General features: G+C 31.0%; 4 protein-coding genes across 4 annotated transcripts; 3 read left to right on the forward strand and 1 right to left on the reverse strand.

Annotated features, from left to right (window-relative positions):
- The first annotated feature begins 6,899 nt into the window (after positions 1-6,899).
- On the forward strand, positions 6,900-12,060 carry LOC126847691 (casein kinase I-like). Its single transcript, XM_050588069.1, has 7 exons — positions 6,900-7,088; positions 7,646-7,715; positions 7,970-8,139; positions 10,759-10,873; positions 10,965-11,084; positions 11,158-11,328; positions 11,855-12,060. The coding sequence occupies exons 1-7, from the start codon at positions 6,957-6,959 to the stop codon at positions 12,058-12,060; spliced, it is 984 nt and encodes a 327-aa protein (XP_050444026.1). The 5' UTR covers positions 6,900-6,956.
- Positions 12,061-15,045: 2,985 nt separating this feature from the next.
- Positions 15,046-15,566, reverse strand: LOC126847684 (deoxyuridine 5'-triphosphate nucleotidohydrolase, mitochondrial-like). Its single transcript, XM_050588061.1, has 2 exons — positions 15,305-15,566; positions 15,046-15,244 (listed from the first exon to the last, which is right to left on the reverse strand). The coding sequence occupies exons 1-2, from the start codon at positions 15,522-15,524 to the stop codon at positions 15,048-15,050; spliced, it is 417 nt and encodes a 138-aa protein (XP_050444018.1). The 5' UTR covers positions 15,525-15,566; the 3' UTR covers positions 15,046-15,047.
- Positions 15,567-30,502: 14,936 nt separating this feature from the next.
- Positions 30,503-33,044, forward strand: LOC126847692 (dynein axonemal heavy chain 3-like). Its single transcript, XM_050588071.1, has 6 exons — positions 30,503-30,628; positions 31,065-31,208; positions 31,385-31,497; positions 31,744-31,885; positions 32,545-32,633; positions 32,771-33,044. Exons 1-6 carry the CDS (start codon positions 30,503-30,505, stop codon positions 33,042-33,044), a joined length of 888 nt encoding a protein of 295 aa, XP_050444028.1.
- A 1,834-nt stretch (positions 33,045-34,878) lies between these two features.
- Positions 34,879-56,837, forward strand: LOC126847683 (dynein axonemal heavy chain 3-like). Its single transcript, XM_050588060.1, is given in 47 exon segments — positions 34,879-35,044; positions 35,413-35,557; positions 35,624-35,762; positions 35,830-35,974; positions 36,031-36,242; positions 36,298-36,675; positions 37,756-38,018; positions 38,090-38,291; positions 38,363-38,566; positions 38,636-38,750; positions 38,882-39,080; positions 39,144-39,312; positions 39,950-40,143; positions 40,210-40,338; positions 40,405-40,606; positions 40,984-41,214; positions 42,108-42,258; positions 42,329-42,489; positions 43,107-43,382; positions 43,439-43,774; positions 44,184-44,422; positions 44,522-44,705; positions 44,837-45,022; positions 45,089-45,730; positions 45,794-46,033; positions 46,113-46,273; positions 47,303-47,443; positions 47,522-47,807; positions 47,879-48,264; positions 48,323-48,791; positions 48,850-49,210; positions 49,324-49,472; positions 50,699-50,935; positions 50,999-51,190; positions 51,319-51,480; positions 51,542-51,678; positions 51,802-51,976; positions 52,060-52,266; positions 52,333-52,540; positions 52,614-52,864; positions 52,925-53,082; positions 53,269-53,428; positions 53,514-53,706; positions 53,709-53,976; positions 54,058-54,274; positions 54,628-54,741; positions 56,655-56,837. Coding segments are annotated over 47 exon segments (10,320 nt in total). The 5' UTR covers positions 34,879-34,881.
- The last annotated feature ends 582 nt before the right edge of the window (positions 56,838-57,419 follow it).

Below are 57,419 nucleotides of genomic sequence, written 5' to 3' on the forward strand. Positions count from 1 at the left end.
ATAGAGATTTCCGAAACCCCTAGGAAGCTTCTGGTAACAAATCGCTATTATTCCATAGGGGCGCAGTGACAATACTGGACCGAGAGATCGTTTCTAACTTGTGGTAACTGTATTAAATATAAAATTCTTAGGAGAAATTGTAATGAGGAAGTAGAAAGTGAGATCAAGAACTCTGAGGACATCCGGGATTCGACACTTAGGCAATAAATGACCAACAACACAGTTGTCTGACCTGATGAGAGCGACGACCCCATAAATTAGAAAAGGAAACAAAAAGATAACGGTAATGAAGGAGCGGAATTTGAGAGGGTTTGTAGGTAGACTGAAGGATTTTAATAACTTAGTATCCAACCAAATGATACTCACGGCCTCTGATAAAAATACCATCTACCAAGCGCCATAGCAGGTTTGTGCATTTTCCGCAAGATTACCTAACCGTAGCTTGCTCGGCCTATAAACTGAAGATCAATATAGAAAGTAACCCTCAAGAAGATAGGTGGAGGTTGTAAAACAAAACCTATATAGAAAAAGAGTACAAAAATGGAGAGGTGCAACTCAAATTAGAGAGTAAATATATTTAGTGATGACAGCGTAAATAATCTTCAGGAATTCCGATTTATTGATAGCACATTCTAATTTTTTCAAAATGAAGGTTTATCAATGAATAATCCGCTATTACCTTTCTTGACCGGAGTTTTCATGAACGAGTTTGAAATAAATATTAAAAATAGTATTTTTACATATATTTGTTAAGGTATATTAATGATATTTCGACTCGAGCAGATAAAGATTTCGATGTTTTTTTCGACGATATAAATACACACTATCCTTCCATTTACAACCGCATATTTAAACTCGGCGCTAGCAACACAAAACGACAGCCTTTAATAGTATGGTATTCAGATTAGTAGTGTAATATACATAAATGGTCAAGTTAGGGTAGCCAGCACGCTTAGGATTAACGCTTAGCCAGCTTAGGATGAAGAAAAGATCGAGTATAGATTAATTTTCAGGTATACGCTACTCATAGTGTACTTTTTTTAAACATTTTATTATTTTTCATAATATTCAATGCTTAGAACGTAATAATTAACATGCATAAGGTCGGGTGTATAGATACAATTTATACTAACTCAAAGGTAACGTTGACCGCCATCGTCCAACATATTATTATCGCGGATGTGATAAATATAACATTCATAGTGATCACTCTTCAGGACATAAGCCGACCAACAAACAGACGGCGACGGCGATGATGATTTTGATGGATCTACGACAACAAACATTAAGTTTCATTTCATTTCTTCCCGTTTAAGTCCTAGTAGTAAAATTTAATCGCGTGTTGCCATTCGAAAATTCTACCGTTCAACAAATATGCTGCAGTTGCATATCAACAATGTCACCTGTTGTTGGAATGCAAACACTGCGTCAAGGTAACTATTTGCCGCCATGTTATGTTGTTAGCATATAGTCAACATAAACAGCGTAAGATCTATGACTGTTTTTCAAATAGGAAAACTATTTATCTATAGCCATAAAAAAACTATTTATACATTTTTCAGCCGAGTCTGCAACCACGAAAGAGCATATTTCCATGTCTCGTTGAAGTACTGAATAAATTTAGAGTAGTGGTGGAATTATAGATAATGATATAGTATATTAACATGCAGTAACAAGCTAGTATTTAAGGTGGCTAGTATATTAAAACATATCAAGTTTCTGGTTAATATTTTAGTGTTTAATATATGGCTTAAAAGAATTCATAAAAATATAACCTCTTAAATTAATTATAGTTCAGTTCTGGTTTAAACGTTGTGAATACAATATATGCCCCCAACCCCATTCTCACCCCAACCCTATTCCCACCTCCAACCCCATCTCCGTGTGATAACGCTTTTTGGTAACACTTTTTTCGGTTTTGTGCCAGAGATAAGACATGAAAATGTCAAAAAAAAATTAGAAATCACTATTAAATTTTGGAAACAGTATAAAATACATTTTCTTGACGTCTTGAAGATATGATAATTAATAGAAAACGTTTCGATTAACTACTATCGTTCTTTTGTGGATTTCGTAAGAACTATGTATTTAAATAGATAAGTAGTGAGTAGGTTAGGGGAAAAAGCCGTTAATTTACAAATTAACGCTTCGATGCGAATCTTCGATTTCTTCCTAATTTTACTTTATTCAGTAACGCAAAAACAAATTTATAACCCTGTTAAAATCCATCTGTACACAAAAAAATACAATTAATTAGTGATTGCCTGGGTTTGTTACTCAGTAAAATTAATTAATTTAATATTTCTCTATAATAATTATTGTGATAGCAAATTGACGTATTGTTCGCGGCTTTTTTTGTTAAATAATAATACTGAGGAGTGTGTCTATACTATTCTAAAGATTTTACCTGAGGGCTAAGACTAACCGTTCTCCATTTAAACCTTTAGTTGGTTAGGCATTTAGACACCCCCCCCCCTCTATAATTTCCGCCGCTGGACCTAAACTCGTTTTTAGATATTTTTTGATATTATTATAAAAAAGTTATCATGACACAATAAAAAAAACACATCATTATTAAACCAATACCTACTCAGCTATCTCATAGAAGCCGAAATACCTAATTTGTGTGTGAATTTGTATACGAAAACTCTCCTCTAATGTTTCGTTTTATTTAGGTATTTATTATATTTCAGTCAAATTAGTGAACAGATAATTATTGTTACATAGCGTTACACTAACGACAATTCCACGTATCTACAATTTGGAAACTTTTCAGGGGAAGCAAGGAACTGTTTTACTTTGATTTGAGAGAAGTAGTTTTACTTATTACATATTTGTACAATATTTATCAAATTTTAAATAGTTTTTCTCATACTTCAAGTTATAACTATCAGTCATATTAATTGGGTAATTATCAAATTATTTACGTTTTTCACAGTTTAATAGCAGATACGCGTTATTACATATATATGTGATTTTGGAGGGAAATAACCGATTATATGGAAAAAAGTTAAAAATAAAACATGTGCGCAAGGAGATTACGAATTATTTTATGTATAATACTCATTTTTGATAAAATGTCAGTTACGTGCTATTGTCGTTAGTGTAGCGATAGTTTTTATCTATTTGCTGGACGGACGGCAGCCGATCTCATCGGTTGTGTGGAATTCGCCGTATTTTTCTTCAATGACCGGTGTTGTGGAAGAATCGGCCTTTGCAGTCTCCAAGGTTTTCGCCCATCTGAAGGCTACCGATTGTCTTGACCGTCGATATGCGTGGGTTCTTGCCCTCGCCAAAACATTGTTGCACACCATGCTGCTCGTTGCCGTTTCCACTCATTTTCAACACGGGCATACTCACAGTACCCTTAAACGGCGCCTTGTTGACAACCGACTTTTTCTTGTCGCTCATTGTGCACAAAAATGTGTATAAACCAAATAATTTGACGGATTTATCAGCGGACACTAAAAGCTACAACTCGACCGTGTTCACGATACACGATAGATATAAATAAACAACGCGGTTGCTTGACGTATCAACAGTTGCAACAAACTAATACCTACATAATATAATAAAAACTATACAGCCAGTACGAAAATAACATTGTATAAAATGTAGAAAAACGTGTGTATGTTAAACCGATCAAACCATAGCGCCATATATTGTGGCAAGTTATTTATTTACTAGTTACGTTAAAAAAAAGGTAATCAACTAATGGACAAAAACAAAACAGTACCTTCTAAATATTGGTAATAAAATCGAAAATCAATATTAACATTTAATGCTAATAATTATTATACAATCTCTACTGATCATACATGAAACAAGCACACTTAGTGCCTATACATTATACACGCTAACACGCAACATCAAAATTATTTTTAGGGCGCTCCTCAATAATAATTTATTCTTCAATTTCACGGGTGGATTTTTTTTGCATACACACTATCGTCCATCACGTTAACCACAAACATTAATCTAGCTAATTGCCAAGTTCAATAATTAATAACTTTACAAACTATTTGCCTACGTTTAATAGTATCAGATGTTTCAAATCGATCCAAAACGTCTTGTACAAAGGTGTATGTTCTCGGTCTTTAACGAACTGTTTCCGTGTTAAACGAATATTAATGAAGTTCCGTTTTAGAGAATTTAAATTAAATATAGGTCACGTTCTTAAACATTCGAAAAGGTGTAGTAGTAATGTTTGTACCTAAGCACACTTAACGATATTCTTGGGTAGATTTTAATTGCACGAGATACAAGATATAATAGCACACTGCAGTATACCTACTTTATTATATTGTTAAAAACAAAAATATAAATCGGTAGATTTTATTACTAAAACCGTTGTTCATCAACTCGGGGGGGGGGGGGGGGGGTTGTAACCGTTAAACATTTGTCTGTTGTCGATTAATATTACAAATTCGTTTGATAAAGATTCGAGTAAAAAAAACGCACGTATATGTTTAAATGTAAACAAGTTCAATATAATCACGTTATAGTTTTTTAGTTCATAAATATTGATTTTAGTGTTTGAACTGTTTAATTTACAACCATTAGTTAAATAATAAAAGCATAATAACAAAATCCACATGACCAAAACGTTGGCACTAAAAAAATACTTACACTTAAAATATTAGTTAAAGCGAAACTAAACACAAAGAGCGAATGCGAAATACTGTATAAGATCCTACCATTTATAAATTTCACTTGATACAAACAAAAACGGCTACCAAGTTTAAAGTCAAAAAACAAAACTATAGAACAAAAAAAATAATATTTTTTTATGAATTTTACACCATGCTGTCTGGACGATACAAATACTACATGATAAAATGAACTGTATAATTAACCGTATGTTGTTTGGCGAGCAACACACTAATATTTCGTATTGATACAGTGCAAACATTAAAGCTGACAGGACAGTCTTTATGCAATAATTAAGCCCTAAAAAAAAAATTACTTGAAAATAAGTTAATGACTAAGTTATCAATGTGATACGGATAATTGTTAGCATGGAGTGATGGAGCCTAAAATTTAATAATTATCAACCGTTATTAGTGTGATAGGCCAGTGACCACTCTAGTATGATATTAACAGCTGCGTAGAAAAATTACCTGTTAACATATTCGAGACTTGCATCTCTACAATATAATGTATGAACTAATATTATTACTATTGGTTTTTAAATGAATCATAAAATAGTGGGCGTATATCGATTCCGCCGAAATAACCTTTTTACCTGCCAAAAATGTATCGATCGCGCCGAAGGCTATCGACTCCGCCGGAAATTTTTACATATTGATTCCGCCGCCTATTTTTTTTTTTTAGTTGTCAGTAAGTACAAATCCATAGGTCAAACATTGTACACATTATTTTACAAAATGTATTTATAAAATGGTATAAAAACATATAATACGGCAGGAAAACAATACAATAATAAACAGAATAGTACAATATGATATGTCATAAATTGTCATTTTTTTACATAGTGCTTTGACGCCAGTTTTACATAGGTGAATCTATCAATATATTTATTTGAATAGTCGTAAAAATTTGTATAATACATTTTTTTTTTTATTTCATAATTTTTGTTTTTCCTAATTTTATTTGAGTTATATATAATATACGAATCAGTTGGCTAATCGCCGCAAGATACGAAAAACGTTTTGCCCGGCGAAATGTAAAGCCACTTGCTTTTTTGTGTTCATTTATAAAATATAGTGTTAGTACTCGACTATGTATGAATAAATTAGTATTGAGAAAAGAATATGTATCCAAGTTATGTAGATAATTTATATTAAAATTATTAATAGTAATGTATATTTATTTACATTCAAATCTAAATTTTGAAGTTAACCAGCAATTAATAGATTATTATGATATTAAATCAGACGCAATAAATCACATGGCTAAATTTAATTAATAAGCAAAAGTTAAACATGCGAGAAAAACGTTAAAATTATTAAATGAAAAAGTGTTAAATTATTGAAAAAATTAAATAAATATTTCTCGAATACCTGTTGACTATTAATTATATAGCAACCTAAAAACTTGATAAGATGAAAACGTTATGTTCCCTTTTTGGTTTTTATTAAAAAAAACTTTATTTACAGAGTTTTGAGAACATTTTATGCTTAATAGTCCCATATTAAATCCACATTGAGTCTAATTTTTAAACTAAAACTTCACAATGCTTGTATATCTACAGCTAAGATATCCCCCTCACCAATATGCCTTATTCCCACTACGCCTCGACCCCATCCACTGGTTTTTTTTTTTAAAAGATGTAATTATTATTATTTTTTCGATGACAATATATTAATATTTTAAATAAATATAATATTTTTTTTTTAAATGACTAGCAATCTACTTCTAGTGAAGTTAAGTAGTTAGGCGCGAGTCAAGATGCATTCCCAGATTTGGTTGAATCGTTCTGTGGGATCATCTGTTGATTCAGTGTGACAGTTATGTAAGCGGTATTACATGTGGTTAACATGCACTGATTAAGTCACCATTTAATTTTACCTTTCAACGCTTAGTCCAAATGTTAACGCTGATTGTAGGATGTCTTGGACTATAGTGCATAGAATTACTTTTTGATACAATATCACAAATTTCAACATTATCACATCATAAAATATTAACAACGCGTGTATCCGTGGTAACAGAACATATTTACTTAAACGCGAGCTTAGGTAAAGGAAACTGTCAAGTGCAAAAATAAATTTGGTACAAATAGAAACTCGTACCTGAACAATAAGTAACAAAAATATTCTGTTACAGAATTATATACTGCTCTTATATCATCAAGAACTTTTTTTAAAATAAAATCGATATAACGTTAGACTAAAATCTAATAAGGTATTCGAAATATTATGTCCCAGACGAAAAAACTAACAAAAACTGTACAGGGAACCACTCAAAAATTTGAATTGAACAATCCAGTGCCGATGGCTCGCAACTCCAGTACGTTAATGGTAGGCAGTCACTATAAGCTCGGCAAACGGTTTGGAAAAGGTAATTTCGGAGAAATAAGGCTTGGAAAAAACATGTTGAGTGACGAAGACGTCGCCATAAAGACGGTATGCCATATATTGTTATTCTATTGATAATATTGACGAGTCTACTTCAAACTATAACTAAACAAATTCGATTTTCTTATACAAGAATAATCTCTTATCACAACTTTTTAATCTATTTTAAGTTACAATGTTTTAATTAAAAACTTTAAATCTGGCAATTTGTTTGTACTTTGTACTTTATGAAAAAAATATCTGTACACTCGAAAAATATTTTTTGTACTTAAGGTTAAGTCTCACTTTATTTGTCAAAGCGTGATAATTTCATCAATGTTTCTTTTGGATTAACTTATTGTTTTTTCTATTTAATTGGAGATAAGACATATACCCAACATTTCATTATTAACTACAAACATACAAAAACATCTGTGAGACTTGAAATTCACGAACAAATTAAAAAATGCACTTACATATAATATAAGGCCTACTGAACAATTTGATTTCAATGACTTATCCACGTTTCTTACGCACATACGATATATTATTTAAATACATTACACTAATATTTGAGTACGTGGATTTTACAAATGTTATCTAGTCTAAGACATTTTGTGTTATAGGAGCCGATCAAGAGTAAAATGCCTCAACTGGTACTCGAATATAGGTTGTATAAAATACTCGGAGCGACAGGTACTCTAATACTAATGCTCTACTAATTACTAAATATACCTACATAGTTGGATGCGATTGTAGTACAATTTATCGGTACCCTTAAATCCTAAATGTTTAACACGTTCCCATTATCTGATAAAATGTATTTTGGTATCGCATAATTGATTGTCAATGTCATTAAAGTATTCCAGACCGCTCTGTCCTATTAACACTAGTTGATTATGATAAAACATGAGACATATTTAATTGATATAATTGTATTATGATTTTAGAAAAGAACCACGCAATACATGGCTTTCCAAAAGTATATTTTTACGGCATGGCTGGAAGACTCTACAACGCGTTGGTCTTAGAATTGTTAGGACCCTCGCTAGAAGAACTGTTTACATTGTGTAACAGGCATTTCACATTGAAAACCGTATTGCTGATTGCCATACAAGTGGTACTATTATTAATTCTATTAAGTCAATATCATACATTTTATAACATAGCGATTGATTTTTTTTAATTACATAAAAAATAGGATTGGAATGTTCTTTCAAAAAAAGGATAAAGTTCATGTTCACTAGGGTGGCCCATAAATTAACCTAATGTTGCACTATTGAGGAGTCAGTTTCAATTAAATAAAAAAATGGGTTATACAAAATTTGAAGTCGTTCAGTTGAAATAAACTCATGTCCTTCGTCTGTTATATTTTACTGGCCAAACAATTTAAAAAGTTAAATTTTTTCTCTTAAATTACGATAAGCTATAACTTTTTTATTAAAATTTAATGATAACAATATTATAATTTTGTATGTTAACTTTTACGTTTAACTTACTTTTTGATTAATAATAAAGCATTAGCTCTCCATCATTATTAAAGGGTTTAAAGATTATATTCTGAATAAAGCCACTGAGACAACGATAAGTTTATTGCTGTGAGTTTAGCCACTATTCGCTTTCCTGTAGGCCTACACCCAGATATAGACACTGGTTCAATTCGGATTGTAACAAAATATATTTTCTAACCCGAATACAAACGAGTTAGGAGATAATGGATTATTATTACCTTAGCTCAATAAGGTGAATCATACTTAGGGTGAGTCCCACGACAGGCTGGTCAGAAAAAGGCTAACTGTGTGTGTTTATATAGTATGGGTATACCAAAAAGTACTTATACGACAACAATACCAATATAAGTTGACATACCAAATAAATAACGAAACCCCTTCCCCCAAAAGAGGTAAAAACTTCGCTTTTTCAAGTAATGTTTTAGTCAAGGTTTATGAAATACGTACATTTGCCATATTTTTATAAATATTACAATGAATTAAAGGCTGTAAATGTGGAATGTATATTTTTGTTTCTATAATAATAGTTTTGTACTTTTAAGAAAATTTGTTTCATATGTACTGAGTGATTAATTTAACAAAAGACACGTTTAGTAAAGTTTTTTAATATTATCTTGACTATATAAAAAAAATTTTTATTTGTAGTCACGATTTGTTGTTAAAAAAAAAATTATATATATATATATATATATATATATATATATATATATATATATATATATATATATATATTACGTATGTTAAGAATTTTTTTATTACTATTTAATGCTTATTTTTTTTAAAGTTAGCCTACATTCTGCATAGGGTTTCGGTTTAAAACATTTAAATAATAATAATAATAATTAGAAGTGACCATTTTAGCTTCGGTGCGGAGCTGAGAAAGTATTGTTTTTACAATGATGTGTTTTTATTTTTTATTTTTGTGTCTGGACCCACGATATCTCGTAAACCACTGAACCGATTTCTTCGTGTAGCAACTCTATAGATCAGAAATTATACCTAAAAGGTACTTTACTAGGCCAAAAATTTTAAAAAGTCACCCCTTCCCCATCAAAATCGAGAAAAACATTCATATTTACAAATTTTTCAACTTAAAATTACGATGCTCTATAACTTTTTTAAAAATAGTCGAAAAAGTTCCAAATTTATATGAATTGTTTTTCAAACATAGTACTATCGATAAACATTAACAAAACAAAAAAATATCATAAACCATTTCCCCTAGAAGGGATAGAATTTTTGTCTTTATTTCACTTTTTCAAGCAAAGTCTTAGAGATTTATATTTGAAAATTAGACCGAAGGTAGATTTAAAATGGAACTATAACATATACAACTTTCTCAAAATGTCTTTAAACACAAGTTCTAGTATAGATTGATGATAATAAAATAAACACAGCAATATTGATAATCAATATCAGTCCAATACGTAAAATAATTGTTGATTTTTTTTTCGAAAAAAAAAAATCCCAGGAACGAAAGGGTTCGATATATGTAGTGTTATCCCAATATATACTATTGCAGATTGTTTTCCCACAGAAATTTACTGTTAATTCTCAAATGGCCTCTTTGTTATTAAGGTGAAAGGCTGTTACCATTATTTTAGAAGGGTTTGGTCAGTCTCCATTTTTGTAAAAATATTTTATGTAGGGCGAAGTTAGAAGTTAGTGTATCCTCAACTTGCGCCATCAGCGTAAGAAAATTTTTTGGAGACTGTATAGACTGTATCATGGTCGTACACAATGAACAGTATTGGTGCCAAAACTGAACACTGAGGAAAGCCGTTGTCCCGATATAACGCAGCAAGACTAAGCATTGTATAATTTTAGCTAGTTTCCACTTTCCACAGCAGTATATTTTTCCAAACAGTATAATATGCTGAAGAGAGGTCTATAAAGGCACATTACCGTACAAGACATCATACATTTTTACAACCAAACTGTCTGTAGGTCATGTAAAAGTTATATCTTATACAAATATTGCTAAAAAAAAGTTGACATAATCGAAATTAAAAAAAAATGCTTGTAGTTTGTGACTGCAATTTTCGATAACGGGACCTTTAGATCCATATCAAGTATTTTTATAGGTATTTTCTTCTTAGCCTTTTTAATTTTAATGTATTTAAAAGAGTATACTTTTTTTTACAAAAATGGGCTTTAGTAACCGTTTAAATCGTTATAAGCACAAGTCGCAAAAAAAAAATAATAATAAACTGTAATTTTGTTTTCAGTTACACCGGATAGAATACGTGCACAAAAAACGTTTAGTGTACAGAGACGTCAAACCCGAAAATTTCGTTATCGGCAGACAAAAACTGAAAAAAGACAATGTAATTTTCATAATTGGTAAACGTGCGGCTACCTAAGCAAACATTATTTTGTTTTGTTAGTAAAAAAAAAAAATTGTCAATATCGTTAAGAACATATTTAAGTTTAGATTTTGGATTGGCCAAAGAGTATAGAGACGCGCAGACAAACAAGCATATTCCTTATAGAGAAAACAAGAACCTCACGGGCACCGCAAGGTACATGAGCATCAACACACACTTAGGCAAAGGTAAAATGTTATATTTTGGTTAAAGTGAACTTATAAAATGAAACTAATCAACGACTGTGTTCACCGTACGAAGAACAAAGTCGTCGCGACGACCTGGAATCGCTTGGCCATATGTTTATGTACTTTTTGAGGGGTTCTTTACCGTGGCAAGGGTTGAAAGCGGCTAACCTAAAGGAAAGATATCAGAAAATTGGCGATACCAAAAGAAACACGCCCATAGAGACCCTCTGTGAAGGTTATCCTGGTAAATGAATACATTATACACGGTGATTTAAGTTTAAAACGAATTAGGCAGTAAATAAAAAAGTAACGGAATTCATCCAACGGGTAATAGATCTACCGAGTGGTAAGATCAACAGGTACTACAATTGTAAAGTATAACAGGTGATCCTAACTAGGCTCTAAGTAAACCGGTTCTAAATGAGCGTCCATGGGAAAAGGTACCTTATCTTCTATTTTTCAAAATTGGGGTTTTTGCATTTTGTTGTAGTCGAATATGTAACTAAAGTTTGAAGTAACGAAATAAAAGAAAATACTCTTATAATTATAACAATTTCAAAAATGTTTCGATCGAAGACACATTTTGTTCCGTATCTTTTAACGTATGTAGACAATTTTTCTAAGATAATATAAGTGTTGTGTCCCTTCAAAAAAAGAAAATGACATCAGTTAGAACTTTTTTTGGATCACGATATGGAATAGTTTCTGTAGGTTTACCTAATTGTGGTGTTTGGTTAATATATGCCTGTGTTTTTTTTTTATTTGAAAAGAAATGGCCGAATATTTGAAGTATTCAAGACGTTTGGATTTCTTCGAAGAACCTAATTATGATTACCTGAGACAGCTTTTTATTGACTCTATTAAGAAGAACTCATTAACCGACGATCAACAGTTCGATTGGTCTAATAAACTTGATGTGAGTAGTCCCATTTTAAACTTGTTCGTTTTTAAATGCACTAAATTAACACAGTGTTGAATTCTCGGTAAAATGTTATCAATAGTAATAATAACACCTTACATCCAAAACTTATATTTTTTTAGAACAAGAACTAAAATAAGTGTATACAGGGTGTTCCTCAATGATTCGAAAAATTAACTTAAAACGTTATTATCCAAATCGGTTATCGACTAATCAGCATTTTCAGCAAAATATTCATAAAAAAATGGCTATCTAATTTTTTAAAAACAATGTAACAAAAAAAAATAATTAAAAAAAGTAAAATAGTTAAGTGCAATAAAAAAAACCTGGTAGTTATTGCGCAAATGAGCATAAATTAATTTAAACATTTTTTTTTTTTTAAATATTCACTAGAACAAGTTATTTCAATTGTCGAATCATTTTGGAACACCCTGCATATTATTTATCCTCATATTTATATATCCTCGCATTACATCGTTTATTTTTTAAATATTTATTTTATACTTATTATTTTTAATTAAGTAGTTACACTATATTTTGCACGTTTATGCTTGTTCGAGGAAAGAGGAATCGGAAGCGTAATGATGGTAATGGAAATAAACTTAAGAGATAGAGGATAAAGGAAGACCTGAATAAGGTGGTTCGATGCGATTGAGAATGATAGGGCTATATGAGGACTGCTGGTGTTTACAAAGAGGATATGATATTATATTGTGTTGATGGAGGGTTTAGGACAAAGGTGGACACCGGACGGCCCCAAATAGTTAGGATGAAGGCGAAGGTGATGAAGACATGAGAAAAATGAGGTAATTCTGATTTTTGTTTTGTAAGTGACAATATTTTCACAAACAACTATGGTTTTTATATTTAACTAGCCGCATGTCTGAGTAAGATGACATTGTAGAAACGCAGGGTCACCGCACTGTTTTGAATCTCAGCTACTGGCGATTAGTTCCTTCGGGCGGGTGATTGTCTTAGAGAAAAACTTAGGCCACACTTAGGAGCCAAACTTGTTTGGTAAGTCTTAGGTAGGCAGTCAGCTGTAAAAAAAAACCTGAACTACCAATCTTATAAGCCGTCTGTATTCCAATTGGTGGAGAATACTTGAAAGTTAGACGTGAAAAAAAATGTAGCAACATTTTTACTAATAAACACAATTATTGTTTTTATATCGAATATTTGTTTTTGTCTATGATATCTATTGACCTTCAACATGTCTAAATTCAACACTGTGGTCGTGACTAGTACATTGTTTTAATACAATGTGAATGTATTTCAGAATTTGGGGAAGCAGTAATTTTCGTTTTCTACATGTAAAATTATTACAATGAAATCACCAATAAATAAGTAATAAAAATATAAATGACGATATTTAGTGTTCGTATGAATCATTTAACACTTGTACTATCAGTAGTTCGATAACAAGTAATAACGTTAATCAAACAAAGTATTATAGTAATAATAATGATAATAATAATAATCATAGATAAACAATAACGTCTCACGCATATCTACGTCTACCTACGTTAATTCGTTTATACTGAGTATTGTGATCGTCGTTGAAACCCCACCTCCTAACCATAAGTCCGTTAATACTATATTGTATCATTTAACAGTCGCTACATAGAAATTAAGTAGAGTGTATGCTCTGCCAGTGCAAGGTGTTCGACCCTGTATGTGAAACTAGTCTTGTTGACAATCAGCTATAAATACACACAAATATTATTTTTTTAAATTACTTCCGTCGTGTTGTTTTGCTCCACCGAGTTTCCGTTGGGCCGGTAGCAAAAAATTCGCCGAACCGAAATAATAATGAGTGTAATGATTCTATACGTGCGGCGGACACAAACTACCAGGTAATGCCTGACTTTTCGCAAACCGTAGTCGACTTTAACGGTGATATCGGTGAAGAACGGTTAGCTACTGAATGGCTCACCAATATTAATTCATTGGTCCTCCATACGTGGCTAGGTGCATTTAAATTACGAACTGCGCGTCGATACTTGTCGGTCCGGCTACTGGCCCGTTTGGAGAAGATTGTACATTTGAATGCTTTCGAAGAGGCGTTCAAAAAAACATTTGTGGGTAAGACGAGTTTCTTCCGGAAGTTCCAAAAAATGCAGACTCGGGTACAAGGGAAAGGTGAAACGCCCTGGTTTATTTTCACAACAAGGAACGTTTATGTCATTCGTTAAAATAAGATTGTACAGACATTGCCGAACAAATCATTATGGGATACGCCTCGCAGGATCTCGCACGCACCTTTATTGTTGCCAAACACACGGATGTTGACCAGCTAATGCGGGATCTGATTGCGTTCGAGAGAGTAGAGAAGGCCCCTTCGGAACGTTTCAGGGCCGAACGAACGTCGTGGCGTGGACGATCATTGCCGCCGCCAGGCCCAACCCAGGTCCTCATACGCGAAAACCGACCGTTCTCAGGTACAATAATAATAAATAAATAATTAACGTCATTTAGACTCTTTGTCATCAGACATTTTAGCCAATTTAAAAATCACTTTTGCAATTTTTTTTGGCTGCAACACTGTCGTTTTAATTTTTTTTTTCCTGTTCGAGAGCTATTATTTTGTCCAAATGTTCCATTTTTTCTTGTACAATTTGTTCAAAATGTCTTTTTTGATCCTCACTTAGTGCTCCAAGGTTCCGTGTCGCATCCGCTGCTTTTTTGACGAATGCTCGTTTGGAACTTTTAGGTCTCCTAAACATTTTTTGATAAAAGTCCCATAAAAAGCAGCACCTATTAGGATCCAACCAAAGACTCATCCATAAGCGACAGGCAATGTGAGTAGTAGTAATTTGGGGCTTTACCGCCCATTTTTACAAATTGTAGTAAATTAAACTAGAAATGAATAACAACATCTCTTTATATAGTATAATACCTTTTATTAATCATAATAATTATAATATTTTATGATTTATCAATCTGTATAGTATAAAATAAACTTACATAAAGGTTTTTTGTATCTATTATTCAAAGCTAAATCAATTTTAAATTACATACATTCTACCTAACACACATGAAAATTATCCTGAAGAACCGAATCCTTTTTCTCCTCTATCAGTTTCATCTAATGACCGAAGTTCCCTGAGTTCTGGATACACAATTTTTTCACATATTAGTTGTGCTACTCGATCTCCACGTTGAACGATAAAGTCTACATCAGAATGATTGAATAGGAGAATACCAACGTTTCCGCGATAATCTTGATCAATTACTCCAGCTAGGATTTTAAAAAAAAATATATAACATTTTATTTAGTGATTAGATTTTATAAGCATACCTCCAACATCAATAAAATGTTTCCATGCTAATCCTGATCTCGGTGCAATTCGTCCATATGTACCATGTGGTACCACAATTTGTAGATCGGTCTTAATCAATTCTTTTCCATGTGCTACTACAATATATTGGTATGCACTTTTTAGATCGTATCCAGCCGCATGTTGACTTCCTCTAATCGGCGTGTATGCTTTATCGGTTAATTTAGAAAATAAAAGCATCTAAAGTTTTAAACAATCATTCATTCATAATAATCTTTATTTAATTTAACCCTAGCTTCATTTACTAATTTTATCATAGCATCATTCGTTTTTTTGTCTAAACTTTTTTCTAATTTTTTTTCTAATTCATCATTCATTAACGTCATATTTATTTTATTTTCCAAACTAGTGATACATTCTTTGAATGAGTTATTTAATTCAGATTTTATTGTTTCTATTGTATTTTTTGAAACATTAGTTATTGATTCATTATGTGTATTTAGTTTTTTTTCTAAACTATCTTTTAAACCAGTCTGAGTTTCTAAGATAGAATTTTTTATACTATTTTCCAAATCAATTAATTTCGAATTTAAATATTTACCAACTCCGATATCATTGAAATGATTTATATGATGACCAAAATAATCCATTATTAATTTAAAAATAGAGATCTTAACAGTGACAAGGACTTCTTATATACTAAAACCAAAACAAAAAAACTATATTATACGAGTTTACGCACTTCTCGGGTAAATGGCGAATACTCAACTATGCGGTCGTGTATTAACATACAATAAGCACTAACACCAGTTAAATTATCATCAGCTTCTATTTCTAAACGTAAGTCAATTGTAGAAGAAATTTCAGAATCGTTTTGTTTACTAACATCTAAAACAATAATTGGAGCATTTGATAAAAACAATTTTGGACTTAGTATCGGATTTCGAAGTCCATTTTGGTGTTAAATATAAAATTTTATATATTTATACTATGTGATGAACCTTATAATTAAGATGTTATTATTTTCATAACTAAGTATAAAGTTAAGTTGCTGCTACTGTTATAGTTTAATATAATTCATGAATTAAATTATCTTGTTTGTTTATAACTATTTTTTTAAACTAAAAACAGTAAAAAAAGTACTATCATATTATTAATGTTCATAAAATATTCCAAACTTTATATACTACCGATAAAATAATATATACATACCACCATCGCCAAGTAATAACATATTAAATGTGTTTTCAGAAAAATATTTGTTTGCATGACTTCCACTAAATATAAAGCTGTCATGATAACTTCCTGGCCATCTAACAACTATAAGTAACAGCACAACCTTAAAATTAACTACGAAACGCATTTTTACAGAACTGTGCTTAGGTGAAACTTAAACGACTATGCATACGGGCCTATGTTTCTTATATCACTAAATGAAGGAGTACAAGAAACTGAATAATACCGTATCGGAGACCAACATGATATTAAGTACCCGGATAGATTCGTCTAACCATTTTATAATTATACATTTTTTTGTACGCTGAATTAATTCATATTATCTATTCTTTTTATGCAAATGTTTTTCGAAATAATCTTAAAAAATATTTAAAATTTTATTTATCGTTTTATTAAATGTATTTGATGGCGTTTTAAGTCAATTTTCATTACCAAATAAAGTATAATTTTAGTTAAGTAAAAGTAAAATGTTTTTATAATTTCAAGTTTATCTATGAATAATTCATTTTTACAGTGATTACAGTTAAATTTTTTCATACATTTATAGACCAAATATCCTGCAAAGTATGTAACAGAACAGTCCTCCAAAGTAACATCATTCATTATATTTTCGTTGTTAATAGAGTCTTCGTCAGTCGACAAAGAAGAAGAGAAAGCTGTATTAAAAATATATTCTGTGCCAGAATCAGAAGATATTATTAAACATTTAGAATTAATTTTTTTTCGTGGGTTTACTAGGTCAATTAATACTGGATTGTCATCTTCTTGGGTTGCCTCACAATTTATCCCTTTAGATTTGCATAAAGAAAAAATACAATTACTTCTTATTAAAGTCCTAATCGTTCTGGCTGTTGGATTTTTATTACAGCCACCATTTTGTCGAAAAATACTAAAAAAATGTTTTAATACACCATTTTTTTTTGTTTCACAGGTTTTTCTTCTTAAAAAATCGTATTACACCATTAATGGTCTGCATAAAACCTTTAAAACAAGGAGGTTGTGTTAATTTCCCATTTTTAAACATTTGTAAATTTATAAAGTATTGCGAAGCTTCTATTAAAAAGTTCTTTACAGTTCCTGAATTAGTTATTGCACAACGATATGGATTATTACTATACAAAGACCTTCTATTAAGACAATCAAATAAATTCAATAAAATCTGCGGTACTTGAAGAAGTATTATTTTGAAGTTGTCTTGTTTGTATACAGGTTCGGATTGTTTGACATAAAATCACTTATTAACTGCGCGGCTAATTTAACGCGCATTTTCTAAAAATGTGTTATTTTAATGAGAGACCTACTTTTATACTTTACTTTGTCTAACTCATATACTTTTTTCGGTACTTCCATAATGACCTAAATCCTCAAAACCTTCGATGAAGTCAAAATCTTTAGAATATTCTAAAAATTATTTAATGTACATCTCATAAAAACAAACAGTGTACGATTTTTCTTTGTAATGTAAAGATGACTGTTAAAAAATTTACTAAGACCTGGTAAAAAATTTGATTGACCAATCTAACGACGAATTATTGATGGTACTGGCAATTAACTTTTCGAGAACGTAAAAGTGTATACGCTGTTGGTGATTTATAATATTGGTTTAATGCTAGTTTTTTTCATTTAATGTCCATAAACGATGTCTATCTTTTAGTTGCATTGTGACTATTGCCTTGGAATTTGTCGAAGAAAAATTATGCATATTTTTATTAATTTTTTAAAACTATTGCGTGTGTTTAAACTACTGACTCTATTTTTTAATTTTGAAATGTGACTTATTTTATTATGAATTATTTTGTTTTAAATTTAATTTTCTAGGTGTATCTGTTTCAAATAAATTACATTTTCTTTTTAAATTTGGGCTGGGTATTTCTATTATATTTTTTATTTTAGTTTTTTGAAGAGTAAAAAACAATGGTGGCTTGGAAAAGCTAATTCTACCATTTCATATATGTTTTAGTTGGAGTTGGCATAACAAAATCTGATTGTTAAGATTTGTCGTTATGAGAGCCTGATAATGTAGAGGGCTGTTCTTCAGATTTGTATTTATATGGAACACCAGTGCTTATTAATCTTTTTTTATTAAAAACATTTATAACACTCTCAGGTGGGAAATGTTCTTGGCAAATGTACCTATTGTGCAGTTTTTCTGGTTCAATTGAAAATAAACTTGTGTTTTCTACAAACAAATAAATAAAAAGTCAATTTAAATAACTATATTTTATTAAACCATCTTAGTTAGAAACAAACAAAAGAAGTAAGAAATACCTACTTACTGTTAATAATGTTTATAAATTATACATTTTAAAATGTATAATAATTTATCATATTCTATATAATATCATAATAAAATATTTTTACTTTTAAAAATTTATCCAACTCGAGTAATGAATAAATGAGTTTTTTTATTCCATTAAATTAATAAATTTGTTAATAAATAAATAATAATAATGACATCAAAGAAATGTATTATACTGCTTTTGTTGATTGTTCTTAAATATTATATATTTATAACTGTTATTTACAATTTTTTTTTTATTTACTTACCCGAATTTATTATCCAAATTTCTCATTTATCGTCTTTTGGAAAACGGTACGATCTTAAATCTGGAAAATATTTTTTCGATTTCCTTGAATTCAAATATTGACACTTATTACCAGCCATATTTAAAAAACTCGTAATCGCACAAGTAAAATAATAAAAATTGTAATATACGCGTATGACGCAAACGTATTAATACATTTTAACCATTACAAAATAATGGATGATAGTCAAAGACAATAATTCAATAAAAATGTATTGAATTTTTTGGAATAAACATTCTATTATTAGAACATCAATTATAGACAGCTGTAGACGGCATGATTAGTTACTTCTTCCCCTCTCCTCACCGCTTATCAACCTACGACGAAATCACCATCATCTTGCCTCCCGACACCCTTCTACACCGCTTATCCACCTATGTACTGTCTAATCTGGTCGAAGGTATTGGCATTCTACTTACAGGTGATTACAATATACCAAACGTACACGTTTCTTTTGACTCACTTGGGTTAATAGGTTTACCATCGCTACATTTTAATATTAATATAGATAATTTCGCTAGATTAAATTTTTTCGAGTTAATTTTAATAAGTAATTTTGTGGTTCTATATTAGATCTTGTTATTCTTACTACGTTAAGGTAGAGTAGTGTGAAGATACAACCACGGCGTAGTGTTGCCAACCTTTAAAGATGAAAATATATTGTATAATTGCAATGTTTCTTTATTAATTTTAATTCTTAGTTTAAAATAATAGAATTATGGAAGAGGTTAAAATAATTGATGTTCCTGATTGTAGTACCCATTAAAAAATATGAATAGGAGATACAATACAAATAATACAGATATTAAATATTTAATTCAAAAAGCAGTTTAACGTTTCTTTATTTATAAATCACAAATGTGATGACTTTCTAAAATTGATAAAACCCTATGGTAAAATGTAAAAAATACCACTCTTCTTCTTCTCTTACGTTTACTATATTTTCTTAGTTTAAGGTAAGAAGTTAAAATTTAGATTTCTTAATTTTTTTTTGTTGAATTTGTACATTCTGACACTTCTTGTTAAACCAAGGTTTTTTCGTTTTCTTTGGTTTTCCCTGTACTTCAGCTGATACTTGTTTTATTGAATATTGTATTGTCTTCCATCTTGCATTTATTGAGTTTATTCAATCTATATTCAAATTGCTACTTCGTTCACGCTTTTCGTTTTTAACACGACTGCAATATTCTTTATATTTAACTTTGAAATATTGTATTTGTCAATTGTTGATTTTTTTTTTTTAGTTTAACCTTCATTATTTTAACCAAATAACGATCTGAGGCACAGCCCAACCCTCACATAGTTTTCACGCCTGTCATACAGTTTTTAAATCTATTGATAATCAATATATGATCAATTTGATTTATCTGATATGGTTTCCATCAGGTGATTTCCATGTTCCCTAATGGACCTTTCTATGGGGAAACATTGTACTTTCGATCACTAAACCTCTACTGGTTGCGAAATCTATCAAATTAAGGTCATTATTATTAGTGTTAGGCTTAAATATTACTTATTTTCTAATCTTAGAGTTTAGTCTCTTAATATAATCTGTATCCTACTATTAAGTATAGTATTCACTATATTTTCAAATCATTCACCATAAAGTTGTCTTTTTCAGTAGGAGCGTGAACATGGACCAAAGTGACATCAAACCAATGTGCTTTCATTTTTAGCACTAATATTTTCGATTTAACTGACTTAAATTCTTTCAAAGCTGGTTCAAGTGACTTGTGGACTATAAAAACAGTACCGAATTGTCGTCGATCATCACATTTTTCAACGAATATAGTACGACTATTTATCTGTAGGGATCCTGTTCCATTTTATATTAATTATAAAATTCAAAATTAATTATATTATTAGAATACAATCAAACATTTTTTAGACACTCACTTAAAAAAAAAAATAACGCAATATTATACCTACTTCTCTATCAATGAAATATATATTAAACAACACAAAACAAATGATTTTGTATAATAAGAAAATCGTATGCATAAATAAATTCTGATTTATCGAACTGTTGCATCTGTTTTTCAATAATATTTTCAATTATAAATGTCCGCCAAGAATGAATATATCTGGTTGTTGTAGCGAGCCATTCAAATTGTATGTTGTTTTTTGGACTTTATCCATAAGTACATATGACATTAATACTATTAAAAATAAAACAATCATGACCTTTCTTTACTAAAATAGGTCAGGCTTTATTTGATTAAATAAATTATTACAGCCAAATACATTTAACTATGTATACTTGCATTTTTAATTAAATTTAGTTCACATTTAGAAAAACTAAATTTAAAGTTCTTATACTTAATATATTATCGATCAAAATTTAAATACAACTATCATCCAAAAAGTAATTATGTATTAGATAATGTGCTTAACTTAAAAATATGATGAAATAGCCAGTATTTTAATTTACGTTTCTCAAATAAGTCAAATGTTTATTCTGTCTTGCGAATGTTCATTACTGTTTGCTTTATCGAATGCATTAATTATCATATTTTCTGTTCATACATAGATTTTTCATTCTTCAACGTAGCTTTTGATTTGTAAGGGTCGCGATTCAAAAGGGTGTTATGCGGCCTGAAGTGATGCGCATTAACATAATAAGTACTAAGTTTATCAAATAGTATACAAAATAACTATTATCAAGTAGAAACATTTTTATCGCATTAATTTCAATCAGTATTATTATTTTATTATAGTCTCAAAAAAATTTGACCTTTGTAGTTTCGTCTAAAAAGATTAAGAACGACTGCAAGTATTCATTCATTGAAATAAAAAAAAATAACCTAATTATTAAAATATTTACAATTTTTTTATTCTTTTTAGTTTGAAAAATTCTGGCTTAATGGTTAAATTAAAATTAAAATAACAATTAACTTACTATTAAACCTAACTATAAACTTTGGTTTAAGTTGAAATATAACATTTAGTGAATAGTAATCGGTAGGAGAATTGATATTAAACAAGTTAAAATTTTCTCTTACTCGTTTTGAAGAGTTCGTTGGGTTGTTTTATCCGATAATAATTGTTTGCCGCTATTAGTCGTTGTTCTGCAAGATTGGCAAGTGATTTGAATATCATCGGGTACTTTTATCGTGCCATCGTTCATCGATTTTTGAATTGTATCCACAATCATTGCATTACTGTTTAACAGACGTAAAATGACATCCTAATATTACAAAATAATATCTGTTTTAATTTGAATTTTACCGTTCTATCAGATCAGAATTGATGGGCCAGTTTTTTTCTGGACTTGTGATCAAATCGATTTCTTTTGGAATAGTATTTTTTGTCGTTTTGACAAATTGTCTTACAATTCCTGCGGCATTATATATTTTCGCATGACTGTTTTTAGAACACAAATTCCAAATAATTAAAAAGGAAAACGTTTTGAAAATCATAATTAGATTATTTTTGTTATGACATTGAGCTCGTCATGGTTGATCGGGCAACGTCTGATATCAAAAAAATAAAAAAAGAGTTATTTATACACTATTAAATAATAATATTTTTTAATGTGTTGAAAATCGAGCCAGATAATTAGGTACCTGTATTGTGTATTATTTATTTAAAAAATAGCATGGCAAAAAAAAAAACGCAAAAACAGTTTCCGACGGCGCTCCACTTATTTTGCCGTAAAAAACATCTAAACAAATGTATTATTGTGAACAATTTGATTATCAAATCACATTTATTCATCTGTGGGGTTAGTGTGACTTTTAGTCAAATTATTATTGGACTTGTCTTTTGTAATCATTGAAAGACTGTCAATTGTATTATGGTAAGGTCGAACAAAATTTAAATTTCTTAGTAAAAAATTAATTGGGGTAGAAACCAAATGACAAATAATTAATAATAAATTAAAACTAATTTATACCCAAAAATTAAACGATTGCGAACGATTTTTCAAATCATTTAGAAATAAATTTTAAAATAACAATCATACATTCAACCGATCACCAATCGTGGTAAACACTAACTAAATGAAAGTTTGTACACATAAAGTAAGAGTCGGTCTATTTTACCGTTGATAACGTACAGCGACAAAATTATATTGAAAAATACTTTGTTGGTATTGTCAGTCTTAGAAATTTTGGGGAAGATTACAAATATTTATGATTTAATTTTGCTATAACAACATTATGATTTTGTAATCTTTGATAAGCCCATACGGCACCGTTGCGTGAGAGATAGCAGGTAAAAATGTTCGCAGTCGTGCTATCGAAAAAGGTACTGCCGACAACGACCGTTCGCAATCGTCTTTCACCCTTTGCACCTGCGTTTTCGCACAACCAAGTCTAGTCTATGATTGTGTTATTAATTACATAAAAACGGATTTTAGATTACTAGAATCAATTATCAAATATATAAAAACTCAAAGTTATAACTAATAAGTACAGCTAATGTGTACAAAAATATTTGCAATTAGGCCAGTTATAATTGAAAATGTAATGTGTGTAAAAACATGCACAATTTTGTGGTTTTTAAAAAATAAATATTCTATTAGAAAAACTATCTTTAATTCAATGTAAAAACCATACAACAAATTAAAAATAATTGCACCTGTAAGTTATTTTAAAAAAAAAAAAGATTGTTTATGTTTTATTCTTTTTCAATTTTGAGATTATTATTAACAGAAATGGTACAACCTACACCATACAAAACTTAAGTTGCAGCAAAAATTCAAAATTATTGTTTACACAAACATTAGTTGCTAATAGTATAAATACTTAGATCAATATTTTAAAATTATATTATGACTGTGTTCATAATTTAATTTAATTTAATTCCACCCCTAAAGATGGCCTCAAACACGAACTTTGTACTTTAAATACGAAATGTAAATAAATTAAATGTTTGTAACCATGGTAACCCAAATTAACACTTGGTTTGTAACTATGGTAACCACGGTACTTGAGCAAATGGTAGATGATTAAAGGAGCATGCCGATTCTATGTACCACGATTCTGGTCAAGCTTTTAACTGTTGGAACGGGATCTGGGACTGTGACTGGGACCCTTGAGTAAGAGGAGGACATAATAACCGAAAAAAGTGTCACAAAAATGCTGTCACGCTGTTATCTGATAAGTGATAGGAGATTAAAGAATAGAAATGAGGGATAGGGATGGGGGTGGGAATGGGAGAATAGGAATTATTTTACTCAGCCCTGGCAGACTAAATCTTGGGCAACGCCGGGTCCGGACAGCTTGTATGCTATAAATTCATCACTAACAAGTTATTATTTTTTTAGTTACTGTGGTACACTATTACTGAAACGGTTTTCCATGAAGTCAGTAAGAAAAGAAGATGGATTCACAAACTCAGTTTTATTCAAATCAAATATTAGTCAACATATTTTAATTATAACTAAATTATTATTAATGTGTCAGACATTAATAATAACATATTGTATTGACAGTACATGTGTGGCAGTCGACTGAAACACGCGTGTGTTATCGATTATGGCTTATCGAATTGTATAGCTTCCGATAATGACTAGGTCATCTGTGTGACCAAGACAATTATCAGAATAAAATATTACATCTCAACACTGCTTGCCACCAGGTTTCTTCGCGGAAATTTAAAAGTCGCCGTCACAGTGAATTTAAATAGAAATATAATGGAGAAAGGATAGGTACAAGTTGCAGTCAAATCGCAAGAAACGAATACCGAAGGAAAATGAGCACATACTGTGCGAACAAATTGCAGGACAAGTGTACTTATGCACTTGTACAGGAAAGGCAAGGAAAATATACAAGGTGATGAACAAACGAACATCTTGAATATAAACTTTGGACAACGGACAGTGACAACCGAAAACTCTTTAATGATGACAAATTTGAAATTGTGCCTTTTTTATTAATTTAACTTTTGTAATTAATCGTCATTTTCATTTTTTTTCTTAAATTATTTAATTGTTAGCCATCATTCTCGAGTCGTAGAATCGTAGCCCGTAGGTCATTATTCATACCGGTTCGGGCGACCAGCACCATGTTTAGCGGTAAAGTATTATTGCAGTATTCTGTCGGCGTACAAAAAAAAATACCACAATGACGCCATGGAGGATAGATAACATTTTAAGTTGATTTACGAAAACCGGAGAAATGATGTGATCATTGAAATTGACAAAGGGCGGGAAATACAACAACTCGAAAACAGACAAAAGGTAATTCTGATCATCAGAGCCATTTTGTGTGGGAGGCAAAGATTAGTGTTAAGAGATCATCCAGGGCACCCGACACCGAAGGTTTCGACATAACCACGATGACACTTGCAATCGCATATTAATATTAATACCAATATAATGATACATAGATCATTCCAAACTATTATGAAATATGCTACACTACAATAGAGTTGAAAATAAACCAGTAGACAAGTTAGTACCGTGCAAATGTATTTATTCGATAAACTACTTATAGATTGTTATGTAGATTGCTCGCTGTTTAATTCCGTGTTGAGCCGTGTGTTGTCGTTTCTGTTTAGTTTTGTATTTGTCCGATTGCACAGGTGAGATCAACGTATCTTATTGTTAAACGCAAACCAGAGCCATATTATCATAAATACATAAAAAACTGAAATAATATAAAAAAGTTGTATTCATTTCAATTGTCGTTTTTAAACTGTAGCTAACGTACAGTCTCCGAGCCAATGTACAAACTCGCTCCAATTGCAACCTCCGGAGAATGATTTATAGGTTAAATTTTGCCATCTTACTTCCAGTATCAACACAGTTAGGATAATTTTCACATGGGTAATTATATGTTGGAATATCATGAATCCTTCAAAGCAAACGTTAAGTGCACCCGTTCCTATGTTGGTTCCTATTATATTTGCACCCTATAATAACATAATACAATTATAAAGATTATGTCGACCGTCTTCAAATGAGAATCAAAAGAATATTAGTGACTTTTATACAATTTAGCAGATCAAATTAAATTTTTAATTATCGGCGAAGTCGATTTTGTTTTGTAAAAAATAAACGAACGATTGTAAAACCAACACAGTTAGGTTTCATTGACATTGAATTTACAAATTTAATCATTCTTGGTGTACTCACCGAGGAAAAGTAATTTCTATGCAAAAAGTACGCGGTGAAGATGATGTTAAAGATGTCGACCATTAGTATGGCGTTGTAATGTGTGTTAAGGCGGTTCGTGAATAGACCTGCAAATCCTGTAAAAAAAATTATAACCTTTTATGTTACACAAAAATTAATTTCTATGACATGCAAAAATAATTGATGAAATAGTGAAAAATATTAATAAACACAAGTCAAACTTACCATAGTCTAAGTAACAAATTACCGATGACACGAAGCTAATGACTGCGTAAATCTGGAAAACCACAGTTTAATATAGTCGATATGGTCAACAACATATGTTTAAGTATTTTCAGTATGAACATATTTTATTTTATAATATATATTTGTTAATATACGACTCGTATAATCCCAAGTTATAAATATCAAAACCGTACTTACATAGTTTTTAACGATAACTACTTAAATTCATTAAAATAACATGCAAATAAATAGAAATGTGAATAAGTTAGCAAAAAGAGAAATAGTTGCCTGCATTTGCTGTACGCTACAGATGGGTAATGGGGAATTAAGGATATGCGACATGAAACAATGAGTAAATAAAAAAGAAACAGAGGATCAGATAAAATAACAGGAATTAAGGAGAATCAATATTGATAGGCTTACCCAGTAAAAGATCACGCTATAGTAAAGCCATCTCCTAACGGGCACTCCTAATTGCTGGTCGTTGCCACAGCAGGGTAAAAACTTATAGCACATAGTGGTTCGTTGGTGTTCGCTAAAGAATAGAATAAATGAACGTCTGACTTAACAGAAATCACGGATTAAAATGTAATTAAAACTCTGGATATTCAACTGTTAAACATAAATAAAAATGTTACTATGGTGTAAATCGTAAAATCAGTAGAAACGTTTCCTTGTTATAGCCAGTAAAACATCGTTTATTAATTAATTATTCATAAACTACCAAGCTAGTTACAATAAAAAAAATTGAAATGGATAATTTATAAAGTAACCAAATAAATGTTATGAGGAAAACTCACATTAGAGTTAGTTTACGATACAAATTTTAGTATCATTACATAATATTTCATTGATTATCTAGTAGGTCTCTGCACCATGTATGTTTTAACCGTTGGCTTGGAATGTTTGGAAGAATTCACAAGCCAAGCTGACCAACAAGATTGTTGGGGTGGCGGGAAAATTGATTACTTAATATCTGAGGTAAAATTAGGCGGCGACATTTTTAATGAGATATACGATTGTATATCTTAGTGGAAGTTACGTATTTTATTAGAAATAAAAACACAATAATTATATGTTTTAACACAAACCTATTAAACACAAAATACACAGTGCAATAATAGGTTATAAAATACAGAACAGTATTGTAGCAAAGCTATAGTTATACAGTATACGTAATAATGGTACCCAAAATCGTTATACTTAAAGCTCTTATACATAGTAGAAACTAGGTTATATGTGAAATCAGTCTTGTAACAAACAACAGTCAAATGTTACAAATTAATTTCTATAATATTCGCACACTATTATACAGAAAGTTCTCACTAAGAAAAAAAATGCTTATACAACATTAAACAAACGTAAGACAATAGTAACTTTAATGATTAAATAAACGTTTAAATTGAGTTAAAATTCCATTAAAAACATTAATGTAACATTTATACAATGTTTTGTAGAACAAATTTGGACCAAAAAGTCACGTTGTATGAATATAAAAATTTAATACTCAATAAATGTTAAAAATTAAAGCTTACTACATCATTAATAAAAGACTATATTTATAACGATTTTTCATTTTAAGATAACCTTAGTACTTACTCAATGATTCTATAACCCATATTTTGGGATAAATATATGTATCCGCCCGCCCCTACTTAGTTATTTCACGAATTTATAAATAATAAGCCATCATATTTTAAATTTGAATATTATATATATATATATAAATTACATTTTTAGTAGTAAAATACTAATATAAATATCGCAAACTCCAATATCATGTAGCGAGACATATTATACTAATATTAGAATATTAAAGTTCCCTAAAAATTTGTTAAAGCTAATATGATAATATTTTTAGGTTTCATAAATATACACCCACAACAAATAAATACTAAATGTAAAACTATGTCATACTTCAAATAAAGTATCGAAATAATATGAATTGTAGGTAAACAATACAATTAAACTCAAATTAAAAACATGTAAGTTTAATGTAATAATATAAACACTCATTTTATATTTATTTGTGATCGTTATTTTCTTTAACTTGAACTTTTGTTTTTTTTAAACGAAATGGTGCTTGGATCAAATGTTGACTAATTCTAAATTCGATGTCGTTTGAAGTAGTGTTTTGGAAGAAATTGTTCAGGCGAACAGCATCTGAAAAAAAAATATATTAGATAATGTAATATTTAGTTGTATCAATCTCAATTTTTGTTGATAAAAAACGATATTATGGGAAAAGTGATTTCTCAAGTAATATTATCTAATTTCGAGAAAAAAAATGTATCCTTGAAAAAGGAAAAATTTTAAATGCATTTCAAACTCCCAAAAATATTGTGATATTCTTGATAATAACTGTAATCTCCTATTACGATTAATAATATAAAATAAGAACTGTTTTCTTTTTTTTTTATGAAAGGGTAAAGATTGTTTCCTATAGTCTTCTAGTTACTTTACGTCATCATAATAAGTGATTAGTTCTATACAAATTTCGACCTTTTAATAAAAATAAGATCCAAAACTGTTACCATAGATAACTTTGCAAAGTGTTAATATTAAGAAAGGTTTTTTCTTTTTATTTCTTCCATTGTAGGAATAGTTTTGCATTAACTCGTCTTTAAACATTTTAATCATAATCCTTCCAATCATTACTTTTACTTTATTTCCACCAGAAAGTGATAATTCCTTCACCTATAATCAATACAATAGTATTATATTAACTAAAAGAACAATTAAACTAATACATGACTAGTTAGTTGTGTAATTTGGGTTTTTTAACTAAATATAGGGTAAGCATAAAAAAAATTACTCCAAACTTAATCTATCTAGTATTCAACGTGTACAATTATTAATTAAATGCAAAAAAAAAATATGACTAAATAAGTGAGCACTTTTAAAATCAAAATGTATGATTTATAATCATTTACTTAATTGTCTTGTTTATACAGATTTATTTATGTTATAATATACTGCGGTTATTATATGGTAAAATGGGGTAAATAATAGTAGATGAGCAAACTAACTTTACTGAAATTATGTAATAATTCCTAGCACACAATAATAACTTTATACACAAACACTTCAATACTAACCAATTTCCTCCTGTATGCTGAATTACTTTCTACTAATTCTTCAATGTGTGATAGGTCTTTTTTATTTTCAAAATGAAAAAAGGCAATCTATGTTTGAACAAATATCTTCAATTAAAGCTGGGACGTTATTATTCTTTGATGTTAGTTTTTCATTTAAAGCTTTTAACTCCAGCTTGATACTTATTTGATTTGCTAGTATTTTTCTTAAACATGCATCTAAAAAACATCAGTTATAATAGAACAATTTTAATAAAAAAAAATGTACAACTATTTCAAACATAATTTTTGTTTGGGATTATTCAAATTTATGAAACAGTATTTTTCTTTTTTTACCTATTGAGATATAATCGAGTAGTTTTTTTGACGATGATTGATATATTATGTTTGCTAGAAAATGAATAAGACAACAAATTAATTTTTATTATTTATGAAAAATAAATAATTTTGATTATAGTATAAACTAATACATTATAATTTTGTTATATTGTGCGAAAATGTTTGGGACAAGTTTTTTTTGCGGGATTGAGCCCTTTGAATTCACTCAGATTGTGGGAGAAATTTCGGGCCGAAGTCTGGCCGTTGACCGCACAAAAAGATCGGCCTAAAAGACTGATTTTATTTTGATCTATAATGTTTATCTACACTTTGGAAAATTATCTATTACGTCTTTGACTCATCAACGAGATGCGGTTACCATTGTTCTAGTTTATTACACATAGCAACCTCATGCTTGAAAACCACTTTTCTGTATAACTCATATAATTTATGTACTAACTGTTTAGATAATTTGACATTTCATTGTCGAATTTCTTTTTTTTATTCATTTTCTATAAATCGCACATTATTTTTGATTTATTATTCAATAAGTTGTTAATAATTAAATTGCATGTATTTACATAACCCGAAATAAGCGTATACTCGATAAAATGGAATAAATCAAGATTTCGCATTAAATCAATTTCTTGTCGTATCGGCGGCATTGATGTGTAAATATGAGGAAGACATTACCAAATACACCTAGGTGTACGGTCAATAGTGATCGACAGAATGAAGAAGATCAAAATGATTATCCGCCACTTTTCAGTCTTCATACGTGGACCAAATCCGTACCGTTTTGTGTAAAATACATTCCAGTTTTGTAAAGTACATGTGGATGAAAAGGAGAAAGATCCATAAATATTAAACTGCATAAACCGGCAATTTTTTATTTGAGCAGATAGAAAAAAAATCCAGTATTATCCTACAACAAATAAAATCTTTTAATACGTGTTTTTTTTCTTCTTATGTTATTAATCTGAAGATTGGTTTGCTTTAATTCTACATTCTTCTCTCCTACTTGACTCTCTTTTAATTTCCTCGTAAGAATTGCATTCTTGGTCCGTCAAGGATAAATTATTGATAAGAAGTACCATTATAGGAGTTACTTATCTTTCGGTTTTCTCTTTTTCATTTTGTACTTTTTATTACGATATATAAACCAAAAAAAACTGGAACAGTTTATACTTTACCCGATAACTACTTGTATCTTGTACATAAATATTTGCTGTCGTACAGCACAGGGTTAATCAGATAAAGCCTTCCGGTTCAATTGGCCGCAATTATAGACTGCAATTGGAAAGACGTTTACGCAAAATTAACGAAGCTCGCGAAAAAGGGCTAAAGGTAAAAATTTTGGACGAACACAAACACGTTGTTAAAGTACCCTCCCCGAGTATATCAGGTACGAAACGCAAAATCCAAAACCAAAAGAATGACACGATCGCTAAATATAAACCCGGCGTTGTACCTTTAAAGGTTGTGTACTTCATTTATATATTCTTTACTGATGAAATAACCGTCTTAGTAGCATTTTATAAATTGATAATCGTTTTTAGGATTTGTTGTCTGGCAAGTATCACGAAGAACGATCAAAATTGTTAACGAAAAGTAAAAATAAATCTGAAAATAAAAAGCAACCACCTACGAAAAAGAAACTATTGCCGCGAAGGTACCTTAAACTTATTATTGCTTTATAATACAACAGGGTATTAAACGAGAAAAGAAATAGTTTTAGTATAAAGTAAAACTATGTACCGGTACGGATAGTGCTAAAGTTATTGTGTATAAGTATTTTATGCTAATTGAAAGTATAATAATGTTAGCACTATCCAAAAATCTATTGGTACCGTACATCAATTTTGTTTTGTCAAAACTCTTCAGTGTTATTCTGAAAGAAATTTCATGTCTGCTTTAGATATAGACCATTTTTGCAAAAGTGCTGCGCATTAAATCCAGACGAACAACTGGATATTTTGAAAAAAAAATGGAAAAATATAAATTGTAACGAAACTCTAATTAATGAAGACGCTGAAAGGATCAACTATTACTTAAACGAAGTACGTTTCAATTTTAACTTTAAAGTTTGGGAAAAATATTTTACTGTTTATAAATGAAAGCTATAATTATGGTGACTAGACGTACTGTTTTTCGTAGGGTAGTACTATTTTTTATGCATTGTTTTTGTGTCCCATTATAAAATATAAATATATAATATTTTGCCACTTTAGGAAGCAATTAGATTTAGACATCATGAAGGGAGCATTTTATTTTTTTAAGATTTAAAAGTTATGTTTTTACACTATACAATTTCGAATGTTATTAAAATTAAATACCTATGTAGGAAACCTATTAATGAAGTTTTGAATTTATAACTTAAAATTTTATACTTTGTATTTTTACCTTTAAAATTTAGATTAAATGTTTATACTTTTCAACAATCATACATTTGAATGTTTCTTATATTTTCAATGTATTGAGTATCGAAGTATTTTCATCATAAAGATACACACCTATTAAGCGAACATTATAATGAAATTATAATTTTAAATAATTAGTTTTTATAGTTATAGAAATAATTGAGTAAGCGGATAAAAAAACAATTTATATAGTTGGAGATGACCTATGTTTAATTAATTATGTTTCTTTTCTAGTCTATCATTATTATGGCTTAAAAATCCTATAACGTATTGCTTAATATTATTTATGTAATGTTTAGGGTATTGCGGACGATGCATTCGAGCCATACCCAAAACAAGGATTGGAAAAATTGAAAAAAAATCGCGTTGACCAAAACCTTTTAGCAAAGTAAGTGAAATATCGGATCTGTTACCGGCTAGGTAGTCGGGACTAAATAATAAATGTAGTTAGTATTTGGACTAAACGAAACCAAAATTACAGTACGTGTATGCCAGACGTTCATATAATGTCAACAACTATTGCAGGCATAGTTTTATTGCGGCTAAATTGGACAACGAAATATGCCAAAACTATAGTATGGCCAGTCGCAGAATAATATTGGATTACATATTGATGGATCCTGCTGAACTGAAAAGACTAAAAATAACGAAATATCACTTACCAGATTTTCCGAAAATGGTTATAAGAGGTCCGGTACCGTGGCACCATATGACAGCCATCAAGAGTGAACAGCTCCGGCACAAATTGTATATTTTCAAAGAGCCAATTTTGTTGTTAAACAAAATATGGAAAAAGTAAAGAAATTAAAAAATTATTTAGTTATTTAATAATAAATTATAATGATTAGGTTTTCTTAAAATTATATTGTTTTATGCACTAGATATTCCAAAGGTTTTATATTTTCCATTGATAAATTAAAAATGAAAGGCATGCCCGCCATACCGGAAATATTGCAAGATTTATTAAAGAAGTCATGCCAACAGTTCAGAAGCAAACTTGTTAACGAGTAAGATTTGTATAAAACCGTCATTCAATTCGGGCCAATAATTTAGATTTACAAATTTGCTAATTGAATTAGATGGTTAGTAGAATGTGCTGAGCTCTTTAAAGACACGAGACATCTTTATCGAGAGGTATTACCCGCACGCGGATTAGAAGTTTCAAAATATCAAGTGCACACTTTTTTCGATTGTGTTGCGGCTACTATGTCAAGGCAGTTGAGACAAATTGTTTTCAAATCATTGAATAATTTTATGGAATTCTTACGTGATTACAAAGTGAGAAAAAATATTCTGTTACATTCCAATTAAGTATAGTAATAAACTGTCAACAATGACTTAGAAAATCCTATACAATTTTTTGTTATCTCGTACAATAAGTTCCATACAATTTTTCTTCTTTTCTTCCAGTTACTAGATAGAAGCTATTCAAGCCAATTACTGCAGAACAAACATTATTCCTCAAACAACAATTATTTGTTCTTCCCAAGCACTTTTTACTATTCTTATTCTCGGTTAGTGTTGTGTTTTGAATTTCCAATTTTGCTTTATCACTTATATCTAAAGCATTTTTAAATGGTGTGTAAGCCATTTCACTACGCTTCTCGGGGCTGTATGATCATTTGATTCGATCGCTACGGGTTTATCTGTATTTATATGGTTTCCCATGTCTCATGAATATATTATTCTTTTATATAATTGTATAATACATACAATTACAAAAGTTGATTAAAAGATAACTGTATACGTTTTATTTAGAATGGCAATAATCTGAATACAGAATACAAAGACAGTTTGTTTGTCAATTGGACTTTTTTTATTTTAAAAGCAATACCTGATCAAAATTCAAGTAAAATAATATTTGAACCGTCTCGTGATGCTTGCTTGGATCTATTGTTGTCGATCCCAAGAGAAATTATTAAAACCGTTAAAGACATGCCAAGAATAGAACAGTTTTTAATAAAAGGTAATATGAATTTTACTTGTTAGTTAAAACTCTAAGAATGTGTGTTTAGAGTTCAAAGGTGATTCTACAATGGTTCTAAAAAACGTGTATGAGTCGGAAGAAGAAGTACAAGTTATGCTATTGGAAATTAAAAAAATATTAGAAAACAATTTTCCAGGGCCAGAAAAATACATTACTTACTATCAACCTTACTCGTATTTATTGGATGGCACCGAGGCCGAATTATTGGATAATTTTTTTTCGTCCGAACCATTTCCTTTATTAAACGTTTGTAGTTGCAAATTATTTATTTTTATTAAAAGTTAATCTAAAAGAAAAATAGCATATACCACTGCAGCTATATAACATATAATCAGTCGCTATTTCACATAAATTCCTAATTTAGGACTTTAACGAATGGGTAATTAAGTATGCAGCTATAAAAGATGACTTTTCTAAAATGCGTGATCTAGCTGAGTTAAACTTGATGTTGCTGGACGTATCCAAAGTGAATACAAACATAAAAAATAACATTGACGTTTTCAAAAATAGAATTATCGACTATTATAGGAATCTAACTCAGACGAATATATCTGAGTAAAAAATAATTTTATTTAAATTAATAACTAATAATTAACGCAAATATCAAGTTTTAAACATTACTTTCAGAATAAGTGTTGCGTTCGAAAAAATGGCATCCAAGGCTTCAGAAATGCCGGATACTATTGAGGATTTAGTTGAGTTAAATAACTATGTTACCGAATGTCGGGATAACACGTTGTTTAAAATCAAAGCGCAGTTACAAACGGTCGGAGAATATATAATGTTTCTTTTTGACTACACTGAATTTATTGGTAATCTTATGCGTCCTCATACTATTTATATGGATATGTATGTTTTACCGCTGGCATCATACTAAAATTTGCGTAGATATTTTGCGTCAAAGGCTCTCGTCACGATTTTTGATGGGTAATGGGGGGTAGAGATGGGGACGGACAGACAAGTACTGCAGTCTAAATTCTATAGAATCTTACATTAAAAGATGATTCACTAATAGTACTAAGGTTCAATGCTTATGACATTTAATGTGCAAATTAACATAATCTCATAAACATCGGAACGCCTAGCGTAAGGCTGAAAACATATCCATGATTCAGTGTTTTCCGTGAACCAGAGAATGAGATAAGTTTTTTTTTACTAAAAACTATAACTTTTTGAATAGATGACGATATCAATTTGGCATCGAGGGTATATCGGTGGCCTCAAGAAATTGACCAATTCCTGGATTTGGCAACGAGCCGAGTAATTCAAAAGAAAGGTGTAGTCGAAGGACAATTAAAAACTAAAAAAGCGGAATTTGAAATAGAGTATAACATTAAAACATTTATTTGAAAAACAAACTGGTTTTAACAAGACTCTAATATTCTGCGTAGTCTGAAAAACCACCTGAAATTGTTGGAGAATCTAAAACGAAAAGATCCGCCGATTTTAACAGATGATGAAATTGTAATTGCATCTGAAGATGTGGAACTGCTGACGAGTTGTTTAAAAGAAGATGTACTTACCGCTAAGGTAAATCATAAACACAGCGGTTCAAATTTCAGTCGCCTACCAAACTAGTATTGTTTTTTAACTCTAGAACATAAATAATACTGAGCGGTTGCTTGAAATTGAAGTAACGGCTTACACACGGCTCCAGTCAATGGTAGCTGCCACAGAACCGTTTGAGCGGTTATGGAATATTGTTCGTGATTTTCACAATTTTCATGAAATATGGTTAAATGGTAAACATTTTCAATCTGTTATAAATTAATTAATAGCGTGAATTCCTTCGTAACAGGGCCATTTCTACATCTGAACGCGATAGAAGTAAAAGATACGGTCGATAACATGTGGAAAAATCTTTATAAACTAGCAAGAACCTTGCAAGATTATCCGGGGTCAAAAAGAGTGGCCGAAATCGTACGCGGTCAAGTGGACGACTTTAAGCAATACTTACCCGTACTAGAAACGATTTGCAATCCTGGAATGCACGAACGACACTGGAAAGAAGTAATTACAATATAACTAGCTTGATATTTTCAACTCGTCGACATTTTACGTTTAGATAAGTAAATGTGTCGGCGTGGATTTGCATCCAAACGAAACGTCCACGTTGGCAGATATGATCAAAATAGGTTTGTTAAATCACATCGAGAGGCTGGAAGAAATCAGTACAACTGCGTCTAGAGAATATGCACTTGAGCATAATCTCCGTAAAATGAAAGAAGAATGGTTGAATATCGAATTCGAATGCACTCCGTATCGAGACACCGGTGTCAGCATATTGACGGGCTTAGATGACATACAAGTAATGCTGGACGATCATATACTTAAAGCGCAGACTATGCACGGCTCCATTTACATAAAACCGTTCGAAGCCGAGATGGATCGTTGGGAAAAAAAACTAGTCGTAATGCAACAAATTTTAGAACTTTGGATATCGGTAAGTGTGATCGTGGGTTATTTTTTCACAACTGTTTGTGGGTAATTTATAAAACAGTATCTAATCGCTTGTAGAGAGGTTATTTTCTTTTATCTTGTATACTTTTAACTTGCTTCGAAGCATATACAATGTATTCGTTCCTTATGGTATTAGTTCCTCGAGTATATGTTCTAGAGCTAATAAGAATTATTCGTTCCCGTTTCTTGATATTTTAGCTTCGATGCATAGCCGAGAAGTTATTGATTTGATTTTTATATTTTTTTGTGTTAACTTTTTAACCACCAACTGGAAATCGCGCCTGAAAGCCCAAAAGTTAAAAAAGTTTATCGCTCTCCTTTAATATCATGAAAATCCCTAAAAAAAAAAAAATGTTTTTTGATTTCAAATTACAACAGGTTTTAGTATTTATTTTTTAGAAAGTTGACATTTAGACCTTCGATACACAGTATGACATTTGTTTTTTTGTGGTTAAAACTATTTTTTTTTTATTGTCGCTTAATTTTAATTGAGTAGAAAAAAAAATCACGGAAATATGAAAATTAGTTTAAATTTCCATTCGAAATGAGAATTGCCCTGGAACCATATATTAAATTACCTAGAGTATCACATCGAAATGTTTATTTGAAAGTGATCAAATAGTTTTAGTAGTAATAATTCCTTAAGACCTTCCCCACCCCACTGTGCTGGTTTTTCTGTTCTAGATAAAATAAAACATTGGTTTCTTTCGTTACAAAGGTTAACATACTTTTTGTTTTGACTAAAGGAAGGTGTAATAAACAAACTATTAAACAGTTTGTTACCCAACGGGTAAATCGCTTCAATAAAATTAGATCTTTGTCTCGCTCTCTTTTTCTCACGTTCCACAATTAATATTGAACATTTTTTTTTGCTTCAGAAAAAAAATCTTCAGAATGAATAAATTTGATTAGCTTCAGGAAAAATAGGTACTTTAAGAAACGAATGATTATTATGAGTTCTAGAACAAATATCTTTTACTTATTCCGGAACGAAGTCTGCTTATACTAGAGTCAAATAGTTATGATTAATTTAGGACCCCTAGAAAATAATATTTGTTCATAGGTGCAACGGATTTGGATGTATTTGGGTCCGATATTTAGTTCAGAAGACATTAACCGTCAAATGCCGGAAGAAGCGCGAAATTTCAGAGCCGTAGATGCCATATGGCGTCAAATCATGATAAATACAGTTAGTAACCGTCAAGTACTCGAAGCAACAGAATATCCCAACATGTTGCTGTTGCTTAAAAATTGTAGCATAATGTTCGAACAAATACAAAAAGGATTAAACGAATATTTGGAAAAGAAACGCCTTTTCTTTCCGAGGTATGCATACGTTGAAATCGTCATAAGTTTGTTCAGTAATTTACCAATGCGAAAATATTGGTCATTTGTAGGTTTTTCTTCTTGTCAAACGACGAGCTACTTGAAATATTATCGGAAACAAAGGATCCTTTGCGAGTCCAGCCACATTTAAAAAAATGCTTCGAAGGTATTGCTAAACTAGATTTCACAAAGAGTGTTGAGGTAGTCGGAATGATATCAGACGAAGGTGAAATCGTTAAATTTAATGGAACTATTTATCCGGCAGAGGCAAAGGTATTCATTTAACCTGGGCTAAAGTAATTGAGTTGTATAGTTATGTTTTACTCAATGGGTGGTTTTAAAAGGGACTAGTGGAAAAATGGTTAATACAAGTAGAAATATTTATGATTCAATCGATAAATGAAATAATAAACGACGCGACCTCGGAATACCAGCTTACTGTACGTGATAAATGGGTATTGTTGTGGCCTGGAATGGTAGTTTTATGTGCAGCGACTATAAATTGGACGGCAGAAGTCGAAAACGCTATTGGACGAAGACTATTACCCGTAGCTATGAAACATAAAATAACGACCCTATATTAATTACTTAATTATTATTTGTTTGGCCAAACGTAGATGTACTATGATGAAAGCAATCAACAAATTGAAGATATGGTGCGATTAGTGCGTGGAGAACTTAGCAAAGGAGAAAGACAAACCGTGTGCGCGTTGATTGTTATTGATGTTCACGGTAATGATATTTACATGTATCAACTGTATGATTCGACGACATTACTACCTATTTAATATTTTACTTTCGGTCGGAGATAATTGAAGCTTCTTAAAACAAAAAAATCATGTTTTTTAATTTATGTTACAAAGCTCGAGATGTAGTCAAGAGTTTAATTAATCTGAAAGTGAGCAATATTCGTGATTTCAATTGGATTTGCCAATTACGGTATTACAACAAAGACTCGAGAACAACTGTTTCGATGATAAACACAATACTCGATTACGGTTGTGAATACTTGGGAAACTCTCCTAGATTGGTTATAACACCTTTGACCGATCGTTGCTATAGGTCGGCATTAGAAATTCATAATACTTGGTCTTTTGATTTAGTTGTTATCTTTTTCTGTATTAGAACATTAATGGGCGCATTAAAATTAAATCTCGGTGGTGCGCCCGAAGGACCAGCCGGTACAGGAAAGACCGAAACTACAAAAGACTTAGCCAAAGCGATTGCTAAGCAGTGTATTGTTTTTAATTGCTCAGACGGATTGGACTACCAATATATGGGAAAATTTTTCATGGTACGAAATTTAAAATTAACTTTGTACAATGATTTGTTTAATGTCACAAAACACCGTGTACCAATTAAGGTGTTTAGAAAACCCGTATAAGAACATGTTTGTTTCCAAGATTAAGTTGACTTTTAACATTTCTAGTTACAGTGATTAATAAGGTTAACCTTAGGCGATCTTCAATAAAACTAGCTCTCTGATAGTTAATTTTTTAACTGTTAACTAATTATCACACTTTCTCGTCAAATTCGTGTCAGACATAGATATAATACTCTAGTACTACTAATAATAATGTTAATGGTATCAGATCATTTTTTGTTGTCAATCTCTTTTTCCAAATCCCAATTGTGTTTAGATAAAAATCGCACGGCACATTTAATTCTTTTAAGTTCATTGCACCGGTAAATCTTTTCTTTTTCTAACATTGCTGTATGCTCGTTGTCAATTGTTTTTGATTCCAATAATCTTAAGTTCTAATTAATTTTGAAGTGATTCACTATTATTTTTTTATTGTATTTTAAGAAAAGAACTTATATATTTATATAATTATTGATACCATTTAAAGCTAAACCACTCGTAGTTTTTTTTTAAAATGACCTTGTGTAAACGTCATTAAGTTGTGTTCTCTATTGTCTGTGAACACTAGGGATTAGCTCAGTCTGGAGCATGGGCTTGTTTTGACGAATTTAATAGAATCGAGTTGGAAGTATTGTCTGTTATTGCTCAACAAGTACTCACTATACAGATGGCGGTGAGAGCAGGAGCTGAAAAATTCATGTTCGAAGGTACAGAACTAACTTTGAATCCGACTTGTGCCGTTTTCATTACAATGAATCCTGGGTAAATATAAAATATGTTAATGTGTTACGAAGAGACAATGCTTGTACCAATATTTTTTTCAAATAGATATGCTGGAAGACAAGAACTTCCAGATAACCTAAAGGTTTTATTCCGCACTGTAGCTATGATGGTACCTGATTATGCAATGATCGGAGAAATAAAGTTGTACTCGATGGGCTTCAGTGATGCCCGAAGGTATATTAGTAGTATTTTAATAAATAAGACAAATGACACCATGCCTATGTAAAACTGTTATTATAGTTTGGCTGAAAAAATAGTTGACACTTACAAGTTATGTTCGGAACAGTTGTCATCTCAGTCGCATTACGATTATGGAATGCGAGCAGTGATATCGGTTTTAACGTCTATTGGAAATCTAAAACTAAAATATCCTGATAAAAACGAAGCACAAATAGTGTTAAGGGCTATATACGACGTTAATATGCCGAAATTTTTATTAGAGGTATTTATACACTAGGAATGGTATTGGGTCAATTTAATTTACGTTATGAGAGATAATCAATGTTTGGTACCTAATAATTGGATATTTTATTTTATGTTTAATTATTGAATAATCATAACAATTACATAAAGTTATAATAATTGTTATGCTGATTAAATAATTAATTTAGTAAGAATAATTTTAAACTAATGAACTTTGAAACGCAAACTCACTTTGTACTTGAACGGTATTCCAGATATAGTAATTTATATTATACTTTTTTTTACCTATTTTTGGTTATATTTGAAACAAATAATATTGCTAAGATCTCTGGTTTATGGATAATATCCGAATTTCGTAGTTCCTTAACAGGTTTTTTTTATCTGAACATATTTTAGGACATGCCGCTATTTATTGGGATTTACGGTGATTTGTTCCCTGGAGTTCAGTTTTTGGTACCAGAACGAGATGAGCTTATCGATAAAATAAAAATAAATTTGGAAAAAAGAAACTTACAATGCACCGAATGGTATTTGGGTAAAATAATACAAATTTACGAAATGGTACTAGTGCGACATGGCATGATGATAGTTGGTGAACCACTTTCCGGAAAGACGTGTGCTTATCAGGTTTTTAATATATATTTTTATTATTTTCTATTTATAATTAATATAAGTAATAACAGAATACTTGGCCTCACCAAGGAACTCGTGTGGAAGCCCATATTATTATAAAAAAAAATCATTTTTTGTTAGAAAAAAATGACCGATTCTTTTAACATATCTAGCGAAGTAAGTCAGGCAGACTTCCAGATTGCTATGCAATTATTAAACTATATATAATTATAATAATTATATAACTATATATAATTATTATATTATTAAATAGGTAATATAAAAGCATAAAAGTAATAATAAACATTGTCAAATTTAAAAATTAAACACAATATCAATATAAATAACGTTTAGTGTGTGCAGTGCGCTGTGGCCTAGTATTTGTTGAGACAGCAGGCATAGACCTAAATTTAAAAACAATGTATCAGTAGACTAATACTACTACTTCAGCTGACAGAAGTATATAAGAACATGGATATATCTTTATATAGAAATATAGGACCCCGGGACTTTTGGTACTTCCATTACTAATCTCATTTCTTAAAAATCATCACTTATTTCCAATCTTATCGCTGATCTCTTATCTTTAAACTCTTTAATTGTCTGTAGATCATTAATTGTAGATAGACGACAGGGAGAGGAGGAGATGAATAGAGGGGAGAGAAGAAATAAAACTGTAGATATAGAGAGTGAAGGAAAATGAACATTGAAACATATTTGAAGGTGTCATAAGATACACTCATAATCCAGTTTTTCCTTTAAGGGAGAAACAATATTTTTTTAAAGCTCTAGCTCTAAATAATTAAAAGGTTTTTAACAGTTATTTAAAAACTATAAATAGAAACTTGTATAGTAATAATATTACTAGTAATGTATATTAATTTGAATATAATATTAATCTATCATAGGTGTTAGCAGAGTCATTGGGTGATTTGCAGATGAATCGAAGAGCTCTTATGAAAGAATTCAAAACTGCTTACAAAATAATTAACCCAAAAGCTATAACTATGGGTCAGCTGTATGGACAATTTGATTCGTTATCACACGAATGGCACGATGGTACGATTGAACATAGCATCTGATAAAGCGTTTTTCAGTAGATGGGATAAATTCATATGCACTTATTTAGGAGTTTTAGCAATTGTATTCCGAGAATTCGCCAAGAGTGCTACTCAAGACCGTAAGTGGATTGTATTCGATGGACCTGTCGATGCAGTTTGGATAGAAAACATGAACACTGTGTTGGATGATAATAAAAAACTTTGTTTAATGTCCGGAGAAATTATTCAAGTGCGTATGCAATGTGCACCATTCTGTCAATCTAAAGAGTAAAGGTTTATAAAGCTTTAATTCATGCGAGCGAAAGTGGACCGCATAAAATCAAAATAATTATGTTTTATCAAATTGGTTAAGCACTGCATAGCATAATACTTATCAGTAAAAAAAATCAATAGATTAAATCAAAAAAATTATATTTGATAATATGTACATTGTACCTATATGCTATGTAGTTTGTAAACACCTATAAATAAGATTTACATAACTTTTTCTGCAAAAAAGGGATTCATTGTATAATAACTACTAACTAATAATATACATTAATAAATGTAAATAAATAAAAATAAATGTTTTGATTTACTACTAAATAATGCACCCCATTATAACGCATAATTTATGTGCTAGAAAACCATCTAAATATAAACATGATAATATAATAATCCACGTACATGTATTGCAATATATGAAAAATAGGTAATAGAGAAATATATTTCCGTCATTCTGGTCACTGCAGCTCACCTTCCAGCTTACATGATAAAAGTTTACTTATGGTGACAATTTAGAACAATCTTTGTTGTTTACTCAGCGAAGTACCTTTCTACTTCTGAATATTATTATGACTTGTGTAGATGAGCAGTAAAATGACAATGACTTTTGAACCGGCTAACTTGGAGCAAGCCTCTCCTGCCACAGTGTCTCGTTGTGGAATGATTTACTTTGAGCCAAAATCACTTGGCTGGCTCTCGTTTTGGTACTCATACAGAGAGCTGCTAATGACCAAACTTCTGCCCGACCAACAAGTCATGATGGACGACGTCATCGAATGGCTAATCCCGGCAGTTTTAGATTTTGTATTCAGATCCTGCAACTTATTTTTATCCACTTCGGAAAATCATACGTTTAATGTGGGAAATAATAATTTTTTTAGTCCGCAAAATCTTTAACATAATTTTTTTTGCAGTCTTTTACGAGGCTATTGAACTCGTTGTTAAAAGAAGAAACAGGCGTCGGATTCGCGTCAGTCTGGTTGATGTGTGTCACGATATTTTGTATCATTTGGAGTGTGGGTGCAACAATTAAAGATGAAAGCCGAAATAAATTTGATTCGTTCTTTCGAAAACTAATTCTCGGCAATAACGAACAATATCCAAAACCGCAGTCGTTCAAGCTCACAAAAAATCACCTTTTTCCTGACACGGGCACGGTTTATGATTATATTTATGATAAAAAAAACAATGGTACTTGGATGCTTTGGTCTGAACGAATAGACCTAAAGAGGATTCCTTCGAACGCAAAAGTAAATCTACAGTTTTTGGATCAGGGTTAAATGAGTTATTTTATCCATCTTTATCTATCATATTTCTCCTTCGGTTAGGTTAGGTTTCATCTACTTCTAAATCTCTCTACAAGAATCTCTCTAACTTGTTTCATCACACACACTCTTAACATTATTTTTTCCTCATTTATACATATTCTTTATTATTTTTAAAAATGTTTTTGGGACACTAATAAGTCATGTAATAATTTGTGCTTGCATATATATGAGCCAAAACGCCAAATATAAATGAACGTTTGAACCAACCCCCCTCGATCTTTTTGAAAATTACACAGCTTGTCTGTTACGATGAAAAAGTGTTAACTTAAAAAAAGTTAACTATTTGATTTGATTATTTTTTTTGTTAAGTCAGCCCTTTGTTTTTATGCAGATAAACGAACTTATCATTGGAACAGATGAAACGGTCAAGCAACAATATTTTCTTAACTTGTTATTGAAATATGAAATCCCTATACTGTTTGTTGGCCCGACCGGCACAGGAAAGTCTGTTATAGTGTTGGACTATTTAATGCATTTGGCAAAAGAAAAATATTTGGTCAACGTACTTAACTTTTCCGCTCGTACAACTGCTAATACAGTACAAAATATAATAATTTCGAAATTAGACAAGTATGTCGTTTTACACGTTTAAAAAAAATACTGTATTTGAATAATTTGAACATTATATTTATATTCGTAATTACATTGCTTGCTCTTTTACATGCAAAGGCGGAGAAGAGGAATATATGGACCACCGGTTGGTAAAAAATGCATGCTGTTCATAGACGATTTAAGCATGCCCATACTAGAAAAATATGGAGCTCAACCTCCGATAGAGTTATTAAGGCAATGGATTGACCATGCACATTGGTACGATCTTCAGGAAATGTCTAGAATCGACATATTCGATATGGTATGTTGTGAGCTATATGTCAAATTTTTCTTATAATATATTCTTAAATGTAATTAGTAATTAATTATAATATATATTCACGTATTTATTTAACTATAAATACTTTTAATGTTGTTTTTTAAATGCCGTAGATATTTATAGGTGCTCTCCAACCTCCCGGCGGCGGATCCAACGATATCACTACAAGATTCACCAGACACTTAAGCGTTATCGGTATAAACTCGTTTAGTCAGGAAACCATGTCGAAAATTTTTACTCAGATAATCGACTGGCACGTCAGCAAAGGATTTGCTGAAGCTATTATGCTGCAGGCAAAAGTAAAAGATATAGTTTTACTATTTAAAATAGTATTGTATGTTTTACATATTATCTTTATTGTTAAGAACGCTATTGAAGCTACGTTGCACGTGTACAAAGAAGCCGTTTCTACGTTTTTACCAACTCCTGCGAAATCTCATTACACTTTTAATCTTCGAGACTTTGCCAGGGTTGTGAAAGGAATATTACTGTTGCCCGCATCTCGGTGCAAAACGTTGGAAAAATTTTTCCGTCTTTGGGTTCATGAGACGTGGCGAGTGTTCGGAGATCGCCTAGTGGACGATGACGACCGTTTAATGTTGTTCGAAGTCATGAAAACCGCATCATACAATTGCCTGAGACAACCAATTGATATGTATCTCAGTGATTTAATGCCTGCCGAAGAAATGTCTTTGAACGCCGACCACTTGCGAAATCTTTTTTACGGAAATTATATGGACCCCGATACGGATAAGAAAATTTACGACGAAGTGCACAGTGAAAAACTATTACTGCAGCACATGGAATTTTATCTGAGAGAATATAATACGGTTTCGAAAAGTCCGATGGCTTTAGTTATGTTCAAGTTCGCTATTGAGCACATTTCCCGAGTGAGTAGAGTACTTCAACAAGATAACGGGCACGTGCTGTTGGTCGGCATAGGCGGCAGCGGAAGACAGTCGGCTACAAAACTAGCAACTTTTATGGCCGATTTCGACCTATTTCAAGTACGTAAACTCGAAACGTTAACAAAGTTTATGAATAAAGTAAATTTGAATTGTTAAAACTAGGTAGAAATTGTGCGAAACTATGGTAAAAACGAATGGAATGACGATATTAAAAAGCTTTTAAGGGATGCAGGATGTAAAGGAAGACCTGTGACGTTTTTACTGTCTGATAATCAAATAGCTGACGAGAGTTTCGTGGAAGACATCAGCATGCTTTTAAACACTGGCGATATACCGAATTTATATCAGTCCGATGAAAGAGTTGATATTCTGGATAAGGTGTCAAATATTGCTCAAAGTCTAGTGAGTTACCGAACTGTCAACTGTACTAAATTCGATATAAGGTAACTTGAACACATTTTTGCAAATGTTTCATCTTCAGGGTAAAACGATTGAAACTACTCCACTCGCTCTCTACAACTTTTTCATAGAAAGAGTCAAGTCAAATCTTCATATTTCTCTGGCGATGTCACCAATTGGAGATACGTTTAGAAATCGTTTGAGAATGTTTCCTTCACTTATTAACTGTTGTACAATTGATTGGTAATTTATAAAAATTCTAGTTATAAAAAAGCCTGTATAGTGTGGGATCAGGGAGGTTACATGTCTACAGTAATTATTATAACTGCAAGTAATAAAATCACTTTTGGTTATGCTTCGATACGAATCTGTGGATAGTAGGTTCGAACCAGTAAGTCCAAACCAATTACATTATTAACTAGCACAGTTATAAAGTAGGGAGGTTCAGTATTCACAGATAAAAATTAAAATTTCGATAAAAGCATTATACCTAATCACAATATGTGCTTAAAAATTAATTTTTAGTATTAGGGTGGATACGATTAGTTTATTGTCTTTCTGTAAAAATGAATTGTTATAGTAACCTATACATCGTAATTTACAATATAATGAACATATTTTCATAACCTAATGACTGTTGCTTCACTCACACATAGCAACCTGAAAATTGACCTCGTCAAAGGGTAAATTTTCATTTTTTTGGGGGAGAGGGTATTAATAAAAAAAAAGGACTGCAGATTTTTGAGAACAGAATTCTAGATCTACGTTTGCTCTAATTTCTATCCCTTCTAGAGGAAAGGGTTTATGATATTTTTTTGGTTTGTCAATGATTATCAGTAGTACCATTTTTATAGAATATTCCACACAAATTTGGAATTAATTTGACTATTTTTTATAAAAGTTATATTGTAATTTCAAGTTGAAAAATATGTTAATTCTTGGATGTTATTTTCGGTTTAAAAGGGGAGGAGTAAAAAATGTTTTGTCCCACTAAAGTAACTTTCAGGTACGACTTCTGATTTATAGAGTTACTAGTTACTACACAAAGAAATGTCAAAAATGTACCGTAGGTCCAAAAAAAAAAAAAAATACACACCTTTGTAAATATAATGATACGATTCGCATCGAAGCTAACAAATTTACTATTAATAGCTGTGTAATATAGTTAGTCTTTAAAAAAATTTGAGCAAGTCTCTCTCTCTTTCTGTTTTTATTAATCGTCAGATCGATTAGTGGTTTTTCTTTCATTTGATAAAGATTCGGCTGTTATAGGTTTACTGTGTGGCCTGAGGACGCTCTTGAAAAAGTTGCTCAATATTTTATACAAACGATGGATATACCTGAAGCCATCGCTGATTCGTGTGTGGTAATATGTAAAGAGTTTCATACAACAGTTACAGATGCTTCTACTAGGTATTGAACGGTTGTTTTATTAATTGCGTTTCGTTTGCAACAAATGTTTATAATGGTATACCCGAACTACTTTCTAAGGTTCTTTAATAACCTAAAGAGACATAACTATGTCACACCAACGTCGTATCTTGAGTTGATTAGAACATTCCAAAATTTACATACGAAGAAAGTGGATGAAATAACTACATTAAAACAAAGATACTTGACAGGCTTGGACAAATTAGATTTTGCAGCTGGACAAGTTTCCATAATGCAAGATCAATTAACAGCCTTGAAGCCTAAGTTAGAAGAAACGTCAATAGCGACTGAAGCACTTTTAAAAAAAATTGAACAAGACACAGTTAAAGTTGAAGCAAAAAAAGAGGTAAATTAAATTATATTTATCCTAATGTGTTAAAATATAGATGGCTAAAGAGGCCTAAATTATTTCGTTAGCTTGTCGGAGCCGACGAAGCTCTTGCAAACGAAGCTGCGGCAGCATCGCAGGCAATTAAAGACGATTGTGAAAGTGATTTGGCCGAAGCCATACCGGCACTTGAAGCTGCCGTTTCGGCGTTAGATACTCTAAAACCAGCTGATATAACATTAGTAAAATCGATGAAAAATCCTCCTTACGGGGTGAAACTGGTTTTGGAAGCCGTCTGTGTCATGAAGGGTATTAAGTCGGAACGAAAACCGGACCCAAGTGGTTCCGGAAAAATGATTGAAGATTATTGGGGACCTTCGCAAAAACTTATTTCTGACACGAAATTTTTAGAAAGTTTGAAAACATACGATAAAGACAACATTGATCCTGTGATCATGAAACGCATTAGAGAAAAGTACAGTTTTTTGGTTCTTATTCTATTGTTAACTGTATAACTATTATATTATTTGTAGGTACATCAAAGATCCCGATTTCAACCCGATCAGTATTAAATCTGTTTCAACCGCGTGTGAAGGTCTATGTAAATGGGTCAGAGCGTTGGACGTTTATGATAAAGTTATAAAAGTGGTCGGACCGAAAAAGGAAAAACTACAGCAAGCAGAAACCGACTATGCCATGCAAATAGAAATGCTCAACGAAAAAAGAGCAGAACTGGCTGCTGTGGTTGGCAAACTGCAAGTGTTGAGAGACGAACTCGCCGCAAAGACTCAAGAAAAGAAGGAACTAGAAAACGATATAGATTTATGTTCTCAAAAACTCAGTAGAGCAGAACAGCTGATCAGTGGACTTAGCGGTGAGAAAAGTCGATGGAGTCAGACCGCCAGAGAATTACAGTCAACCTTAGACAATGCAATTGGTGATGTTTTAATATCATCGGGTGTGGTCGCATATCTTGGAGCATTCACAGTAGACTATAGGAATGTAAGCGTTTTGTCTAAATTCCAACTGGGAATCAGTAAATGTATTTTTATTTTTACAGAGCATTATTCAAGGTTGGAACATTACGTGTTTGAACGAAAATATTCCGTGTTCAAAGCAATTTTCATTGGTGTTCACATTGGGCGTACCAGTACTCATACGATCTTGGAACCTATTCGGTTTACCAGCTGATAACTTTTCTGTCGAGAACGGCATCATATTGTACAACGCTACGCGTTGGCCTCTGATGATCGATCCACAGGGCCAAGCGAACAAGTGGATAAAAAATATGGAAAAAGAAAATAATTTATACGTTATCAAATTATCGAGTTCAAATTACATGACTATTTTGCAATTGGCTATCGAACGCGGTTTACCGGTGTTGTTGGAAAACATATTGGAACATATCGACGCCACTTTCGGTAGTTACATAAAATAGGATTTTATACAATTTTTTTGCATATAGAATATGTTTATTATATACCTTTTACCCATTGAAAATCTCCAAGAAAATGCGTTACTGTTTGTCGTATAGATCCTGTGCTGTTAAGAAACGTGTACACTCAAGGAGGGGTGCAATACTTGAAGCTCGGTGAAAACTTATTGCAGTACAATAGTTCGTTCAGGTTTTACATCACTACTCGACTCCGAAATCCACATTACTTGCCGGAAATTTCAGTCAAAGTAAATCATTTTTTTTTCTATTTGTTTGTTATATGGGTTTTGACGTCAGAAATTTTTACTCAGTAACATTCTTGATTTCAAGTGTGTAGATAGCATATCAAGGATTGGACAGTCATTGCATTTTTTAAATTTAATTACGTAACTGAACTACTATTATTGAATAAAAATTACCATTCTAAGTTTAATTTGTAAATTAAATTTTCAATTAAAAATGTCTTTTTTTAATATAAAGACTGCATATACTATTGATGATTTAATTAATTATCAATCATTAGTTGTGATTTAAATAATATAAATAACAAATATATTATAATACCTAAAATATTTTATACCTCTTACCTATAACAGGGCTGAAATTTCTTAAATATATAAAAAGGATGAGACTGATATCTCTATTTAAATTAAATTATAATACTACACAATATACTATGTATTATACACTATACAACTTTTGAACATGGCCAAAATTATGATTGTTTTATTCTCCAAAATCTTATGTGAAATTATATTTCTTGGGATGTTTAGTTGATTTTTAAAATCGTTACTTAAGTTGTGAATAAACACTATTTTATGCGATTTCTAATTCTTAAAACAATTTTCTTTGCTAAATTCTAAATTAGTCTCGGAAGTCATGTCGCATTTATTTATTATTTTTTTAGCAATATGAAATTCTCAATTATTTTGTACGTTTTTTACATTTTTGAAAACAATTTTAAGAATAAACCAAAGTACCAGAAAGACCAAACCAATAGAAAAATATTGATGACAATATTTTTCTGTACTCGCAAAACTTTACATTATGTTTTGAATAAAAACTAAATTAGATCAATTTTAAACATTTAATTTTGCTGAACTCGATACTGGACTTGGACTGTTTGTTCAATTTAATTTTGGGTCAATCCACGTGAAATCACTTAACTTGTGTGCCACTATATTTAACAAATGTTTGTTATTTTCATCATACATTCTTTATAGGTCCTTAATAACAAAAAAATTAAATCAAACATTTTTAATTTATTTTGGCCTTAAGTGGTTCGGTTTTTAAAAAAATGTGTAATTGGTATAAAAGTAGTTCAACTACTAAATTTGTTATTCATTATAGTAGATAACTGTAATTGGTAGGTTATGAAAAAACTATAAATCATAGTAAATAGTAGTTTGTATCAGTATAATTTTGTTTGTAAACTTAACCCCTGAGAAAAACACAATATTTTGTTTCGTTACAGGTGACTCTGTTGAATTTTATGATAACTAATCAAGGTCTACAAGATCAATTACTCGGAATTGTTGTGGCCAAGGAGCGACCTCTGTTAGAAGAGAAAAAAAACGAACTGATAGTTGAAAGTGCTCAAAACAAAAAATTACTAAAGGAAATCGAAGACAAAATATTATACGTTTTATCGTCGTCGGAAGGAAATATTTTGGAAGACGAATCTGCAATACAAATTCTTTCGTCGTCGAAGGTAACTAGTTATTGTCGATCAATATTTAATATTCTTCGGTAAATTTTTATGTGGTTGACATAGACGTTATCTGCGGAAATTCAAGTAAAACAAGAAGCTGCTGCAGTGACTGAACAAGAGATAGACGTGGCTCGAAATGTTTACATTCCAGTATCGACACACTCTGCGGTTTTATTTTTTTGTATTTCGGATTTAGCCAATATCGATCCTATGTACCAATATTCATTGACGTGGTTCATTAATTTATATCACCAAGTTCGTTTGATATTTTTAAAAACGTAAAATCACCAACTAAACAATAATTTTCCAAATAATAGAAAAATATGAATTTAAACACAACTATGATACAAACAATAATTATATGTTTTATTTTCTTTTATCAGTCTATCACTAAAAGTGAAAAATCTGATGACGTTAATAAAAGAATACAAATTTTAAACGATGATTTTACGTACAGCATCTATAGGAATGTTTGCAGATCATTGTTCGAAAAAGATAAACTGATATTTTCATTTGTATTAACTACTGGAATATTTCAATCGAAAGTAAAATCATACATTGTTGACTACGGCGAATTCAATAAAATATTGTTATTATATGTAATAGGGAAAACTGAATAATGAAATATTGACATTTTTTTTGACCGGCGGAGTTGGTCTGAAAAATCCATATCCGAATCCTGCTCCCGAATGGTTGTCCGATAAATCATGGGCTGAAATTGTGAGAGCATCTCATTTACCAAAGTAAATATTTCAACAAAAAAACCTATTTTAACTAGCATAGATGATAAGTTATTGGTTAGAAAACTTAGAAGATACAAGACCGAGTAAAACAATGTAGTTTGTACAATAACATTATCCGCGTAGGTTAGGTGAGCTGTCCAACTCAATTAAAACATCACTAGAAGAATGGAAAATATGGTACAATTTAGTCAATCCTCAAGATGCGACTATACCAAAACCGTATAGCAATGTTGAAGATTTTGAAAAACTTGTAATCATCAAGTGCTTACGATACGACAAAGTAGTTCCTGCCGTTCAGGTATTTATTAATAATAGATGAATTGTTTTAGCTATCGACGGTATTGTGTTATTTGTATCGATAATTGTGTAAAATATGCTTAGCAATACGTCATCAATAGTATGGGACAACGGTACATTGAGCCTCCGCCATTTGATTTAGGCGACTCGTATAAAGACTCGAGTTGTTGCACTCCTTTGATATTCGTATTATCGGCAGGTGCAGATCCCATGTCGGGTCTAATAAAGTTTGCCGAAGACAATGATATCAGTCGTACTGATTTGATGACCATATCTCTCGGCCAAGGACAAGTAAACACTATTTATTTACTTATTAAATACATGAGACTCTACTGTAGCCATACAATAATATTTCAGGGCCCAATAGCGAAAAACATGATAACAACCGGTATAGCGACCGGCCAATGGGTTGTGTTGCAAAATTGTCATTTGGCTGTCAGCTGGATGAAAGAACTCGATAGAATTTGTGATGAAGACATCGTACCCAGTAGAACTCACGAAGCGTTTCGGCTTTGGCTTACTAGTTATCCGTCCAACGATTTTCCAGTTACTATATTACAAAATGGTAAATACATATTATACTGTACACGGAATATGGTAGCTAAGTTATTGACAAGTCTATCGATGATTTGGTTTAGGCATTAAAATGATCAATGAAGCTCCTAAGGGCCTTAAAATGAATTTATTGCGTTCTTATACTTCGGATCCAATAAGCGATCCCGAATTCTATGAGAGCTGTAAAAATTTAACCAACTGGAGAACGTTGCTATTTTCGCTCTGTTTCTTTCACGGAATAGTTCAAGAGCGAAGAAATTTTGGACCGCTCGGATGGAATATCCCGTACGAGTTCAACGAATCGGACTTGCGAATTAGCGTTATGCAACTACAAGTATATATACTCGGGTTTTTACAAGGTTATGAGTTTCTTATGATTGCGATCCCCTATTAGATGTTCTTGAACGATTATGTGGAAATCCCATTTACGGCCCTCCTGTACCTCACTGGCGAATGCAACTACGGCGGGCGTGTTACCGACGATAAAGATAGACGGTTGCTTAATTCGCTGTTGTCTATATTTTATAACACGAGAGTTGTTAAAGAAGAATCGTGAGTAGAAACGCTTTGTTGACAACCTATTGTGCTCAGCAATAGAAAAGTTTTATTTTGGTTAAAATCAAATAAATTGATTATTAACGATTTTAACCACAGACAGAAACTTTTAACTACGAGAATTATTTTGTGTCTATAATTAAGTAATTATAGAAAATCAACCCATTTTACTTGTTTTACTAGATATACATTCTCGCCGAGTGGCATTTACCACGTTCCTAAGGACACCACTTATGAGGGATGTTTAAATTATCTAAGATCATTGCCAATGAGTCCACAGCCGGAAGTATTTGGATTGCACGAAAACGCGAACATAACGAAAAATAACAAAGAAACAAACATGGTAGGTGTTTCAATATCTAAATTAACTAAAAACGAGACGATCGTATACATGTTTGCGCTTATGTATTATTCGTTCATAATCACAGCTGTTGACGGGTACAATTTTAACACAATCTCAAATTGGAGGAGGTAGTACTGATACAAACGTTGATAAAAAAATGATCGAACTAGCCAGCTCAATAGCTCAGAATATTCCAAATCTATTCGACGTTTTCCAGGCCGCTAATAAATATCCGACGAGATACGAACAATCTATGAACACTGTTATTCGACAAGTGCTGAAACGCTGCATTCACAGTATTGTCAAACATCGATAATGGTCTTCTTCGTTTTAATTTAGGAACTGATACGTTTCAATAAATTGCTGAACGTCATCAAAAAGTCATTAGTGGAGATCCAAAAAGCCATAAAGGGTGTTGTCGTCATGTCGGCCGACTTGGAAGAACTTTACACGAGTTTAGTTGTCGGTCGCGTTCCAGCCAGTTGGTTAGCCAAATCATACCCGTCTCTAAAACCGTTGGGTGGTTATATAACCGACTTGTTAGAAAGGTATATAAACCGGTAGATTGACTGCGCAGAAAGTACCGATTAGCATTGTCGTATTCTAAATATTACAAATGACTCTTTCAGATTGAATTTTTTCCAAAATTGGCTCGACAACGGTGTGCCAGCTGTATTTTGGCTTTCCGGTTTTTATTTCACGCAATCGTTTTTATCGGGAGTGCTACAGAATTTTGCACGTAAACACAAAATACCCATCGACCAACTTGGATTCGAATTTGAAATTACCGTGTACGAAACTGACGATGACGTACACAGTGAACCGGTCTTGGGAGCTTATTGTCGGGTAAAAATCGATTTCATAATAAAACGGTATAAATATTTTTTATTGTGTTGCGACTGAAATTTGGATAGATCAGTCAAATTGAAGTGCACATTTGATTGATTATCCGGATTTTTTTTCTACTAATAAATTTATAAATCACAATTTTTGATACATAAAGCAAAGTTTGAGTTTGGATTCTGTTGGTTGTATATTTATTAAAATTATTATCAATTATTTTTGTTCAGTTCCGCAAGGAAAATTTTCCTATATTATAACCAGTTGCTTCCTTCATTGAAATACGTTTAAACCAATGGAAGAAATATGTAAATTAATTTTTGTATACATAAATCGTTAAAAACTGTGTTCTTTTTTAGGGTCTTTTTCTGGAAGGAGCTAGATGGGACCGAGAATCAATGATGTTGAATGAATGTTATCCTAAAATTCTTTACGATACAGTACCGATTATTTGGTTTAAGCCTGGCATCAAGGTATGTACATAAACCGTTGTAATAATTTTGGATTATTGAGAAAGATAGAAAGCCATAAATAATAAATAATGGGTAGGACATCAAGCTCATCGCCTTAGAATAAAGTGATAACATTTTTAACCTTACTAACCATACCCACTTCCCCAGGATGAAAAAAGCCATTTTATCATCATAATAATTAAAAAAAAATAGTATATTTTATTACTCCTTTTCAAAACTTTAAAAGCGTATAACACTCGCAGGATTCCGGTGGACAGTCGTAAACAAAAATATAAGGGTCTTCCTCTCCCGTTTTGGTTTATTGCTTCTTGTCCTGTAACAACCATATACACTAATCTACGGGCTACATTGTTTAAGAAAATCCACGGAAGATATTATAAAGAAAATTGCCCAAAAGGCATTAGACCTAATATTATTTTATTAGTAACTTGTAATTTTTTAACAGCAACATCTGTCCCTTTCAAACATATATACAGGTTGATTCATTTTAGGTAAGACACTCATTTTCTCGGAATACATTAAAATTTTGAACAATATTATTTCCCAATATTTTTAGTTTCACATAGCACTATATTTTTCAATATTTAGAACATGTTTATCACCAATCCTTATAAGCCAAAAAAGGGGGTTTTAAGTTTTTTTTAAAGGCAACATATGTTTTTAATAATATAAATTTGTAGACAAAAAGTATAAATACATGTTAGCGTTTGAATTTTCAATTTTCAGCCATCTGTTAATTTGTTGTGACTTTGTAAAGATATTACATTTCCTCTTAATAATTATATTATATTTCTTCGGTTTTCCAAAACCGGTAGCACATAAAATTCATATTTATGTTCGCATTGTCAATTTAGCGATACCACTCTAACAATATCACAACGCGCGTGGTTATTTATTATATCTGATTAAGACACATAGTACGGTAACACGTCAAATTATTTTTATGCGATTTAACTACTCGTATTTGTAGAAACGATTGAAAATATTAAGAAATACAGAAAAATAAAATCTTTATAAATTCATAACAAATAAATGAAAATTCAAAATTCAAACACTAATATATTTTTACATTTTTTGTCTACAAATTTATGTTATTAAAAACATATAATGCCTTTTAAAAAAACTTAAAACTCCCTTTTTTGGCTTATAAGGATTGGTGATAAAAATGTTCTAAATATTGAAAAATATAGTGCTATGTGAAACTAAAAATATTGGGAAATAATATTGTTCAAAATATTAATATATTCCGAGAAAATGAGTGTCTTACCCTTACCCTGTAATCTATACAGAGTGAATCATTAAGGGTAAGAGAATATTTGTTTTTTTTTTAAATAATTGAAATTAAGTTAAAAAAGTCAAAATGTCGATTAAATTATTCTACTTTCAAAATTAAGTTAAATATATACGTTCCCATTTTAGTTTCAAAGGTTAATAGATCTTTTAAAAATAATAAAAATAATAAATATTTAGTAACTTCATAAGACTGTAAAATAAGAAAAACAAAAATATTAACAAAAAAAAAATATATATAAAATTGCTCTGTATAACTTTCTCTCTCTTCAAAAATGATGGCAACCTTTTACAGAACTATTATTGGCGTGTCCTATCCATTGTTTTATTTTCTATGAGACGGACGAAATAAAAACAAAAACGTTGAATGATTCGCCTGTACAATTAATGATGTACAGATTTTAGAAGTGTCCAGAAATACTAATTTTTGTTTTTCAATATTAAAATACTAGATTTGTACGATTTTTTTTTTTTTTTTTTGTAAGGTAATTCCCCTATAATTGTGTGGTAAAATGTTCAACGATATAGCCGTGAAATATTGTAACAAACTTATGGATTGATTTTTATTAAAGACATCATTACTATTTGACTAATACGTTATTTGCAATTTTGTTGTGTTTCAGTCACAATTTATAAAAAAGGCTTCGTACGATAGTCCCATTTATAAAACAAGCGCTCGACGTGGTGTATTAGCGACTACGGGACATTCGTCGAATTTTGTTATGTTTATTGGTCTCAAAACTGACAAACATGAAAACCACTGGATAAATCGGGGCACCGCTTGTTTATGTCAACTTGACGATTAGAAACAAAAAGATTGTTAAACAATTAGTTTGAAAATAATCACATTTTGGCGTAATAACATTATGTCGAGATAAGTTTATTTTCTAGTGTATTATTATTAATAATTTCTAAAAAAAATATATATATTACATTGTTACATTTTCTAAGATTGATCGTTTTAGTTTTTTTTAATTTACAGTCCCTATTTTAATTTAAATAGATGAAACTAGTAAGGGAATCAGTATTAGTCTCAGAAAATTGAATTCAAATTTGCCAGAAGTTGAAAGTAGCTGTTGGTCATTACTAAAGTCATCTTCGTCTTATGATTCGTCAATATTTTGGTGTTCAACGTAAATTCTTAATTTCTAATTTTTCTAACTACCTCAGCGTCAACCACATCTATAAAATACAACATATGTCTTCCTTGACCAAAAGTTAACTCCGACATCGTTGTTATTATTTATTTATTTAACGCCCAGTCGAGTAATGTAATGTCAAAAATACACTCCAATTTAAGATAATATGGTTGCCCAACGACGTACGACGATACTATAATTGCACCACCTTGTACACATTGCACCATTTTGTACAATAAGTAATATGAA

Source organism: Adelges cooleyi, unplaced genomic scaffold (assembly GCF_023614345.1).
Source record: "Adelges cooleyi isolate 19-005CV unplaced genomic scaffold, UGA_ACOO_1.1 ACOO_flye_CR_arks_rails_tigmint_CR_PRNA_117, whole genome shotgun sequence".
Classification (NCBI taxonomy): Eukaryota; Metazoa; Arthropoda; class Insecta; order Hemiptera; family Adelgidae; genus Adelges; species Adelges cooleyi.

Excerpts from the sequence above, each read along its gene's own strand:
- LOC126847691 (XM_050588069.1), top strand. The coding sequence starts at position 6,957 with ATGGCTCGCAACTCCAGTACGTTAATGGTAGGCAGTCACTATAAGCTC. Across the intron at positions 10,874-10,964 it reads CAATGTAATTTTCATAATTG|ATTTTGGATTGGCCAAAGAG; the intron begins GTAAACGTGCGG and ends ATTTAAGTTTAG. Across the intron at positions 11,085-11,157 it reads CAACACACACTTAGGCAAAG|AACAAAGTCGTCGCGACGAC; the intron begins GTAAAATGTTAT and ends CACCGTACGAAG.
- LOC126847692 (XM_050588071.1), top strand. The coding sequence starts at position 30,503 with ATGAGGAAGACATTACCAAATACACCTAGGTGTACGGTCAATAGTGAT. Across the intron at positions 31,498-31,743 it reads AAGAAACTATTGCCGCGAAG|ATATAGACCATTTTTGCAAA; the intron begins GTACCTTAAACT and ends TGTCTGCTTTAG. Across the intron at positions 31,886-32,544 it reads TCAACTATTACTTAAACGAA|GGTATTGCGGACGATGCATT; the intron begins GTACGTTTCAAT and ends TGTAATGTTTAG.
- LOC126847684 (XM_050588061.1), bottom strand. The coding sequence starts at position 15,524 with ATGCTTTTATTTTCTAAATTAACCGATAAAGCATACACGCCGATTAGA. Across the intron at positions 15,245-15,304 it reads ACATTTTATTGATGTTGGAG|CTGGAGTAATTGATCAAGAT; the intron begins GTATGCTTATAA and ends TTAAAATCCTAG.